At 37.1% G+C, this 65901-nt stretch overlaps 7 protein-coding genes across 17 annotated transcripts; 4 read left to right on the plus strand and 3 right to left on the minus strand.

The window, feature by feature from the left end:
* Positions 1-2329: 2329 nt before the first annotated feature.
* On the plus strand, positions 2330-3121 carry LOC7497763 (ferredoxin-thioredoxin reductase, variable chain). Its single transcript, XM_002310876.4, has one exon. The coding sequence runs from the start codon at positions 2443-2445 to the stop codon at positions 2947-2949; it is 507 nt and encodes a 168-aa protein (XP_002310912.2). The 5' UTR covers positions 2330-2442; the 3' UTR covers positions 2950-3121.
* Positions 3122-3956: 835 nt separating this feature from the next.
* Positions 3957-14684, minus strand: LOC7497764 (katanin p80 WD40 repeat-containing subunit B1 homolog KTN80.4). 2 transcript variants are annotated; one of them, XM_024606869.2, is made up of 19 exons: positions 14222-14684; positions 13930-14026; positions 13572-13702; positions 13355-13472; positions 13038-13264; positions 12463-12565; positions 11866-11936; positions 11685-11759; positions 11464-11607; positions 11107-11350; positions 10416-10946; positions 8664-8723; positions 8465-8586; positions 7326-7460; positions 6082-6156; positions 5863-5975; positions 4701-4817; positions 4541-4609; positions 3957-4444 (listed from the first exon to the last, which is right to left on the minus strand). In XM_024606869.2, the coding sequence occupies exons 2-19, from the start codon at positions 13955-13957 to the stop codon at positions 4381-4383; spliced, it is 2427 nt and encodes an 808-aa protein (XP_024462637.1). In that variant the 5' UTR covers positions 13958-14026; positions 14222-14684; the 3' UTR covers positions 3957-4380. The 2 variants fall into 2 exon arrangements, with proteins under 2 accessions (XP_024462637.1, XP_024462636.1); XM_024606868.2 differs by having other exon boundaries at positions 13930-14074.
* A 1932-nt stretch (positions 14685-16616) lies between these two features.
* Positions 16617-21553, plus strand: LOC7454302 (transcription elongation factor SPT4 homolog 2). 2 transcript variants are annotated; one of them, XM_002310877.4, is made up of 5 exons: positions 16617-17475; positions 17597-17688; positions 17828-17883; positions 19073-19134; positions 20191-21553. In XM_002310877.4, exons 1-5 carry the CDS (start codon positions 17386-17388, stop codon positions 20239-20241), a joined length of 351 nt encoding a protein of 116 aa, XP_002310913.1. In that variant the 5' UTR covers positions 16617-17385; the 3' UTR covers positions 20242-21553. The 2 variants fall into 2 exon arrangements, with proteins under 2 accessions (XP_002310913.1, XP_052311146.1); XM_052455186.1 differs by having other exon boundaries at positions 17318-17475; positions 17602-17688.
* Positions 21191-24041, plus strand: LOC7497765 (pyruvate kinase, cytosolic isozyme). Of its 2 annotated transcripts, none has more exons than XM_002310878.3 (4): positions 21191-21553; positions 21732-22024; positions 22308-22769; positions 22987-24041. In XM_002310878.3, exons 2-4 carry the CDS (start codon positions 21761-21763, stop codon positions 23797-23799), a joined length of 1539 nt encoding a protein of 512 aa, XP_002310914.1. In that variant the 5' UTR covers positions 21191-21553; positions 21732-21760; the 3' UTR covers positions 23800-24041. The 2 variants fall into 2 exon arrangements, with proteins under 2 accessions (XP_002310914.1, XP_024462638.1); XM_024606870.2 differs by having other exon boundaries at positions 21370-21466.
* A 1385-nt stretch (positions 24042-25426) lies between these two features.
* On the minus strand, positions 25427-31586 carry LOC18101260 (transcriptional repressor ILP1). Of its 3 annotated transcripts, none has more exons than XM_052455185.1 (6): positions 30221-31586; positions 29585-29752; positions 27840-28528; positions 27339-27621; positions 26940-27229; positions 25427-26031 (listed from the first exon to the last, which is right to left on the minus strand). In XM_052455185.1, the coding sequence occupies exons 1-6, from the start codon at positions 31511-31513 to the stop codon at positions 25839-25841; spliced, it is 2916 nt and encodes a 971-aa protein (XP_052311145.1). In that variant the 5' UTR covers positions 31514-31586; the 3' UTR covers positions 25427-25838. The 3 variants fall into 3 exon arrangements, with proteins under 3 accessions (XP_052311145.1, XP_052311144.1, XP_024462632.1); XM_052455184.1 differs by having other exon boundaries at positions 25427-26034; XM_024606864.2 differs by lacking the exon at positions 29585-29752 and having other exon boundaries at positions 25427-26034.
* Positions 31587-32135: 549 nt separating this feature from the next.
* On the minus strand, positions 32136-36281 carry LOC7454305 (WD repeat-containing protein 26 homolog). Of its 3 annotated transcripts, XR_002983313.2 has the most exons (6): positions 35518-36281; positions 34416-35166; positions 33673-33774; positions 32767-33396; positions 32302-32592; positions 32136-32270 (listed from the first exon to the last, which is right to left on the minus strand). XR_002983313.2 is itself a non-coding variant. In XM_024606872.2 (5 exons), the coding sequence occupies exons 2-5, from the start codon at positions 35076-35078 to the stop codon at positions 32398-32400; spliced, it is 1590 nt and encodes a 529-aa protein (XP_024462640.1). In that variant the 5' UTR covers positions 35079-35166; positions 35767-36281; the 3' UTR covers positions 32136-32397. The 3 variants fall into 3 exon arrangements, 2 of the variants coding, with proteins under 2 accessions (XP_024462640.1, XP_024462639.1); XM_024606872.2 differs by having other exon boundaries at positions 32136-32592; positions 35767-36281; XM_024606871.2 differs by having other exon boundaries at positions 32136-32592.
* Positions 36282-47442: 11161 nt separating this feature from the next.
* Positions 47443-53241, plus strand: LOC7497767 (serine hydroxymethyltransferase 1, mitochondrial). 4 transcript variants are annotated; one of them, XM_002310880.4, is made up of 16 exons: positions 47443-47703; positions 47924-47974; positions 48073-48159; positions 48325-48446; positions 48579-48655; positions 48870-48994; positions 49315-49407; positions 50016-50108; positions 50226-50423; positions 50514-50618; positions 51455-51520; positions 51673-51750; positions 51941-52052; positions 52134-52244; positions 52362-52530; positions 52862-53241. In XM_002310880.4, the coding sequence occupies exons 1-15, from the start codon at positions 47605-47607 to the stop codon at positions 52505-52507; spliced, it is 1563 nt and encodes a 520-aa protein (XP_002310916.2). In that variant the 5' UTR covers positions 47443-47604; the 3' UTR covers positions 52508-52530; positions 52862-53241. The 4 variants fall into 4 exon arrangements, with proteins under 4 accessions (XP_002310916.2, XP_024462643.1, XP_024462644.1 ...); XM_024606875.2 differs by having other exon boundaries at positions 53058-53241; XM_024606876.2 differs by having other exon boundaries at positions 53076-53241.
* The last annotated feature ends 12660 nt before the right edge of the window (positions 53242-65901 follow it).

Here is a 65901-nt window from a genome sequence, read left to right on the forward strand (position 1 = left end):
CTAATAATACTTGTGGTGTTTGTGCACTAGCAAAGCAACATCGACTATCATTTCCTATTAGTTCAATTTTGTCTATTAGACCTTTTGAATTAATACATTGTGATATTTGGGGGCTTTATAAAGTTGCATTCTTTTCTAGTTCAAAATATTTTTTGACTATAGTGATGATTATTCTCAATTTACATGGATATTCTTTATGAATCACAAAAGTAAAATACAAAATTTATATCATGATTTTTTTTTCTCATTTGTCCAAACACAATTCCATGTTTCTATAGCTAATATTCGGGTCGATAATGAAGGAGAAATCTCTTTATGCATGATTTTTTAAAACACAAAGGGACCACTTATCAACATACTCGTATTTATACTCCCCAACAAAACAGGGTTGTAGAAAGCAAACATCGTCATATTCTTAAGTCTACACGAGCCCTTCATTTTCAAGCCCATCTTCCTTTACATTTTTTAGCAGATTGTGTTTCTACAACTGTTCACTTAATTAATCATTTAACCACATCACTCTTTAGCATCAAAACTCCTTTCAAACGCCTTTATAACAAACCACCCTCCTGCCATCATTTTTGAGTTTTTAGGTGTCTTGTATATGCTATCAACATGCATGTTACTCATAAATTTGCTCGTCGTGCTAAATGTTGTGTTTTTCTCGGCTATCTTGTTGGTCAAAAAGCTTACAAGCTTTATGACCTTTATGCTTATAAAATATTCACTAATCACGATGTTGTTTTTCATGAAAACATTTTTCCTTATAAGTCTAGCCATCTTGCTTCCATAAACAATAATTATGTACTACCTCATATTATCACTACTCCCTTGACTAAACCAGTTACACAAACTCTAGACCAACATTCTAAACATCCATATTTAATTCATGATGCTCATTTACCAACACCTTTGCGCAATTCAAAACGTCATTATCACCCTTCAACTGTCTTACGTGATTATGTATATAACCAAGTTACATCTCCCAACCATTCGTCTTCTCCATCATACAGTTCTCACAAAGGTATATGTTTCCCCCGTGTCAATTTTGTTTCTTATCATTGTTACTCGCCGTAGCATTAATCTTTCACCGTTATCATCCATCGAGATCCATTACAGGCTATTGTATTTTATTGGGTTCTACCCTTATTTCTTGGTGGACAAAGAGGCAAAAAATTATGTCTCTCTCTTCAACAAAAGCTGAATATAGAACCATAACAGATATATACTATGAATTTTCTTGGTTACGCTCATTGTTATTGGACTTGTGAATATTGCATCTGAAGCCATTGTTGTTTTGTGATAACACAACAACTTTGCACATAGCTTTCAATACTGTTTTTCATAAAAGAACTAGACACATAGAAATGGACTGTCATTTTATTTGTGACAAGATACAAGATGACTCAGTTAAAACACAATACGTTTCTTCAGTAGATCAAGTCACATATGTTTTTACAAAGCCATTGGGAAAGGAAGCATTCTCGACCATGATGTGCAAGTTCAACGTTCTTGACATCCACTCTCCAACTTGAGAGGAAGTGTTAAGAAATATATGGTCATTCAAAGGGAATATATTTTATTTAATATAATTTTCCTGTAATGGCTTTTAGTTTCTTTTTACATTTAAACTACTTAGAATAGAATAGCGTAATTATAGCAACTTTCTTGTATAAAATAGATGTTTCCTATTGCAATAATAACATGCAAATAAATTTTAATTTTGTTTTCTTTACATCTTTCCCTTCAGAGAATGACATAATGATTAAAAAGAAGAACAAGAGAATGAGTTTAGATGCTCCTAGTATTATACTCATTTTGTTTATTAATAAAATTGAAAGTATCAAACTTTTTCTATTTATTAATTTTAGAATGAAAATTTAATTTTAGTGAAATTTTGAAAATAAAGGGTTGTTTTATTTTATTTTTATAATATAAATGAGAATCATGATTGTTAAACTCAATCAGATATCTTGATTTAAGAAATATAAAAATTGATTAAGGTTGGGTTTTTAATTGAATTGAATCGAAAATTGACTCAAATAATTCAATTAAAATCAAAGTGTAATAATTAAAAAATCAAATAAAACACTATGCTTTTAATAAAAATAATTAATTTAATAATTTATGAATTGACAAAGTAACCAAGTTTTTTGAGGTTAATTTCTATGTGGAGTGCCCATATATTAGTTGCAGTGAAGAAATTGAATAAAAATAATAATTAAACATTTACTCCATTGTTGTTGTTATTATTATTATTATTATTATTATTAAAAATATTGGGTAAGGAGGAGAGGAGATAGTCGGAGAGAAATACATAGCCATAAGGATCGAGGACAAAAAATAAATAAAACAATATCTGACTGACTGAATGTGGTAGAAACCAGAAACTACATTAGTCGTTTGGACCCATAAGAAAGAAAAAAAAAGTGCGAGAGCGCGATGAGTACGAGCTTGGCGTTATCGTCGGCTGCCACCGCTGCAGTCAGTTCGGCGTTCCTTGCCACAGATACCAACAAATTCAAATTCAATGCCTTAATTTCACCAAATCCAAGGCTTAATTGCCGCTACTCAATTATTACTCCTACAGCTACTAGTATAGCAACAAGTAGTAGTAGCAGACGAAGAAGAAAAACTGCTGTTTCGTGCTCGGTGGCTTTGGGATCCAACAATTCAGATGATGATGATGAAGAAGAAGAAGAAGAAGAAGCGAAGAAGAAGATTGGAGCAAGGGTTAGGGTGAAGGCCCCGGTGAAGGTTTACCACGTGCCTCGCGTGGCGGAGGAAGTGGATCTGTGTGGATTGGAAGGTGAGGTGAAGCAGTACGTGAGCCAGTGGAAGGGGAGGCGAGTTTCCGCTAATCTTCCTTACAAGACTCAGTTTGTCCACTCAGGAGGAGTCAAATTCTTTGCTCATCTCAGAGAGGACGAATTGCAATTTATTGATTGATCGACTCACTCACTTATCCTATCATCTCTCTCTCTCTCTTTGTTTGCTCTTCCTTTTAATTTCATAACAATAATAACAATCATATATGTGTGTATGTTGTTGTTGTTATAACATGAATGATGTGTATATACAAATATTCTTCTTCTATCCAATTCAAATGCAGTTTTGCTTATTCACTTGCTATTTCGATGAGACATTTCTTCACTGCTACATTACATTTGATCTATGCTTCCTCATTATATGCCATCTTATATGAACATCCATAAGCATTAAACAACATAAACAATCACACTGTTCTGATTCTTTTAGTGCATTTAATTAAATTTGATGTTTTGCCTTTTCTAGTATACATGACAGTATTAAATGAAAAGCCGGTTCCTATTGTACAGCTCTGATCAGATTAAAGATCAATGGTATGGCTATGATTGAATGGAAGATTAACTGAATATTTGTACTAGTCTTTGTGTACCTCTTCCCTGCCGTTCCTGCCAGCTTCATGGATTGCATTTTACTTTGAATTGAAAAGCTTTGGCTAGGACATAGTTTTCTCAATGAAATGAGCTGTTGACTCATCTTCTTAGCATTCTTATGGAGGCTGTTCATATTTTCTAGATTTGTCTTCAAAGCTGCATAGCTCTGTCGCCAGTGTGTTATTAGTGATATTACTTCAACTCTTGGTTGGTTGAAAATTTCTAGTTACCTCGTATAATATTAATCTCATTAGTTATTATGCCAGGCAATTTGTCTCCCTTCAAAAATTACTTGTGATACTTCTAGCTTATCGTTTTAGTTCTTCTATTCAGTTGCTTGGTTGGTTATGACATTGCATCATTATCGATTGCTGATCATGCTGCTTTCTTTGAAGCCTGTACTGTTCAATTGCCAGTTTGTTCAAGTCCAAAATAGCTTTTTACCCAAAACAGAAAAAGCTGGTCAGTTTTGGGGGGGGGACCGAAAGGAAGCGGAAAAAATGAGGTAACCTAGTGGGCGAATAGCAGCAAGAATCGTGCACTCTTAAGCCAAGTTTCTCTATTTCCACTTATGATAGGTATTCAAAAAAGAATGAAATTGATACATGCCAACGTTACAATCTGTCTCCTACATACTGGGTGGGTAAATCCTTTTCCACCAATTACCACATTGATGAGTGCCAAGACTCCGCAGCAAGCACTCGATGAAGATACACCCCTGTTAGCTTTCAAGTCTTTTTCAGTAAACTAGATAGAATCAGTGGTTAATGCCTCCATTTATCATGAATGTACACGGAGGTCTGGGGCCAAGCAGGCAGAAAACTCAGAATGCAGATCCATGGCAAGCAGTTTTAACTCCTACAAGTGCACAAGCTCTGCTCCTCCCACAAAGAACTTATAATTCAAACCATGTATGGCTAAAACAATCAGCAGTCGCCACTCGGAAGAATTTGGAGTTTGGTCATGATACTTCTTGAAGAGCTAGATTTAGCTCGTGCGCAAACTTTGCAACCGATCCCCCTTTCCTATTGAACAAAACAGATTAAAGAAAAGAATCCAGACACAATACATTGGAATATAAATGCCACAGCTCTCAACGCCACTAAGAGAATTAAAGTTACCTTGTAAGGGTAAGCAGGCAGCGTTTGACTTTTTCAAGCTCTACAAAGCAGATATTGCAACGTTCCAGCCTATGAACCAAATAAGATGTGTACCCGTCTTAAAGCAATTTTTGTAGTATGCATAGGAAATCAATCGCAAACATCACAAAAAGGTGCACACCTTTGCTCTGCTTCGATATCCACACCAACAGATGTTGACGCTGATAGTGTTGAATATATCATTGAACCAAACATTCTGACCAGCTTCAGCAGCATGTCCAGGGAAATGCTCAAATGCCTAAATACAACAGGCAATTTAGCTATGGATCCTCAGACCACAGAATTATGAAAGCAACTAAAGAGAAACATAATCAAGTAATTGTAAGAAAAAAGTTTAAAGGGCAGAGGGGTGCATTGTGTATCGGGATGGTGCTTTGGTCTTGAGCTGAGCTGCGATTAGCTCATGCTGACCATAAAGCTCCTGGGAAATCCTTGTTATCACCAACAAGTTGTGCCACATCACTAATGCATGTTGACCAGCAGAGGTCAGTTTGTAATGCAGATGACGTGTATGCTGTAAAGTAGAAAATAACATATGGAAAACCACCCAAGTAAAAATGGACTCCACACATAACTAATTCATTCCATATGCTCCAAGCTAAGGAAATGCAGTTCAAAGGCATTTCTATCATCACTTCAAGCACTACGCTGTGAAGGACCTTGACACCAAGTACACTGCTATTGAAGTGGTTGCCTTTCATCCCCCTAATAGTCAAAGCATGTAATTTGAATTGTTTAAATATTATGAGTATAGGTGGAATATGATTTCTTTCAAATGTTTACCCACCTGCCTTTAAAAGGGAAACAAAAGAGGCATCATCCGCAATGACAATGACTTAAAAAGCAAAGGAGTTGCTTGTTTTGACAACATCCAGTGTCTTTGACCAAATATTCAGTTGGTTGAATGGCCAAATGTTACCCGTCTTTTACCATCATTCAGCCAGAACGGAGGCAGTGCCTCCACCAAAGAGAGCCAATGGCAAATAGTTAGTTGATTCATTAATCTATAATTATCTGTCGTGTCAGATAAGAAGAGCAATTATCTGCCGTCTCTCTCTTAACAACTTTATAGGAATAGTTGCTGAAACATAAACAATAAATAGGGAATACACAGTAGCATCCTTCACTACTGGCACTCCCTTTTGTAGAGATAAAGGAAGAAAGAGATGTGGAGTGACATCAACACTTGGTGGAATGCTTATAATAAAAAACACATAAACCAATAGCAGTAAGCTGGTTAAATGAAAAGTATTACAAAGTACAAAATATCTCAAACTTCTTACCTATCCATGTCACTTTCAAGCATGTTAGTAAGAAGTGGCAGGAGACATGTGCATATATCCAAAGTGACAATGTCAATTTTATCAGCCACGATACTGATAACATCAGAAAGGACCTGAAAGTAAGCATATGAAGAAGAAACAAAAGTTTAGGAATGAAAGTTAAAATAAATTGTAGTATCCAGTATACTTGTCAAATACTGTGAGAAAATAGGTCCTTACAGCATGGTCAGCCATCTTCTCCATTGCACCAATGGCCCCCTTAACATCATTTCTCTCCCAATATCTGTAGACAACCTACAGGAAATCATTGACAAGTTTCACCAACCTTTCAATGGCATATAACTGGATGCAGAAATATTAAAGCACTTCCAATGGCCTAAACTAACTGGATTCACCAACCTTTAAGCAAATATATACAAACACAAAATTTGAACAATAGTAGGTTCATGTAAAAGATAATGATAGATTATGTTGAGCAATAGAGATAAAAAAAAAAAAAAAAAAAAGGAGTTTCTCAATAGTAAGTTATCTGAGGGGCAAACAGATATCAGCATATTGATGGCTAATAGAAAAGGCCTGCTCCTCCTTGAGAGATGGCAAATCAATTCATGTAAGGCCAAAGCAAATAACTCTTCCCCTCAGCACTTAATCGAGACATGAACTTCATAGAGAGCTAGATTAGCTGCTGGGAGTAGAAAAACTTGCTGAATTCAAATGTTAAGCAAATGTAAGGACTAAAATAAACTTTATAATGAATGTTGTGCACAGTTTGGCAATAAGTCCTCCCATCAATTGAGAGCCATTTGTAGGAGAAGAAACTAAAATCCGAGAGCAAAACTGTAATGGATTTATATGAATGATAATAAGGACTCTTGTTAACCCAGTCACGGAACTATAGAATTTGCTCTGGTAAATGCTGTGTGTTTCTTGCTGAAAGCAGGTGTGTACCATTGCATGTGTTCATTTCCAACATATCAGTAAGGAAGTAATAACTAGATTATGACAGCTAACTTACAGTTGGAAGGCATTAAGCAGGAAGTACAGATAGAAGGTAATAACCAGCTATTAGGGAGGGGGTTCTGATTGAATATGAGCATTATGAAGAATTATAAATTTATGGACATACTAAAAGGCAGCTTATCAGTTAGGGACAGCAAAAAATTACAGTTGCAGTTTGAGGTACTTATATGCATAAACATACAAAAGAATCACTTCTGGAAAATTGCAAGATAGTTTCCATAATTATTCATCTATGGGCTGTGAGTTGAGAAGAATTTAGACTGTTTGTTTATTGGTAATGAATTTATCTCCATCTCTTACATGGAACAATGTGGGAAAAATGCAAGGAAAAAAAAAACTGGTGCAGTCTGTTATCAACTCTCCCCTGCCCTTGCAGGAGCAAAAGAACGTGTTATGTCTACAACTGTCACACATGCACACACCCGCTTATCCTGCTAAGTCACCTGTAACTTGGCAGAACGAGACTGCATAGAGCTGACAAATTGGTCATGCTGTTCCATTAAGTCTGCAATAACATCCTCGTCAAAAGCAGAAACCGTTTCCTTTTCAATGGATGGGGTGCGTCCTCTCTGTTTAAACTTCAACATAATAAGAATTGAAACGGTGTACAAATCAGCATATTAATGTCAATGAAATGTAAAGATTTAAACAAGCACATTAAAAAATATTGAAAAACATGAGCTGGAATAGAAATTTTCATCTCAACAAAAAATCATTGAAGATATGCATACAACTTGCAAGCTGTTAAGGGAGAGAAGGTGAGAAATTTTTCTTCCATTACAAATTTCATGCCATCTCCAGTCATTTGATTTTGAGTCTAAGAAGTGCCTATAATTACCAATGAGAAACCCACAACTTCATAGACCAGCTGCATTACACTTCTATGAAAGCACAATTTGCTTCTCTGACTAAATAGCCCTTTCAAATAGTTTTCTTGGAAGGACCTGGACCTAGAAACATATCTAGAATGTTGAAACCAAGATCAAGTTTCGGTAATATCTCCAACAATTGCAACACTGATCCACTAAATACTCTGGAGAATGTCATGTAAGATCCCTCTTGACCAAAGCAAAAATGAGAAACAAAATATCCCTCTTCAAAGAAAGCTATGAAACCTATCTTAAGCTAGTGATAGTCCTGTTCCTCAGAAAATTACAATCTAATCTTGCTGTTATCTAAACCACAACCTAAGAACACAGTTTGATTTCTCATTGCAGTACTGATGAATAATAAAATATTTTATGTATCATAAAAAGCTCATATATATATATATATATATATATATCATCCATAACAGAGCAAGGAGAGTCAAGTGCAATTTCCGTTTAATAATTGTTTCATTCATACAAGCAAGACAAAATGATAGATCATTATTGTACAGAAGACATAAGACCCTAAAAGCGAACATATATGGTTAACATGTCCTCTTTTTGTTTTTTTGCACATGATACATTGTGTAAAGCTTTGAAAACATGTCATACAGTCCTGAATCCCAAATAATATTGCAGGTCTTCACTCTTCAGATGATCAGAAAGTTAAGAAAGAGAACAGAGCACACACAAAAGTTGAAATCTATTCCTACCATATTAAGAGGGAGCACATTCACCACAGATCCTGTCCCAGTGGAAGTGCCGGAAGTAGGTCCCTCATAGCTAGAAGATCTTCCCCTTTTCTCCCAGTTTATCATAAGTGAACGCATTCTTCCTATATATTTAACATGAAATTGATCAGGCATTTTGAATTCTTGAAAAACCTCGAGTAGAAATCAGGAACAGATGTACCTCCTTTCTGACTCTCGATGGTGGGTGCATCTCTGTTTATTTTATGTCCACGAGTCTCACCTGGAAAAAACATTACTATTTTCAGCATAGGAGCCTTGCATTCCATCTCATCTGACAAAAGAGTGAAAATATGCCAATCCGAAGCCACAAGTGTACTAAACAAATCAAAGTCCAACTCAAAACGTCAATGAAACATAGAGAAAAGCTGAGAACCATGCTCCATTCAATGGGTAGACAGCCCTATGACTTATTCTACCAACAATGCACAAACATCCACTTTTCATTCTTCATTATCATCATCATCCCTGCCCTTTTCACAAAACGCCTTCCACCAGCCAAAAACAGGGGACACTTTACTAGATTTTTTTTATGCTGTTCCAAGCTATATAAGCCATGTTTATTCTTAAATCTGATACTCAATATTTACATAATCATGAGCAAGGGTAATGTATTGAAGTGATTATCAGCCTTTTTAAGGAAGGTGATGAGTTTTAAATAGCTTAGGCTGCCATATAAAGGTTGCAAGAGCTGATTAGATCAGCTGAACCAACCTTAGTGCCTTTTTCATAAAACTAAGAGATTCCCTACACTGTCATTCCAAGCATCTCAGTAAAAAGTCAGATACATTTTGTTACTCTTTCACTTGTAATTTCACATAAAATAAAAATAACTAAGCTAGTTACTTAAAGACATATAAGAAAGATGGAGGAAAAGGTATAAGCATAGTTAATCTTTGAAAATAAGCTAAGCAACATTGAAAAACCTCTGTGGAGTACCAACAAAGCATAAATTTACTTACAACACACCAATTGCACCTAGAAATTCCTTGAACAAGTTTCTCAGTTATAGCAACCTAGATACTATCAAAAGGAAGCCTCACCTATCCCACTCTCAACTGCACTGTATCAAAACATTATCTGCAAACCTTACAATTGCAGTTGTTTATAAATCATTGTCTGTGGTTAAGCAAGTCACTTTGCTAGCAATAGATAATTTGTGTCACTGCCATCCTACAGCAAGCAAATCAGAAGGTTTAAGTGCGCACTGTAATGCTCTTACCATCAATTTCATCATGGAAGCTGATCCCAGTCCATTAGAATCCAACTATTCTCCACACAAGTACACCTTGAATACATAGATTTCTAAGCAAAGAGGAAGGTTTCGAAAGCATTCCCAAAGAATGCAGAAATCCTAGACTCTCAATGAAACAGCCTACCAACTTGGGAAACACATATAGCAGGTTAAAAACTCAGTAAAGGACGGCCATCAGCAGCTTTAGGAGCACAACTCGGAGCTAGATATCAGAGAGATCTGCTCATGGAATCTCCCTCAAACCCATTAACTTCTAAAAAAGCAAAAACACTACTTTTATCTTTTGAAACCTATAATTTCTAAAGAAGCAATAAATCATCCCCTTTAATCCTCTACTTAAAATGTCATCATCTCTAGGAGAGGCTGGTTGACAATGTTGGACTGAACGACTTAAAATGTATGGTGTGCATTTATGATGATCGAATATGTGAAGGAATTTTTTTTTTTTTTATATTGAAATATAATGATCTTATGTAAGATTTTAGTAGAAAAATCTTGACTTCTGATCTATTGGATTTTTAAAAGCTACTTGTACACAGATAATAAGATAAAGGATTCAATGGCAACTATGAAGCAGCCATGAAATGTCAGCATCATACACTTACACATGCATACTGACAATCAATGGCAAAGAGTTTTTCTTGAATGGGTAACACTTACAGTTTTCTTCCTGGTAACTAGTGGGTGGCTCTGTTGTCGAATCTGACTCATAGTTTCCAGATCCCATAGATCTATCATCCCCAATATTTCGTTCAGCAGTTGATATTCCATGAATAGAGGCTTTAACTGCAGGAGTAATATTCCTATCCACGACACTTATCGGTTCTGTAGCCTTGCAACCTGTTGTCTCAGACTGGGTAGAGGTAGTTGGCTGGTCCATGTCCTCTCTACTATTTGAAAATTTCCGGAAATCAGTTGTCTTTGACTGCAAAGAAAATGGCATTGTCCTAGCAGCAATACCAATTTCTTTTCTGGAGTCAGCTACTTGCTCTGATCTGGAGTTAGTTCTGGGGACAATTACAGGTATGACATCTGCCTTGTTCAAGACTGGAACATTAGCAGCTGAAAGGATCTTTGTAGAACTCCTCTTTGGGGCTGCGCCGCTAGAAACTGTTAGAGGTCCGGTCATAGTTGTCTTCAACCCAGTGTTTAAGTTCACTCTTTGAGGAGTACCAGGTACACTTCCTGCAGCTTCAATTAGTATGTTGAAGCAATGAGGAACATATGTCACAATGTGGCTGAAGAATTGAGTTTAAACCAATTTTTATAAAAGAAAAAAGGAAGGAGAAAAATAAAATAGAACGCCAAAACCAACAGTGAACCAAGAATTGAAGATTCAGAGGTCATTTACATGGCAAAATCTTTGATTCTTTAGAAGCCTCATTCCCAGAAACTGAATTTTGAGAAACTGCCAACCTTCCAAGAGATTTTGTTTCCTTTACTAAAACATCAGAATTTTGTGAAACAGATAACCTTCCCATGCTAGTCTTTGAGTTGTTCTCAAGCAGGACTGATTGGTTCCCAATTGCACCAGATTTAGATTCTGAATGATTGTTGAATCGGTTGGCATTTCCAATTGCATACGGTTCAATACGCTGAGCAAGGGACACAAGAGACACATCAGGTTTAGGTTCAAATTTAAAATATCAGCACCAGAAAGTAAATGACATCTATACACCAACAGAAATTAATAAACAGTGTGTATTACCGATATATCTACAACCCACACTCCTACACAACTCTGATTGTATGAGCATCCAAGAAGCTTTCCTTCATGAACATTGAGATCTGACAACCTAGACCATCCCACATCCACGGCGTCATGGCATCTTATTGGTTCCCATGAGAAAACCTAAGAAGTTGGATCAAAAGTTAGTAAAAAACAGTAGACCTGGAGCACTAACTATTGAGAGAGAGAGAGAGCTTTACTTTCAAACTTTCATGCAATCCACACAGTAGAGTCCTCCCATCAGGATTAAAGGTCAAACAACGCACTCCAGTTGTCTGAAGGCAGAGAGGTTCCAGAAAAACTCTTTGGTAAGGAAAGAAAAAAAAACTAGAAAAGATTTACAATTCCAAGTTGAAGGTGTCCCTTGAGGAATAAAATTACCTCTGTCCCAGCAGAACCTATTAGCTCAAAGGTTTCAAGGTCCCAAAATTTTACAGTCCTGTCAGCAGAACCTATACAAGGGCAACAAATTAGATGTGAATTTTCCAGGAAAATGCAACTTTCTATTCACAGATACAGATTCCTAGTACCAACAAACACGATCACCCACCTATAATTTTCTATAAAAATAGGTGCACTTACCTAAGCATACACCTAATTCTTTCATTCATTGGAATAACAAAATTTCAGTTTCAGTTGGACACGGGATCAACATATACTGCAGGTGGCAATCCTTAAGTGGAAGACATAGAACAAGTTAAACTTAATGATTTTCTTGCCATTTTGTTTAAACATTCTTTATGGGATATGGAATAAAAGATAAAATCATCAATTCGAGACTAAAATATTATTTGACTTATTAAAAGCAAAAGTGTCAAAATGCATGCTATCGTGAAAAGAATTACAATGTAAGATAAATAACAAGTCAACACCAATGAAAAAACACACAATGAAGAATAAAGCATGTCCTGAACTGTAGTTTAAAAATAAAATGAAACCACAGTAGACAAGTAGCTTTCCACAGTACCATAAACTGACCTGTTGCAAGAAGAAACTCATGGGGATGAAAATCTATGCACTGAATCTGGCCCTCATGGTACTTGAAATCGTGCAATAGCTTTCCAGCAGTCAAATCCCACAGCTGTCAAAATACATGCACATTAAAGAGTTCGTTAAATAAAGAATCAAGAATCAAACAAAAGAAACCTGTATGTGCAGTCATCTTAAGTAAAAAAGAACTCACAAGTTGTAGACACACTAAAAATTATCCTAATGCATTCACCAGTTGTGTTGACTTGAGAAAGAATAGTCTGAACTTACTGTCAGTCCCTTGGCACTAGACAGCGTGCTAGGGCAATATATTTGCAACTAACTCTGCTTTCTTAAATTCAAGTCACAAGGATGGAGACATAAAGAAAAGAACTGAGCAACAGAAAATGCATGCCAGAATGCGTGTGATTTAAGGTCCCTTAATATGAGGTCCTTATCATGCATATCAGCAGACACAGGACCTTTGAGATATTATTTCTTACAAACAAGCGACGGTATTTGCTGGCATGACGTGTATTGAGTGTAGACATGATGCACACCAAGAGAAAGAAAGCAGTTATAACCTTTACTGTATTGTCCTCTCCACCAGATACAACCCAACGACCATCTGGGGTAAATCTGATTGCACTCACTCCTCGAGTGTGGCCCTTGTAAGTGTGAATACAGCCCTTCTTTCTGATATCCCATATCTTAAGATTTGTGTCCAGGGAACCAGATGCAAAGAACTCTCCAAAAGGGTGAAAGTCTACAGATATGCAATTGGATCTGTGGCCAGTGAGTGTGCGAACAACTACACACAGAAAAGATAATGAGTAAGAAACGATAGAAATATGCAAAATTCCAGTGTTTATACAGGTGAAAGAATATATCACAAGCATACTTTTTGCCTCCTCTAAATCCCAAAGCTTGATTGTGCCACTCGCAGCTCCTGCAGCTACAAGGACTTCTGAAGAATCAAAGCTTACCGAATCAATCCCACTTGTATGTCCGGACAAACTCTGCATGAAATATTGGGTTAGACAGAATGAGAATCATCAGACACGAGAGAGCAGAAAGAAAATGGTAAAAAGAAATGATGAACGGAATTGAGAACTGACCAGTATAGCATTGGGCTTACCAATAGCCCAAAGATTGACTTTGTGATCTTCTCCTCCGGTCACAAGAACCCTGGATGATTTCCTGCCAATCTTAAGGCAATTGACACTCGAAGAATGTGCCACAAATTCCTCTTTTCACAAAATTTCAAAGAATTGTGGTCAAGGCCAACAACAACGATTACAACTATTACCAATTAAGTAACATTTCATTCAACGGGATGCCTTTATTTAAAAAAAGAGGACAGATCTGAAATGAATAGTACAAGAAGCAGATGAACCAAGAAAAAGTGTGGCATGAGCATTGTAATGAGCAAATGAAACCCTAAAAAGAAAAGAAAAACAAAATTATGGAGGATACGCAGCTTGTAGGCGCGTTTAGTAGTCATGGCATTAAGAGTTAAGAAGAGAAAGATGGAAACCCTAATAACCGAGCAAATGCAGCAATACTTCTTTCTCTTTACACATTCAACAGCAGAATGTTTAGTTTCATCATCGTCTACAAGCTAACAGAAAGAGATAACAAAAAAAAAATAGGCATAGATCTCGTTTAGACAATTACAAATTACAAGAAAAAAAAGCAGGGGTCAGTCATAAGTGCGTTAGCTAAAAATTTAAAACAGTCGGCGGATCAAGGAGATGGAAACACATACAGTGCGTGTTGGAGTAGTTGAAAGCCACCGCAGCGCCTCGCCTTTTTTTTTGGGTCTTTGTCTTTGTCTTTGCTTCTTTCTTCGAACTCAAAATTAAAATGAGTCACACTTGTACTAAATTTATCTACTGACTAATGGCGGAGGATGTTACATCATAAGACAGACAGACTAGTAGCAGTATACTAACAGTGGTAATGCAATGAAATTAAGAAAGAGATTAAATAATTAAGGACTGGAGTTTGTTTATGGGAGAATATGGTAATGCTGATGGTGCAGATTCAGTAGTTTCCCAAACGGAATTTAAGAAACACAACACACGGACAGAGAAGGGATGTAACAGATGGAGGGGAGGATGCCTAAGCCTAGAGTAACAACCAGGGGCAAGGAAGGGGGAAAGGAGAAGGGGCGCTTTCACAAGAGAGATGTATACCTCTCCTCTCTCTCTCTCTCGCTCTCTCTCTCTCTCTCAACATTAATATTAATAATAATAATAATAATAATTGCTCTAATATTTTAAACAGTGGTGAATCAGTACTATCTAAGCGTAATAAGAGTAATAGTTTAAATTAATCGCAAAAGGGTGGGAATTGGGAAATAGGTGATACGACGAAATATCAAAGAAAAAATAATTAATGGCATATGAATTACGTGAAGGGGGGGGTAGAAAATAGGTATGTGAAAATTACCCCTCCATCGTCTTTAAGGATTTGGGACCCACAAAACTAATAAGAATTAAGAAATACAAAAACCCACCTGGCATTGGCAAGTGTACAAGGCCTGATTGAGTTCAACCGAAGGCGGGCCAGGGTCCATCGTAAACTTTACTGTTCAGCTCAGGCCTCCCTCTTTACCTGAATCAAAATCAAAAAAATTAAAAGGCACTTCACATCATGCCCCACCACCACTTAGAAAGTGTTTGGTATTGCGGTAACAGTTATGGTTATCGTTTGAAAAAAATTGTTTTATAAAAAGTATTTTTAGTTGAGGTTAGTTTGAAAAAATAGGTGTTTGGTTAAAACTGTGGTTGAAATTGAGGTTGAAAAAAAAATAATTTAATATGTTTGGTTACGAATGTTTTTGAAATTGAGGTTATAAAATAATTTTAAATATATATTAATATTAATAATTTTTAATTTAAATATTATGTATTTAACTACTGCTATTACATTATGAAATGAATAATACTTAATATAAAATATTTTTTATTATTCTATTAAACTATCTACAATTTCATCACGTATGAAATACATCCGACAACATCACGTATGAAAGACTACAGTTGCATTGGTTTCATAAGTACACAACAACATCAGGTAAAATATTATCATAAATAAAATTGGGATTGCGATCAAATTCTATAAATATTACATCATCAAGTGATTTCCTTCTAATTTATATAGTGTTATTGAATAATGTGAAACACTAGTTTTTCGAATAAAACACAATTAAAAATAAAATATTTTTTTTACTGGATCGGACCTGATTCAATGTATTTTTATAGCTTTGAACCGGGTCCGATCTCCACTGTTCACGTGAACAGTGGAGAGTGAATTAAAATTCATTCTCCACTATTCACTTAAGTGAACAATGGAGAGTTTACTCTCCACATGATAAGAACGCAGGAGAAAAATGCGGGAAAAGCAGATAAAACTTGCTTCTCATAAACTGAGTTTCGACCTCAGTTTTTAGGTGGAACCCATATGAAAAAAAGTGTGGTTTATAATAACCAAACACTGATTTTTAATATTTGCTTTCAACCGTTGCCGCTGCCGCATTACCAAACGGGATCTTAATCTTCTCGTTAATCTCCCTCGTACCTTTCTCGTTTTAAAAAATAAATTAAATGCCCCTGTACATAAACGTTATTTCTGGTAGACCTTTCTATGACACACACACACAAAGAGGCTTTTCTTCTAGTTATTCCCTGTGACCATACTTTTCTTTCTTTCTTTCTTTCGAACAACCAAGACCCATACTCATGTTTACCATGGATCTAGCCTAGCCATATGTCAACCAGGCCCATCATGCGATGGCGGCGTGGGAACTTCCGCTGGATCCTCAAGTACTTTATAGATTCCAGGCCGCCTCACATCCCGTGACGCGTTCTAGAGTGGAATGGATGGGTTGGGTAAGAGCAGGGTCCGTCCGAGGCGGATTAGACCTTCTATTTACAACCTCCTTATTCTTTAAACTCTCATCTAATCCCACAATGCATCTCTTATTATATCATTTATCTTATTGGCACAATCTACATATACTTCATAAAGCTAAATAATGGCACATGAATACTTGTTGTATACTTGCTTTATAGCCTATAAGCAAGGGATGGATGGGCCATGTAAGACTAAAATATGAACGAGATCCATCCCATCCCACTTCTCAAGTCGATCAAAGGTTCCCTGTTGAAGTTGTAGTGGAGATTGGAGATTGGAGAGGTCTTCTACAAGCAATGAAATGGTAACGACACCGACAAGCTGAAAATCAATATCAAGCAAAAAACTTATGCTCACAATTCTATACCTTCAATCGACAACTTGAATCTGGATTCCACTGTCATGCTTCATATCTTCTTGTGCCATGCTTAAGATGAATTTCCATTTAAAAAAAAGGGAGAAGAAGAAAACAACATGTGTGAGGGGAATTGGAAAGACTTGAACAAGGTTTGCTTTGGATCTTGAAGTACTTGGATCCCCGAAAACTGCATGCTGAATACCTGAATATCTGTCACTAGGGGGGGGAAGTCAATCAGGAGTTTTAATGGGTAAGTCAATCAGGAGTTTGAATGACTGAACAATGAAAATTCAAGGAAACTTGACATTATGCTCAGTCTCACTCTGAATTCAATACAGTCAGACTATCGAGCAGCACATCAAAGACACTCTAGTTATCAACGAATCCTACTGTGGTCTGTGGGTTGGCACTTGGCACCATGCTGAAAGCAATATTGCAAGTCGAGACCATTTGGATTGCAGGCCAGGCAGGCCCAAATTAATCATTGAGCGTGAGGCACGCTTTCCATTCACTGGAAGAAGGACGACGTGTCTTTCAGTTCTAGATCGACGACATGTCTTGTCTTCTTCCTGGCTCTTGCCGCTGCTGTTTTTTTTACCCCCATCCTCTTGACCACACACACAACACATTAGAGAAGCAGAGGAGGGAAGAGAATGGGAAGTGCAGCCGCGCAAATTCCGACGAGCTTTGGACATGAGCTCAGAGCCTGTCTTCGTTGCCGCCTTGTCAAAACTTATGATCAGGTTTTCTTCTTTGTTTCCGCACTTCTTTCCCTCCTCCCCCTCTTCTTCTTTTTCTCTGTTGTTGCACTTAAGGTTTTTGGGCCTATTATTTGTCGGTAAAAAAATAATAATAATTGTGCAGTTCAGAGAGTCGGGATGCGAGAATTGTTCCTTTTTTAAGATGGACGAGGATCATGAGCGTGTAGTTGATTGCACAACTCCTAACTTTACTGGGTAGGCTAGACACCCTCTTTTCTTCTCCTTTTCTATTAATCTCAACAACACTTCCCTTTTCTAATAATTATTTTTCTTCTGTTTTGTAATTCCTACCCCCTTTTCCTTCCCTGTCTTACTTTTTCTGACGTTGTTGTAGGATTATTTCTGTCATGGATCCGAGTAGAAGCTGGGCTGCTCGCTGGTTGAGAATCGGTACGTGGAACTATAATTTCTGACCGTTCTGCTCTTTTCTCTCTTTTTTTTCTTTTCAGATGCTTAAAACCGTTAATCATCCAATCTTCTGTTCTTTTTTCCGCGAAAGAATACATGGATTCATAAGAGTTCCTCCCGTGTTTTGTTTTTTTTCCCCTTACTTCTTTGTGGTGTTAGCTCATGTGATTTTTTGGAGCTGTTTCCAACCTTCCAAACATATAATTTTGAATAATTACAGGATTGAGGCTAAGAAGTATCCTTCCAATTTGCCCAGCACATGAATTCTTGAACGTGAGAAAGTTTAGGATATTTGAGGGTGATTTTCTCTTTAGCCACTATCTGTTCCAATAACTCCAATCGTTAATTATCACAAGAAATGTTTTCTTTAGGCACAAGTGGTCTTGATGGTCTGTATACTCGTTTAATCGAGAATCATGTGCCCTGCTTTGGTACTTGGTGAATTTCATACTCCATTAGAAACCAAAACAAAAAGATTCCATGGTTGTAAGTATTTTTCCTTCCTATCTACTTGATTTAGATACTTGAGCACTAAATTGGACATTGAGTGGCAAGAGCCACAATGCCTGATCTGTACCTGGCATTCACATGTTGATTCCAACACATATTGAGGGTGGAGGGAAGCTTTTTTATATAATGAAAGTCATTTTTGTTGGTGTGGATTAAGAGTTGTTAGGATGGTTATAGCTCCTAATCAACACAGCATGTGTAAATGTGCAACACAAATAAGCTACTAGCTGAAGCATCTTTATTTGTGTAGCAGGTTCCACATACTAATACAAGTGGAGGATTCGGGAATCTTGATATTCTGTACATTGTTCTGTTAAGACTACCATAATTCCATTCATTTCTTTTGCTTAGAATATTTCCCCAAATTAATCTTCTATAAAACTGTCATTACCATGGACGATTTTGGGGGTTCCATCTCTAGGCTTAGATCGACTGGATGTCTAGATGTAGCAAGCATGGCTACACACACAATTCCTGTTCCTTCCAAGCCATCATTTGATACCCAAAATGGTTATCGATACTTTAGCACCTCAATATATTGCTCCTCTAATTCTTTAGGCTGTTTTTTTTTTTTTTTTTTTGCCCATTTCAATTTTTTATCTGAATATGTTATTGGAAAAGCAGTTCTTTTTGCTTAATTCTTCTTTTAAATCTGTTCCAGGAAGATTTGTACCTGGTTGTTACACACTTGCTGTTTCAGAGGCACTTCCAGAGGACTTACAGGTATAATTCATCATACCAAGTGCTATATAGATGCATTGTTTAAGCTTCACTTATATATACATCAATTTTGCATCTTTTGCAACGATAACCCTTTCCAGTTAAGATAAAGTGTTAATAACTTTGTGCTTCATTTGCATGCTAATGGCACACACAATCTATCTATCCTTATTGGTTGTTTGTGGACATTATGTGTTGATACGATGTTAAATGTTAAAGTGTTTTTAGTTGGTGTGAACTACTACTACTTGCTACTCTTTGCTGTGGGAACCTGCAAAACTTCATAGAGACCATTTATGTTGAATATAAGCCAGGAAGTTGAAAATTTTATGGGTTCATTATAGCATCATCCAATCTCTTGTTTTACTGGTCATGCCATCTTGTGCATGTTAAATAGTTTGTTTTATAGCATCATCCAATCTCTTGTTCTACTGGTCATGTCATCTTTTGCATGTTAAATTGTTTGTTCTCGGACAATGAGCGGTTGAAATTTCTTTCTTTCCTCCTCATCTTCTTGGTTGCAACTTGGATCTGACAGCATATTTTGTTTCTCGTACCACCTGAAGTTAAAAGCCCATGATGCACTCATTCCCTGAACTGGGATTATTTAAAAAAAAGACTTCGCACATTATCCATTGGATTTCATGAGATGATGGTAATTGAAAAGGTAGCTGTCGTCTTCTGTTGGTGGTTAACTTTTTGAAATGGTCTTGGTTGTGATGAGATATAGATAGAAGATGGATGAATAGACTTCATGGGGATTCTGGAGATTTTAGTTTATGATTATTGTCTCTATACATGCTTTTGATTTTTTTTTCACCCTCATCATCATCAATGGTCTACAGCCGTAGAAGAGAATTTACGCCTGAACTTTTCTCTCTTTGAATTCCTTTCCTCTTTTTAAGAGCTGAATGTTACGGCTGGTCTTGCATTATTTGCGTATCAAGAATAGAATGCGACACCACTGTTCATTATCTGCTGTACTTAATGAGTTGTTACATTCTTCGATTTGTATATTCTGCTCCACCTGGACTGACCATTATACTGGCTTTTTTTCAGAATTTATGTGAAGATGAGCGTGTGCCCTACATTCCTCCCAAACGTGTATAAATGAATTGGTGAAGTTATCCTGCCTATCACTTTGTAACGTCTCAAACGATGAAAAATTTGCGTAGCTAGATCCATGAGACTCCTTGCACAAGTATCGTACGGCTTTATTATCTACTCATGCAGTGTACTAACTATATATAAAAAAGAGGTAGTGTACTGACGCCATCATTTTGCTCCTTCATTCGATGCTGCTGTGACTATGAGCGGAGATTACTTTGCTGAGAAATGGGCTCAACACTGCTATCGAGGTGAGAGTCTGGTGGGTGATGGGAAAGATGGATTTCAAGAAATTTCATTCAATAGCTAAGGAGTCGCATCTTATAGGATATGGATTCGCAGAGGATATGCTTTGTTGGGCTATGGTGAGACCCATGCATTGGAAATTCTACGCCTGATATTTCTATCCAATTAAAAAAAAAAAGGATTTAATTTCCATGAGCAAAAAACGAATGCAAGGAATCACTGAAAAGCGATCATGGGCCACGTTTCTATTATGAGCGTTTGGGAAAAGAAAAAGAAAAAGGCGAGAGGGACAGGGCGGTATTTATATGGGCCACGTTTGTTTTCTACAGAGAGAAAACCAAACGGTGGGCCGTTGCGAACCCGGTAATTGGAAAGCGATAGGACAAGGGAACATTACTATTTACTAGCTGGTACTTACTTCATAATCCAAAGGAACATGCGTGTGAGATGCCAACATGCAATGCGAATATGCTTTGTTCATCTAAATCCACCACGTGTTTTTTTAAAATAAAAATGTATTGTTTTAATATATTTCTAAATGAAAAATAGTTTAAAAATGTTTTTATTTTTATTTTAAAAGCATTTAAAAAATAATAATTTTTTTTATTTTTTTATAACATTTTAATACACTAATATTAAAAATAAAAAATAGTATCTGAATATACTTTATTATAAAATATCAACGATGCTTTATATCGTGTATGTGACCAGCGGCGGAGTGGTGAGAGGAAAGAAAAACCAGCGGCCGTAGCAGAAGCAAGCGCGGTATTTTGTTTTCAAGTGGTGTGAGTTACATCACAATTACTGTTGGCGTTTGTTTAGTTTGGGGTTTTAGAAACAGAAAACTAGATATTTTTCCATCCATCCATAGACTTAGACTGAGGTGGTGAAATAAAATAATAAACATACAGAAAGAGAGAGAGGTAGAGAGAGAGAGAGTAGAGAAGAGGCGTGCAGCAGCCAGCAGCTACCTACCCACTCCGCACGAGCACCTTTTACTTCACCATTTCTTGTCAATCTCCTTCTTTTTTTCATAATTCATACTGCTAATTCGTTGTTTTTTTTCACTGTAAGTTGTTGAACCTCAATCAATTATATTTCTTCTTCTTTTACTACTTTTGTTGTTGGATCTGTTGGTTTCCAACAACGAATGAAATGGATCTATAAACATGCATAGATGATAAATAGATGGATGTCTTTTAATGTTGACTGTTTTTTTCCATCGGTTTTTTTTATTTTTTTTGCAGAAATCAAATTAAAAAAAAAATCAAATCGTATGGCCAACATAGACATAGAAGGACTCCTAAAGGAGCACCAGGATGATGAAGAGGGGCGTGTCCCCAGGACTAAGATCGTTTGCACTCTAGGACCCTCTTCTCGATCCGTTCCCATGCTGGAGAAGCTTCTCAGGGCTGGCATGAACGTGGCTCGCTTCAATTTCTCCCATGGCACCCACGAGTACCACCAGGAGACCTTGAACAATCTCAGGATTGCCATGCAAAACACCAACATCCTCGCTGCTGTCATGCTCGATACCAAGGTCTGCTCTTTCCTCCTCCTCTTCCTAATTATAATCTCTCGTTCTCCTCCTTATTTAAACCACCATTTATTTATTGAAATGATGAGATCGATCGCCCCATCCTCTTTTCTTTCTTTTTTTGTTAGATATTGAAGCATAAAATCTTTATTAGAAATGAATCAATCAGTGCATTGTTTTCCTGATAAAACACAACTTTCCCACTCCCTAATTTTTCCTGTCTTTCTTGTTCCTTGTACTGACAGTCCCATGTTTATGTATTTACCTCTTAAACTTTTTGTCTCAGGGACCTGAAATTCGTACCGGTTTCCTAAAGGATGGAAACCCAATTCAACTGAAGGAAGGTCAGGAAATCACCATCACGACTGATTACAGCATCAAGGGTGACACAGACATGATCTCCATGAGCTACAAAAAACTGCCCGTGGACATCAAGCCTAGAAATACCATCTTGTGTGCAGATGGCACCATCACCCTCACTGTTTTATCTTGTGATCCAAAGGCTGGAACTGTCAGGTGCCGTTGTGAGAACACTGCAATGCTTGGTGAGAGAAAAAATGTTAATCTTCCTGGTGTTGTTGTGGATCTTCCCACGCTGACTGATAAGGATAAGGAAGACATCTTGGGATGGGGTGTTCCCAACAACATTGATATGATTGCCCTTTCTTTTGTACGCAAGGGCTCCGATCTTGTTAACGTGCGTAAGGTTCTTGGGCCCCATGCCAAGCACATTCAGTTAATGTCAAAGGTAGAATGCCCCCTTTTTGTATTCAGCTTGAAGACATGACAGAGCCCATACATGTGTGTTGAGGCATAATTGAGTTTATATATTCCTGAAACTGCATGTCTATATCGAGGATGTTAGTTTATATAATTGTTTTCGCAAGTTCTTTTCTTGTTTCTCTATCATGCTTGTTTTACTATGGAACAAGTAATAGATAATCTAACCCTTTTGGTTTTGTCAGGTGGAGAACCAGGAGGGAGTGGTTAACTTTGATGAGATCTTGCGTGAGACAGACTCCTTCATGGTTGCTCGTGGTGATCTTGGAATGGAGATTCCAGTTGAGAAGATTTTCCTAGCACAGAAGATGATGATATACAAGTGCAATATTGTGGGAAAGCCTGTTGTTACTGCTACTCAGATGCTTGAGTCCATGATCAAGTCTCCTCGGCCAACCCGCGCTGAGGCAACTGATGTTGCCAACGCTGTCCTTGATGGTACTGATTGTGTTATGCTCAGTGGCGAGAGCGCAGCTGGGGCCTATCCAGAGCTTGCAGTCAAGACCATGCGCCGGATTTGTATCGAAGCAGAATCTTCCCTTGACTATGCTGCCATCTTCAAGGAGATGATAAGATCAACTCCACTTCCTATGAGCCCATTGGAGAGCCTTGCATCCTCGGCTGTGCGTACCGCCAACAAAGCCAGAGCAAAGCTCATTGTGGTGTTAACACGGGGCGGGACCACAGCCAAATTGGTTGCCAAGTACAGGCCAGCTGTTCCAATCCTTTCCGTGGTTGTTCCTGTACTGACAACTGACTCATTTGACTGGACCTGCAGTGATGAGACCCCTGCAAGGCATAGTCTGATATACAGGGGCTTGATTCCCCTTTTGGCAGAAGGATCTGCCAAGGCCACAGATGCAGAATCTACCGAGGTGATTTTGGAAGCTGCTCTAAAATCAGCAACGAAGAGAGGATTGTGCAAGCCTGGTGATGCAGTTGTTGCACTTCATCGCATTGGAGCTGCCTCTGTTATAAAAATATGTTTAGTGAAATGAGGTGGACATGGTCAGAGAGGGCAGCAAGATGGAAGTTTATTGCTATCGGATAGTATCTTCTTATGCCTATAATTCCGTGTGAACAATTATTTGAGGACCGGATCATTTTCCTTTTTATCTTTCCCGAGTCATGTTATATGTACTCTTTTTTATCTTCGTTTTGATCGGGTGGTGAGCTCATAAAATAAGGCGCGGAACCTTTCCATTTGCTTATAAAAAAAAAGCGTTTAGCTTTTTATAGAGTTGTTCATGCTCAAAATTATGATTGGAGCAAGCCAGAAGAATTCAGAAATGATATTCCAATAGCTCATAAAATAAGGCATAGAGCCCTTCCAGCCTAACTTGTTATTGAGGAGTTCATGCTCAAAATTATAGTTGGCGCAAGCGATAACACTCCTTCCAGCAGAATTCAGAAATGATATCCCAAGAGCTCATAAAATAAGGCGCAGAGCCCTTCCATCTGCTTATAAAGACAAGCGCCTAGCTTATTATTGAGTTGTTCATGCCCAAAATTATAATTGGAACAAGCGATAACACTCTTCCGGAAAAATTCAAAAAAGATAACCCTAGTCTTTTGATCACCTCACCATACTAAATGACTTCACCAGGTAGAGAGATAATCGAGCAAGGCATAAAATGTATTTCGTTAATACAAAGACCATCAAATTATGCGCAAGGAGAAAAGGCAAAACGATGCTACTTAAGATCATTCGCTGAAATTATCTTCAAGTAGATGATAAGGTAAAGCATCAACTCCACTGCCTACGATCCCATTGGAGAGCCTTGCTTACACACTAACAAGGCTGACGGCAGTCAGCCCATTGACAAGCAGCTGTTCTATCGTATCTATGGTTGTTCTGTACTGCAGTGTACTACTGGGTACTGATTCATTCGATTGCTCCTGTGGTGATGAGACCATCCCGGCAAGGCATAGTCTGTCATGCAAGGGATTGATTCCCTCCTTGCAGAAGCATCAGCCAAGGCCAGGGATGCAGAATCTGCTGAGGTGGCTTTTGAAGCTGCTATAAAATCAGCAACAGTGTGTTACCTTGCAAACCTGGCATTGCGCATTGGAGATGCCTCTATTATTAGAAAGTGGACAATGAAAAGAGAGCGGATATGCAAAATGCCATGGGGGGCTTGGCTGGAGAGAGGCAGCAGTATCTTTTTGTGAACAGTATTCGAGGGTTTGATTGTTTTCTTGATCTGTCGGCGCAGTCTTATAGGGTACTTTTTTTTTTTTTTAACATTTTTACCTCTTTGATTCGGCAATGCTGACGGTGGCTAGCATATGAAATAACAAGCAGCCCTCCATGTACCTGTAATGACTAGCTCTTGCTATAATAAAAAAAAGTGCGAGTAAAACGGGGCAGCTCTAAGCCTCTATTATGTCGAGCATTTCCAGGCCTGGAGAGCCAAAAGAAGAATCGCTACCTATTCCCCAGTCACATCTGAAAAGTGCAAGTTGACAGGATGCTTTCTGATGATTGATTTCTTAAACACCTTGCATTCCAATCTGTGAAACATCACCTTACTCTACGTTCATGTATGAAATAACCCAAAATTATGAAGTCTTCGATTTTAACTGTAAGCATCGACATTTAGGACTCGTAGAATTCATGAGACATTAACAGTAAATCATGCTTAAATTTGTGATTTGAATCGAGAACACTTTCTTCCAGCAGAAATCACGTAATGGTCGCAAAAACTTGCAACATTTTCCAGAACAACCCAACGAGAGTTTCCAGTTAGAAAAGCATTTGACAGCAAACCACTTCAAAAGCAGTTAAAATGCCAGAGCTCACTGTCTCTTCCTGCCATTAGAGATCCGCATAATTCCCTAGAAGTTCCCAGTTCCTCTAAATACAAAGCACAAGCCAAGTCACAGCATCTTCTTCTAGTTACCTAATTCAAATTATGATCCTGACTGACCTGTTTGATCCATGTCTCCTCCAATGGAAGGTCCAGTATGTACGAGGTCTTAGCAACTTCCAAATATGGATCACCTTTGCAAGTCTTGGTCACCAATTGCACCTGATTCACAACGCCTCCTTCAGATGGAAGGTTCTAGCCATGTCCCGAGCATTGTCATAATCATTCAGCTCAACGAGCATCTTCTTCAATCGACGAGCAAGTCCACTAGTCTCAGTCTCGGTGACACCTGATACATGTCTTTTCTCCAGTGTCATTCCTATTGATAAAATGAAATCCACCAGTGGCTGCAACTTGTGGCTGCTGATTCATAAACAGGTAAATGTTAGACACTGAATCTACAAAAACATAAAACAAGAGGGTCGGGAAAAATTGGGAAAAGAAGCAGCACGTCAAAAAGAAAAAAACTTGAAACATAGTGTGTACTACTTTGTTGGGGCTGTAAGGCTCAAAAAGTTGACCAACTTGGACCTATATTTCCCATATACCATCTTTGTTTTGCTAGATTCTACTCCCCCACTTTTCCAAATAAACTAAATTGAACTTAATAATATAGACTTTTGAGTCTTTAAGCAAAGACAAAAGGTTCCCCCTAGAATCTTGGGCTTTGACAACACAACACAGATAAAGGCAAGAAAATGTTCTTGCTGATGGTACAGCCCCATCACCAAACTAACTGTTTGAACAGCCAGGACAAGGAAAGATAAGAAAACCGAAGAAAAATAAGGACACCATATCATCAATGCCAAAATCTTTTAATGGATGGGAAAAACAAAGGAGAAGATGACAAAAGAAGGGGAAGATGACAAGCAATGGGATGGACCATGTCTGATGAAGGTACTTCTTAATTCACAAATTGCCAAAGCCCAAAATTCATCATCATACCATAATATAAAAAAAAACATCAGGCACCATAGTCAAGGATATCAAGAAACATCATAGAGAAAGGTATAGTTCATCACGATTTATCTTAAACCCTAAAACAACTCGTAAATGGAAATATCTATTCTTGAAACCTGTGTCTGAAACTAGAAACCAGTATTTTAATTAAATTAATTCTAATAAATACAGCAGCAAGGCAATCAGACCATACCATAATAATACATACTCAGTCAAATCAATGAATGTTGTCAAAGAAATTCATACAAATAGCAAATGCACCCAGTTAAAGTTCAATACAAGATAAGTTTTATGAATGTTCTGGGTACCTGTGATCACTGGTGGCACTTGGACCTGCCCAAGCCCTAGATAAAGAAGCAACAATTCTTTCAGTTCTTGTGACTGCATCATGAACATTTGATGCAATGCTTCGAACATGAGGCAGTACCTTCCCACACAAAAGCTCATCAAGGACAAGCTTCTCAAGAACTGGCAATGCCAGGATATCTTTCCACAAGCAGATATTCCTCATCAAACGAACAGACATTCCAAACCGGTACGCTGCAACTTGTGCAGCACTCGGCACAGCCTTCAGCACAAGCAGGCTCCATGTTGGGACCTGTGATACAGAAAATGAGCAACAGAAGTGCGATAAGAGTAATAGGGAGTGTGTCTGTGTGTGCAAGTCGGCAGTGTTCGAAAATGACTTCCAAGTTAAAGTTGTGTACCACTGTACTAGCAACTGCATCAGCTAGACGGGTGCGGATTGCAGCTAGTAGCTCTGATAGAGCCTCACTAGTAGCCGGAACATAATTTATTACCAAGCTTGTGGCAGAAATGGCATTTTTCGTCTCTTGAGTGCTAAGCATGTCCCAACAATGGGCAATCTCATGATACAAAATAGGAATTGCAATCTTCTCCACTAGTCCAGGTACAAGGTTAGCATCAACATCATCTGGATTGAGATCACTTCCGTCTTCTGGCAGACCATAATTAAATAGTAGAGAGTGCCTGAATAGGAGGAAATAAAGAACAGTTAGTGCTAATTGAAAACAAAAAAGATGAATCTAAAGTATGTGTGTGGCATTGTCAAATTATTGGGAGCAGAATTCTATGCAAATAGAATGAATTTACAACTCTGAGAATCAAGAAAAAAAAAGAAAAACCTACATATAAGGTTGTAAAAAGTCAGTATTTGAATGGAATTATTAGCAACACTAGAAGTATACCATTTCATATCAAAAAAATCTGAATCCTCATGAAGCGGGTCCCATTTTAGGAGTTCTAGTCTCACATAAGGAGAAAAAATAGCAGGTGCACTGAGTGACATGTAAGCATCTCTATAGCTTGCAAAATATTCTTTCTTCCATGTTTCAAATCTTTCTTTGACCACTGAAAGTTGGGAATATTCTTCAGAAGCATCACTGAAGATCTCCTCCGCAGTCCGGAGCAACAAATCACGGGTTGACTGGTAAGCAGCATTTTTTTCACTGTCACTGTCACTCTCATCCGTGCTCAATTCTCCCTCGATTTTCTGGTCAGAACTATCCACCTCCATGTATGACAATCTCTTCGAATCAAAACGAGCTTTCCTGCGTTGACGAGCCTTAGCCCTTTTCTCCATATCCATCCGTTTCTGCAAGTTGATATCTCTGCCAAATTCATCTAACTTCACTGGCAGATTTGCTTGATCTTTCAAGGCAACTAATGCAGCTGCTGCAGCACTTTTGGCAGCATCAATTGTTGCTGCAGAATTACCTCTTGCACTGAAAACTGACATCGCTGCTTTCACTGCTGCTTCTACCTCCATCATTTCATCCTCATTATCAGCAGTTCTTCTTTCTAAGATAAGTGATGCCTGTTCTTCATGAAGCTTCTGCATCCTCTCTTCAAGTTCCTCAATTAAAGTAGCTTTATGCTGCAAGGAGAACAAAATTACATCAACCAGAAATTTCCTGCTTGCGGGAACCTAAAAATCAATATCATCAACTTATGCAGTTTCTAATGTTAACGATGTAGGAAGAATCTAAAGCTTGCGTTTGATATTGGCACTAATAATTAACATGCAGGTTTAGATGTTAACTGAAGTTCTGGTTCACTTAATTTAGTGGAAGAAGTGCACTGTAAATGTAACTCCCAAGTTCCAACGACCTGGCTCTACATGCTTTTACCTGGTTTTGTTGAATGGAAAAGATGGTGTAATTACTAAGGTCTTACAGATGAAAATGAGATAAAACCTGTGCGCTAACCTAGACAGCATAGAACAAGTTTTTCAAAATGTAATGTAAATTGATTCCAAGAAAAACATGCAACAGGAAAGGTCTGCAAAAAGCACTACGCCTATAAACTTGCAATGGTTCAATTGATTAGAAATTGTAAGTGCAAAAATGACATATGCACAAAATATCAGCATTAATGTATATGTGACATGGCATTTTTTATTCTGATTGCTATAATATATTATTGAAAAATAAAGTAAATTAAAATATGCCTCCACTACTTTAAAATGGATTACAAGACAAAGTGCCATAAACCAATTTTTGGTATGCTCAAAGAACCAAGAAAATTGGAACAGGTTTTTCAAAATGTAATGTAAATTGATTCCAAGAAAAGTATGCAACAGAAAAGGTCTGCAAAAAGCACTATGCCTATAAACTTGCAATGGTTCAATTGATTAGAAATTGTAAGTGCAAAAATGACATGCACAAAATATCAGCATTAATGTATATGTGACAAGGCATTTTTTATTCTGATTGCTATAATATATTATTGAAAAATAAAGTAAATTAAAATATGCCTCCACTACTTTAAAATGGATTACAAGACAAGGTACCATAAACCAATTTTCGGTATGCTCAAAGAACCAAGAAAAATTGAACTGTTATGCAGGACTAATTCTTTCCTTCTTTCTTTCTTTCTTTTTTACTGGCAAACAAATACACATGCAGGACAGAAAATTAAATAAAACTCGTACCTGCAAAAATTCACATATAACAGAAACAAAGTCACGAAGCTTTTGCATAAAGATGAACTTCTCACCAGCAGCAGATATAGACTTTTCAAGAGCAGTAACATTCATTAGCGAGGCAGATAAATTCTCATCAGTCTTTGACAGCAATGAAATCGTTCTACCATGAGATTCCTATAGAAAAAGTAATGACTTAGTTATACATATATTAATCCAGGTGAATATCATCTATATTAATCCTATAAACAAGTATGAATATGAATTTAAGCAATGCCTCTGTAGTGAAGTTGGAATTCAAGAATATTGAGTGATAGCCAAGGTGAGCTACAGAGTAAGACTATAATGACACTTGAGTAACTAGTGTGGTGTGGCTTCTCTTCGATCCAACCAGCCATTGCAATCTGTGTTTATATTAACACAAAATCTCCAATTCAGCCACTTCTGATCACAATAGTGATCAATTGACAGAAATATTACGTGGCAATATTACTATGATATGCAATTCTAGGACCCTGAATTTCATTATCAAGAACCTTAGCGTTAACTTTTGTATGGTTAAAATTACAAATGATTCTATTCTGCCATTAAGTTTGGCAAATTGTAAAATTAGCTAACACATTATGAAGTTGGAAATCACATTACCTTAAGCCTCCTGAGGTTGTCTTGCAAAGCTTTCTTAGCAATATCAGCTTGTTGTGGAATAGACAAGACATCCAATCCTTGAGAAGATCCAAATGCCCCTCCAATGCTTGGAATTGAACCATAGCCTGGCGTCGGCCTCTGCTGAGGTTGCATAGGAATAGTACTAGAAGCAGCAGCACCAGCAGTGCTGGCAAGAGCCCTATTAGCAATAGGAGCAGAAGCATCATCCATCCTCTTTCCTAATCCCTTCCTAAATTGTTCTTCCTCCCAAATCCTGTCCTCCTCATCCTCCTCATCATGAACAACAGAAGCAGCAGCAGCAACATTCCCATCATCCACAACAGCATGATGATGATGAGTACCCATCATTGCCAATGCTTTTGCCTTGATGGAGCGATCATCATCGTCATCTTCATCGTCATCAGCAGCTGCATCAAAAACTCCTCCATGAGTAGCAGTGTCCTTGGTCATGGTGCCAATCATGGCAATCCTAGTCCTAAACTCAGGCTCCTCGTCACTGAATCCGCCTTGATGATTACTCCCAGAATCCAATGATATATAATCAGGAGCGGCGGCCCTTGATTGCCTCAACCGCTCTCTCTTGGCCCTAATCTTCTTAATAGTATCCTCGTCGGGAAAGCAGGAATAATCATCAGAAGTGGATTTCCCCAATCCCATAGAAGCCAATCGATTCTGTGCGTCGTCGGCACCGTTATCTTTATCCTCGTTCTCATCTTCCGACTGGTCGTCGGCATCGTCTTGTTGTTGATGATTAGAAGAATAATTAGGGTTAGGGTTAGGGCTAGGGCTAAAGGAGGGTTTAAGGAGACCTTTGAGGATAATTTTAGGTTCAGACGCGGAGGCAGGGGTGGTGGTCTTTGTGGATTTAGCGAGGGTGCGGGTGTTTCTCTGGAGCTCAAGAAGGGCTTCCTTAGTGTAAGTACCTGCTTGAGGTTGGACATTGGATGCTGTCGTTAAGTAGGAGGTTGTTGGAGGAAGTCTATCTTGGGATACGGTCAATTTGTGAGAGGAAGAGGAGGTTGGTTTAGGTTTAGGTTTTGGTTTGGATTTGGAGGAGGGAATACGGGTGACAGCTTGTTCATCTTCTTCATCTTCGGCAAAACTTAGGAGCTTCTTTGGTTTTGGCTTTGTAGATTGGGGTGGTGGTGGCTTCCGGGTGGTGGAGGGGGTGGCTTTGGCGTTGGTGTCAGTGTTATTGGTGTTGGCGTCGGTCTTTTCATCGTCAACGTCGCCTCGCCGCCGGAAGTTTCTGGACTTGGAGGAGCTGCTCATTATTGACGGCCTCAGCTAACTGATTCTCTTTCTCTCTCTCTCTCAAATAATACATTTGTTGAAATTTTTTCCATTCCTTTGCCTTTTTATGATTTATATATGTCGATCCGGTTAAGGATTCTAATACGTCCTCATAAATATCAAATTATTATTTTTTTACAGTAATTGATTTGAAGTTTTTATTTTATACAAGGATCTCTAAGAAAATAAAAATGAGACGATTGATATTTAAAAAAAAAATTAATCTTTTTTTTTTTATTAGAGTTCCATTAAAAACACGAATTTTTTTTTTTTAAAAAATATATATATATATATATATATAAAACATGTTTTTTGTTATTTATTTATTTTTGGTTTCATTTAGAAAAACATACTGGCCAGAGAACGCATTTCTTTGCCACTGTGGTGTATCTGACTGATAAGTGTTTAAAAATATTTTTAAAAGAATTTAAAAAACGTTTTAAAAAGCAATGTATTGCTGCCAATAAAGAAAAGGTATTTTAATACAACACAAAGATGATGATGTTAAGAAGCAAGTTTCCTGTAGTGGCACAAAGAGATGATGTTTCTGACATGTTAAACGGTGGAGGGAGACCACTTGAACAGTTCAGACAGCATAATCTCAAAAGGAGCATCAAAATTCCATGATAGACGAACAAAATTACAATGCATGTGTGTATGAAAGCGTATATTGTTGAATGGCTGGCTGCTATTTCTATATACAGTACGTATGTTGCTCCTACAAACAAGGGTAGTACTTTACCAGGAAGCAATCAGCTTGAAACAACATTTAACTGTCAGGACTTGAATTGTTTCAGTTTCCCATTCTGCTCGTCAATGACTTTGTGCCATCGCTCTCATCTCCCTGCAGCTTTGCTTCGCCTTCATGTGCATGATTTAAAACCCAGACCATATTGGTCCATCCTGGGATCTGGACCCCATATTCGAATTGCTCCATCATCGCTAGCTGAGGCCAGCATGTAAATATTTACCGGGTTCCAGCTCACACAGTTCACAGCTCCAGAATGCCCATCCAGTGCCTGAATTAGTTTCCCTGACCCTCTGTGCCATACATACACCTGCAATATGATATTATCACGCATGATCATCTTCTTACAATAATGAGCAGATATAGATAATCTGGGAAACAGTACATGATCATGCTAGCTATCTATTCTTCGATTGCATTATTTGTTATGGCAAAGATCCTTCATTCTTGTGATTTAACTCCGACTTCTTGAAAATAACAGTACCTGAGCATCCTCACTGCCACTTGCGATAAATGCTTCTTCACATCCACCAAAACAAGATCTGATGATAAACCGTGAGCGTGTGTGACCCTTATACCTGGCCACAACCTGGGGATAACCCTCTAAGCTCCACAGATGGATTTCTTGGTTTGTAAGATTAACTAGAAGGAATTTGTTGTCTTTTGACAACGAGAACGAAGTAATCACTTCCTCTTCCTGAATCAGTTTCCGACATCTTTTCTCTTCCCAGTCAAGGAATACTATTGTATCACCTCTGCATATGCTTACTATCATATCCCTCGCATCAGTTATGGCCATCTCAGATATCCTGAGTGTATTCTCTTCCCAACAGTCCAGCTCCGCTCCATTGACATCCCACAGGCTAAAGCTCTTGTTAGTCATACCGGCAAGTATAACCCTACCGTCAGGGGACCATGCACAGGAAATGAAACCGACACCAATTTTTTCGTAAACATGGAGGCATTGTCCCAAATTGGCATCCCATCGTCTGATAACCTCATCTTCGCCACAGGTAAGTAGCTGGTTATCATCAGGGCTCCATGAAACTGTCAAAACTGGTTTCTGGTGACCTATGAGTGTATGCTTCCATGACGCTTTACCTCCATCCATAACCTGAATCAGATTGGTTAATTTAATCTCTTATTCAAAGTGGGAAGATTAAAGTTAAATTTAAATTAAAACTCCAGTAAGGGCAGTGGTATTTAAAAATAAAAAATAAAAGAAATGATCGGAGAAGAAGATGATGGTGATGATGAACCATGTGGCAGGAGATAAGCATTAGATCACCTTCAAAGGCATGCTTACCTTAAATGTCCATGTGCTATGCAAACACTCAACATAGGCAAGCATATATTCTTTTATTTAAAAAACATAAAGAGAAACACTTACCTGCCATATGATTGCTGACTGATCCTTGGATGATGATGCCAAATACTTTCCGTCATGTGAAAATTGCAGAAACCAAACTTCATCAGTGTGCACTTGCAGAATCTGCCCCATTAGCATAAAATTAGAGTATTCATGCAGCAAATTCACAGCAATGTGCAGTATATTCATGGTAAGATGTTGTGAAAAGCAGTAACAATGAATGCAAAAGCAGCACAGAATAAGCACACCACAAAGTTTTTATTGGCGATAGTGATGATGTGAACACTGAAAACGGCAATTTTAGTCTGAGAAAGAAATGTATGACATTGAAATATGAAAACAATAACAACGATGAAAGCAAGGGCATTAAAAATTATTACCTAACCTAAGATTCTTCCACATACTGGAAAAAATTAAACCATGGAAGCTTTATAAGTAATATTTCAAGGCAAAGAAACATGAAATTGTTACCAACAACACACTACAGTCCAAAGTTTAATTTTTACCCTCGTGGCTCTTTCTTTAAACAAAAAGAAAGAAGAAAAAATACAGTTTGCAGCACCAAAAAAGAATTCAGATGAATCACTTACAATGAAAATCACAACCTGTCTTTAAAACAAACTATCGTTGTATCTTGAACATATTCAGTAACGATGATTAGATTCTAAATAAATATATTGTTGGCCAGTCAAATGCCAAAGAAAACAGATATAGGACCAAAAAAGGCGTTAAAGAAAGCACCATCAACCTACAAGACATCTAACCTGCTTTATTGAAGAAGGAAGCCGACCTCTTCCGCACTGATGATCAGGGTACAAAGAGAGATCACTATCAAAAACATTGTGAAACAGGCAAGCACCACGTTGCAGATCAAGAGCCTCCTCAACAATACTTTCTAACCTTGTTGGAGGAATCACGAGTGAAGGGGGAAGCAAGTTCAGCAGTTTCTTCAGAATCTCTGACTTTGCACTCTCGGTGTCCTGATCAGTATTTCGATACCCTGAAGGAGAGATGATCCAGGAAGCAAGCTCATGAACACGGTTCAAATTGATTCCAAGAGGCACGATTTCTTTCCTCAGAACATTTAAGGCATCAAGCACATTGTTATCCATTCTCAGAAATTTGAGGAACTTCTGCTCCAATATCAAGAATGATGCCAGGGACCGAGTTGCTTTGTCCAGAAGACTGATTGTACACAACGTTTTCACACTTTCTTCCCAGTTCCCATCCAACACTTGCTTCTGAAGCAATTTAACCTCTGAGGAGTCCAATGGTATTCTTGATTCTTCCTGCAAAAGGTCTGCAGTCATATTATAATTGAGTGAGTACAGTGCCCTTGTTATGATTCTGACGTATTCATTTCTTTTTATGACTCCTTTTGAGCCAACTGTCTCCACATCCCTTTGGGAGGTAAGAGACTGAGCCATCAGGTAACGAAGAGCAAGCAAGCTATAGAAATTGTAACGGGTGAGTTTTCCAAGAAGCTTTTCTATTCTCCCAAAAGCCACGTGTGATCTGTGATGAAAAGCAGATCAAGAATTAAAGAATTGAATCTTCTTAGAGGCGTTTATAACAAACAAGAAAAACGAACATAAATATGCATCAATCTAAAACTTGAACGTGAAGGTAAACAACAAGAAGAGACGCATGCATGTTCAATTCAAGAAAGAAAGAGAACACCTAAACCAAACTAAACTAAAGATGCACTCAAACAGAGCAAGAATTCAAAGAAAGCACCCAAACTGAAAAGAGTAAAGAAAAACAATTTAAAAGAAAGAGAGGGAATTCAAGAAACTAAAACGATATCTGCTAATAAGAGGGGGATCAAGAAAGTCATGGAAACGGGAATTGAGCAAGGTTTCTTACCAGAAAGAAATTACCCAGAGAGACAAGAGTGCGTTTCTCCAAATCTAATGGAAATGGGGAGGAAGAGAAGACAACGCGCACAAACAACGAGAAGAAATAAGAAGACGCAAAAGAGGAACAGAAAAACGCAGCCAACACCAAAAGCTGCGTAGAGGGGAAGGAAGAGTGCTGCTGTTTCTGCTAATTCTTTATTTTATGGAGTAGCATCTTTATCTTTTACTAGAGGGAGTAAAAATATATTATATATACCAGTAGTAGGAGCAGTGTATGAGGAATGAGCAAGAAGATGATACATAGGGTGCCGCGGTCTCATTTGATTTCTTGCTATCCCTCTGTGATGTGAAACACATGTGGCCCTTCCCTTCCCTTCCATCCAATCTGTTTGCGTTGCTCGATAAAGAACCAAACAGATTGTCATTGGAGGTGGGCTATAAGCCTATAACTAACAAACAAACACACACACAGAGAAGCCCTCTACTTAACCGGCAACTAGAAGTCTCTAGAACTGCAAACGGCTTTTTGATTGGCGAAAAAGAAACAGAGAAAACCAACTACAATCGGCCACTGTCTTCCACCAACAAATCAATCAAGTGAAGAGGAAACGACAGGAAAAGGAGGCGTGCGCCTAAAATTAGAAAGAAAGGGTAGTTTGGGAATCCCGGGGCATTGAGAACAAGAACAAGCAGCAGTGGCAGTGGCAGTGGCAAGGGAAGCCATGAGCAAAATAAAGACCAAAGGCAAAATAAACGGCTCTCCTCTCTTTTTTACTCCCTTTGGGCCTGTTATCCCGTTAATTTTTTTCACACTCTTGCTCTATTCAAATAAAATTAATATATTAATTTTCTTTCAATAAATTTTGACTTGAGATAAATTATTGTAATTATTTTAATCAGATAAGCATTTGGCATGTTTTCATTCCATTTAACAGTATCGATAATGTATTCAATGAGTTTATGTGGAATCGCATATTCTTGAAGAGAACCAGTATGAGGGACTCGTTTCAGAAGAATAGAAGGATGAAGAGGATGACTGTCCAATAATCAAACTTTCCGTAGAAGAGAGGAAACGAATCCGAGAACCGTTGCGTCAAACTCTAATTGTCAAAGTCATAGGACGAATGGTGGGTTATACGTATCAGATGACAGCTACTCTCGTATTGTTAGTTAATTTGAATATTTCAAATACAAATCTAAGTATATTTATGAGCACTGTACAGGATAGGATCTTATCTTTTATTATCTTTATAATAAACATGTATTATATAACACTTGAAAGTGAATGGAACAGTGAGCTTTTCCTTTTTCTCTGTCAAACTTCTATCATGATATCAGAGCTCCCTTTTATCTATTGAATAATTCTTCAGTTTATTTCTTTCTTTGTTTACAATGGCTACTCAAACCAATTCAACAAACAATCCAACCACGTCAACAAATTCAACCATTCTCTACAATAATGAATTTCAACTCATCACCATAAACACTTCTGTTCAAACCCCACTTAAACTCACCACCAACAACTATATCTCTTGGAAACTTCAGTTCCAAACTCTTTTTATTGGCTACGATCTTCTTGGCTATATTGACGGATCCAAACCCTGTCCACCTACTACTATATTGACAAACCATTCAACCATACCAAATCTTGCCTATAACATATGGATTCGTCAAGATGAGCTTATTCTCAATGCTCTCATTGGTTCACTTTCACCTACAATCATTTCATTTGTTGCAAGATCCACAACATCACAGGAAGTATGGACCATTTTAGCCAACACCTATGACAAACCATCATGAGGACGTATTAAACAAGTCAATGCTCTTTTCAAAAATTCCACCAAAGGTAATTTAAATATTACTGACTTTCTTCAATCAGTTAAAGCCCGTGCAGATGAGCTTGCAATACTTGGTGCACCAATAGATGAGGAAGCTCTTACTGAAAAGATTCTAGATGAGCTAGGAGAAGATTATAGAGAATTGGTCATTGTTATTCAAGCTCGTGATAACTCTATCTCATTTGATGAGCTTCATGAGAAACTGCTAACGTTTGAAGCCTCTTTTCAAGAGAAAACAAAGAGATCTACTCACTTTCCAGTGACTGTGAATCCAACAAATAGAACCAACACAAACTGGAGACATCAAAACACCATTCCTAACTGACATCCCAATTCTCATGGACAAACAGGTTGGTGCCCGTCACTCACTTCCCATCCATGTTCCTGTGATGGTCGTCCATCATCACGCCCATACTTGGGCTATTGCCAGATATGCAGCACTCAAGGCCACACAGCCAAGAGATGTCCATCATTCCAAATGATTCCTATTCAATCATCCAACAAGACATCTACACCACATTCCAGTAATTCATCGACTCCTTGGCACCCTCGGGCTCACTTTGCTACTAATGTTGCCTCCAACAATTCAACTTGGTTGCTTGACAGTGGTGCTTCTCATCATGTCACAGCAAACCTAAACCATTTATCTCTTCATGCTCCCTACACTGGATCTGATGATGTCATGATTGAAGATGGAACGGGACCCTCCATCACTCACACTGGTTTAACTTCTCTTCTCACTAATAATTCTACATTCAAACTAAATGATGTCCTCTGTGTACCTGACATCAAAACAAACTTAATCTCCATTTATCAGTTTTGTGTCACCAATAATGTCTCTGTTGAGTTCTTACCAACATGTTTTCAGGTGAAGGATCTTCACACGGGGGCAACTCTTGTGCAGGGCATCACTAAAGATGGTGTGTATGAGTGGTCGGCTATCAAGCCCTCCTCCTCTCCAATTATCGCCTTCTCAAGTACCAAAACCACTTCCTCCAATTGGCATCATCATGTTCTTTCTGAATTTCATTTAAACATATCATCTCCTCTGTTTAAAGAATTAGTATGTAATGCCTGCTACTACAATAAGAGTCATAAACTTCCCTTCTCTACCTCATCCTTACAATTCTCACAACCTCTTGAAATTATATTTTCTAATGTATAGACTTCTCCCATTCTCTCACATGATGGATTCAAATATTACATCATTTTTTTCGATCATTTTACGAAATATATCTGGTTTTATCCATTACAAAAAAAAAATCTAAGGTTAAGGATATCTTTATACGTTTTAAAGCCATTGTGGAAAATCATTTCAAAACAAAGATTATCACACTATATTCATATAATGGGGGAGAATACATCGGTCTTCAAAACCTTCTAGCAACAAATGACATCTCTCATCTCACCACCCCTCCATATACACCTGAACACAATGGTTATTCTGAAAAAAGACATCATCATATAGTTAAGACGGGACTCACATTACTTTCACATGCCTCTCTCCCATTAATCTTTTGGTCTCAAGCATTTGCAACAACAGTATATTTAATTAACATAATGCCCACCAACTCTCTTGGTCTTTCCTCACCGTATAAATCAATTTTTGGTACTGCTCTCAACTACTCCAAACTTAAGATTTTCGGGTGTCTGTTATCCTTGGCTTCGACCATATTCATCTCATAAACTTGATGTTCGTTCTAAACCGTGTATTTTTCTTGGATATTCATTATCGCAAAATGCTTACTTGTGTTTTGACCCAACCTCCACAAAAATATTCATTTCCCGTCATGTCAAATTTGTCGAATCTGTCTTCCCTCACAAGTCACTAGATCATCAGTTGCCACGTCCTGACTCCACCACTATTGATTTCTGGGTTCCTTCAATACTTCATGTTTCAGTTCCTAATCCTACTCTGCCGGTGCAACATACCCCATCTACTAAATGCCCACAAGAGCTTCCATCGTGTGCTGTGTCCTCATCATCTTTCACTCCACATGGTTTACAACCAATCCCTCCGCCTCTACTAACCCCACCACCAAACAACCCCACATCTATGCACCAAACTTTCCAACCTACTATACCTCATCGCATGATTACCCACTCTCAAAACAACATCCACAAACCACAAAGAAAGCTTAACCTTCACACTCAACTTAACCCCAACTCTATCACTAAACCTGCAACTGTAACCCAATCTCTCAAAATTCCTAATTGGCGTAAAGCCATGTCCGAAGAGTATGATGCCTTAGTCCATAATAATTAATAGGACATGGGAACTTGTTCCACCAGCTTCTGCCTCTAACATTATTTGTTGTAAATGGATTTTTCATATTAAATGACATTATGATGGTTCCATTGACAGGTTTAAAGCTCAACTAGTAGCCAAAGGATTCCATCAAAGACCTGGTGTTGACTACCATGAAACATTCAGTCCAGTCGTTAAACCTGCCACTGTGAAACTTGTCCTTAGCATTGTTGTCAGTCGTGGGTGGCCTCTTCGCCAACTCGATGTCAATAATGCTTTTTTACAAGGTCATCTATCGAAATATGTTTATATGTCTCAGCCTCCAGGTTTCATTGATTCTGATCATCCAACATTCGTCTGCAAGCTTCGTAAAGCCATATATGGCCTTAAACAGGCACCAAGGGCATGGTACCATTAGCTGCGCCAATTCCTCATTGCTGATGGGTTTCAGAATTCCCATGCGGATAATTCACTATTTGTCCTCAACACTGGTACCACCAGTCTTTACTTTTTAGTATATGTGGATGATATCATTCTCACTGATAATCAACTTGCTCTTGTTAATCAGTTCATTACTCGGCTTGCTCAATAATTTTCTCTCAAAGATCTCGGGTCTCTCACATATTTTCTTGGCATTGAAGTGGTTCCTCACAGTCATGGTATTTTACTCTCTCAACACCGGTATATTCAGGATCTTCTTGCTCGGACAAATATGACAGGTGCTAAACCTGTTTCCACCCCACTGCCTACTAGTCCTTCTATTAGTTTACACTCCGGAACAACTCTCTCTGATCCTACAGAATACCGCACAATTGTGAGAAGTCTGCAATACTTGTCCATGACACGTCCAAAAATCACTTACGTAGTCAATAAGTTATCACAATATATGCATCAACCATCAATTGAGTACTGAGCTCTTGACAAGCGTATCTTGCGCTATTTATGCAGTACATTAGATGAAGGGATTATCATTCATAGTAATTCTTCAATCTCTCTTCATGCCTTCTCTTATGCAGACTGGGCTGGCGACAAAGATGACTACTCCTCAACCAGCGTCTATATTGTGTACTTAGGTCGTAATCTTATCTCTTAGAACTCAAAGAAACAAAAGACTATTGCACGTTCTTCAACAGAAGCTGAGTATCAATTTGTTGCAGCTACCGCTGCTGAAATAAAATGGCTATGTTCTCTCTTGACAGATCTTGGAATTAATTTACCCCATGCTCCTACAATTTATTGCGACAATATTGGAGCTACTCAGCTGTGTTATAATCCAGTGTTCCACTCAAGAATGAACACATGTTGTAATAGACTTTCACTTTATTCGGGATCAAGTCCAGACTAGTTCTCTGCGTGTGGCTGATGTTCCCTATAATGATCAACTTGCTGACGCACTTACAAAATCGCTGCCCCGCTCCAAGTTTCACACTCTCAAAACCAAGATTGACGCCTTTCTTTTCGTGGCCTATCTTAAGAGGGCATATCAAATGACAGCTAATTTCCCATATTGTTAGTTAATTTGAATAGTTCAAGGCTATGTTTGTTTCCCGGAAAGTGATTTCCGGGAAATCACTTTCCAAACTTTCCTGTATTTGTTTGTCATTAGAAAAGTTGGTCAACGAAAAACACTTTTCAGTCAAAGGAAAATTTGGCTTGGTTTCCAGGAAAGTGTTTTCCTGGAAAATTTGGCTGAAAACACTTTCCGGAAGTTGTGAAAAATTTAGAAATGTCATATTATTTGCTGATTATATCAAATTTGGTCCTCAAACTTTTGATTGCTATATATATTTTGTTTTGAATATTTATTTTTCAATTTCATCTCTTAAAATTTAATTTTTATATTAACTTTGGTCCTCATTTTTATAATTGTTATTTGTTTTTTCCTTATCATTTTTTTATTGAAATTTTTTTCTATCAAATTTGATCCTTATTCTTTTGATTGTTACTTATTTTATTTGAAATAATTTATGAAATGTTAATTATTATTATTTTAATTTCTTCATCTTTCATTTTTTTTATTTTTTAGATTTGATCTCTATTATTTTGATTATTATTTATTTTATTTGAGATAATTTATGAAATTATATTTTTTTTCAATTTCATTCTCATTCAACTTTTTAATTTGTAAGATTTGTTCCTCATTATTTTAATAAACTTGAGAAAAATAAAACATTAATAAGTTATTTTCCAGCTCATTTTCCATAACATAACCAAACTGAAAAATGTTTTTCAATTTATTTTTCATTATATTACCAAACATCAGAAAATAATTCACTTTCCCAGAATTCACTTTTCAAAAAAAACTACTTTTCAACAAACAAACGGAACCCAAATACAAATCTAAGTGTATGTATAAATTGTTCCGGATAGGATCTTATTTTCTTTTATCCCTATAATAAACGTGTATGAAAAGTGAGCTTTTCCTCGTTCTCTGTCAAACTTCTATCAATACGTACTTAATGAAACGTCTCCATGTCCTTTGGAGAATTCAGGGTGACCTTAGTTTGGTGGATTTAGGAAATGAATTCTTTTTGGAAAAGTTTTCGAATGCGGAAGATCGAGACTTTGCATTGTTTGAAGGACCATGGATGGTGGCAGATCACTGTCTCACCGTCAGACGCTGGCATCCTAATTTTGAGCCTGATGAGGCAACAATAGAGAGAAGGTGGCGGTATGGGTGAGATAGCCTGACTTAGCTATGGAGTACTATTATGACAGCTCGGTATTATGGAAGATGGTAACCACATCGGTCGAACTTTGAAGATCGATAGGACAACTTCAATTGGTACTCGTGGGAATTATGCCCGTTCATGCGTGGAGGTGGACCTAACAAAACAACTTTTAGCAAAATTCAAGCTGCGAAGGCGGATTCGTCGTATCATGTACGAGGGACTGCATTTGATCTGTTTCCATTGTGGATGGTACTCTGGCCACAAGAAAGAAAGTTGTCCCCATGTATCCGACACGACAACACATCAGGGTAGAGATAAGGAGGAGGAGGAAGTTAATAATGGGGGGTTGAAGGAGAACCAAAATAGTGGTGGCCAAGAAGCAGCTCCGGTGATCAGATCGGAAGTGGTGGAAGCGTATGGACAGTGGATGGTGGCGAAAAAGGCAGGGAGAAAAATCAGCAAAATATCGGATTCTAGGGAGATTAGCAGGCCGAGAAATCTGAGGAGATTTCCTCAGAAAGCGAGATCAGAATCGGATTTGATGGAGGGAAATAAGGAGATAAATGGGGCAAAGGGATCTCGTTTTAATTTCTTACGAGAAGACAATGTGGAAATTATCATGGCTGAGAAAGCGAATAATAAGTACCAGGGAGTTGACGTGAATTCAGGGAAGTAAGTCACGATTCAAAGGTTGACAAGGAGGCTATTGGCATTATAAGTCAGGTCATGGCAGCAAACAGGCTAATAGAGGGACCTTGGGCCACGGGCCACTAGCCCAAAAGAACATTAAAGGGGACTCTAATGGGAATGCTGTTGCAAACAAGAAAGAAGAGTTACTTTCGCTCATTAGTCAGGCCTAACATCAAGCCCAAATCAATAAAATAAATACTGGAACTATCATTAGCAAGGAGACGTTTAGCCCTAATCATCTGCAGTTTGAGCTCCAGTCAATTTCAAGCTCCGAGACCTCCAGACGAACAAGGTAGAAATGTGGTAATAGTAAAGAAGGTCCATGGTGATTAGGTTAATATTTCAACAGAATCAATGGATGACATTCATTGGGAGGATACAGATATGGTAGAAGGAGATGCTGTTTCCAAGGAAACCGTAACTTTATCATGAAGTGGAACGGGCTGTTTCGTTTCTATCCTATATTTATGTTAATTATGAATATTTGTTTTTGGAATTGTAGGGGGTAGGGAGCAGCCGATTTTGCTCCATAAATGACCTTAAAAGAGTACGCAGATTTAATATCTTGGCTTTAACTGATCCAACGATATGTGGGCGATCAGGTGGCATTTGGATTCTTTGGAATGATTCGAGGGTAAGCTTGAAAATTATAAAGTCCCCTAGACACCTCACGCACACTCAAATTGATGATGGAGGCGGAAGGGTATGGTTTTGTACTATTGTGTATGAAGTTTTGGCGTGGAAATAAGAAGTATTCCTGTTAAAGGATTATAATCTTATTCTGAGTCAGGAAAAAGTATTATGGTGCCAGAAGTCCTGGTGTCAATGGATAGCGCATGGCGACAGGAATACTTCTTATTTCCACGCCAAAACTCTAATTCGAAGACAGAAGAACAAGATTCATTGTCTAAAAGATGCAAATAATAACTGGGTGTGGGAGGAAGATAAATTGAAACAGATGGCGATTGAGTACTACCGGAAGCTGTTCACAAGGGAGGAGAGTTCAGCTAATAATAGTCCACAATCTCTTTTGAATTTTCCAGTGCTTGACGAATGGGATAGACACAAGTTGATGAAGCCAGTTACAGACGAGAAGGTGAAAAGGACGGTATTTGACATGAAGCCCTTAAAAGCCCCGGGTCCAGATGGCTTTCAAGCTCACTTTTATAAAAAAAACACTGGTTAGTGGTGGGGGATGATGTTAGTAAATTCATAAAAGAGATGTTCACAAACAGCAGGGATATTCCAGCAGTTAACCATTCTTATTTGGTACTGCTACCAAAGGTGCCTAAACTGGAATATTTTAGTGACTCAAGAGGTAGTTCATTCGATGAGGAACAGGATGGGCAGAAAAGGTATCATGACCATCAAAGTGGACTTAGAGAAAGCGTATATATGGCCGTCTCAGATGGGACTTTATTCGAGAAACTCTTATCCTGGCAGGCTTTCCAAGTTGCATGACAGAGCTAATTAATTATGAATTGTGTGGAGACAGCTTCTTTGAGTGTTTTGTAGAATGGGCAAGCTTCTGATCAGTTTGTTCCTGCGAGGGGAATCAGGCAAGGAGACCTTCTATCACCATACTTGTTTGTTTTATGTCTGGAGAGGTTATCTTAGAGTATCCTCAAGGAAGTTTAGGCAGGTACTTGGCAACCATTCAGAGGAGGCAGAAAGGGACCATCAATCTCTCATTTGTTCTTTGCAGACGATAAGCTTCTTTTCACTGAGGCTAGTGAACAACAGATAAGGAGAGTAATGGATTGTCTGAATTCGTTTTGTGAGGCTTCTGGTCAGAAGGTCAGCATCAACAAAACTAAAATATACTTATAGTTATATCATTGAGAAGATGCCGCAGAGGTTAGCTAATTGGAAAGCCAAGATTCTATCGCTAGCGGGTAGAATTACATTATGTAAATCGGTGCTTGCTACGGTGCCACTTTACCCGATGCAATCTGCTCTGCTACCGGAATCTATTTGCAACGAAATAGAGAGGATTTTCAGAAGATTTATTTGGGCGGATAGTACAGAGAAAAAGGCAATCCACTTGATCAAATGGAGTACTCTTTGCCAACCGAAATTGGATGGAGGCATCGGGACGAGGAACATGCAGTCTATGAATAAAGCCTTTGTGATGAAGCTTGGATGGGGTATTTTACATGACTCCGATAGCTTATGGGCTAGTGTCTTGAGGAGGAAGTATATTAGAACTCAAGAGGGCACGGACCAAGTCCATGCTAAAGGTAGGGATTCTCCTTTGTGGAAAGCCATTTGTAAGGTTTTGCCAGATGTAATTACAGGAACGGCTTGGTCGGTTCGTAATGGCAGGAATGTAAAGCTTTGGAGTGATAAGTGGCTGGAGAACTTCGGTCCTCTTATTCAGTATGTTCCTCAGGTATCTTCGGTTAACAATATCAATGCAGCTGTCATGGATATGGTATCACCTAATAATCAGTGGTGCTGGGAGGCTTTCGCACATCTTCTACATGGGCAAGTAGTAATGGGAATAGCCAGTTACCAACCTCCAGCTACTGATATGAAGGAGGATACGAGGTTTTGGGGCAGTTCAGCTAGTGGTAAGTTTACAGTGAAGTCGGCATATCAGATGCAAGAACAGCCCTCTAGTAACCCGCGCCGCAAAGATCCAACTTAGAAATTTATTTGGGGATGGAGAGGACCTGAGAGGATCAAGAGCTTCCTTTGGATTGTTGATCATAATAGAGCAATGACGAACGAGATGGGAATGAAGAGGCATTTAACATATAACCCGTGTTGCCCATCTTGCCAGTCTTCAATCGAAACAATTTTACACGTGGTTAGGGACTGTCCAGCAGCTCGAAACATTTGGAGAAGGCTGGTGGAACCTCAACATCACAGTACTTTTTTCAACGCCAACATTACACAATTTAGCTAATACGGCTGTCATGCGAGATGGAAGTCAGCGGGCTACAATTCTTGGTGTTACAATTTGGATGGTGTGGAAAGCACGCAATCAGAAGGCGTTTGGACAAGTGGAGGAACAGGGGGCTGACACTCTCAATGCAATCAGGTACATGCTAGCTGACATCAGGCGTGCTTACTCAGTGACAGATCAGGCTAGTGTTCGGAATAAAAGGGTTAACATTGCGGGATGGTTACATCCCCCACTGGAATGTTGATGGATGTAGCAGAGGTAATCCTGGAGCTGCAGGAGCTGGGGGTCTCATTTGGGATAGCATGGGCTGTTGGATTAAGGGATTCGCAATTAACATTAACACGGGGTGTGCACTTCGGTCATGGCGGAGTTGTGGGCTGCGATTACTGGATTGGAACTTGTTTGGTTCCTTGGGTTGCGACGGTTAATATTTGAGTCAGATTCGATGGTGACTGTCAACCTGATTACAAGACACAATGTCAAGGTAGATGCCAACTATGCACCGGTGGTTAGAGCCAAAGAAATCCTGGTAAGGGAATGGGAAGTTAAAGTCCAATATACTTTCAGAGAGGCTAATGTTGCAGCTGTCTGGCTTGACAAAAAATCCTTTTAGCAGATGGGGTTATATTCTATTGATCTTATTAGATCAATATTACCTCGTTTAATCTAGTTCTTGTGCGTTAAGCCCAGAAATCAATAATAATTTTGTGATTTGTTTTTTCGTAAATGATTGGTCGAAACCTTGAGGTCAGATTTGTAATCTAATTTGCTTGTCACCTCTTATTATCTTTCATAGATAATTATTCCCAAAATGGCTTGTATTTTTCTTTTCCAAAGAAAAGCTGAGAAGGAAATGATGGCACGTACATGGAAATTAAGAAGAACCAGATGTAAAACCTCAACCATCAATTTTATATATGGCAGCTAGAACCAAGTTCTTCAGTCAGAGCAGAAATTGCAAATTTACATGTAGCCTCTTCTCTTTTCTTTCTTACCATTCATTGAGAAAACGACGTAACCTGACGGAGTCTTGCGGAGATGGGAGGAACCTTACAATGACAGTTATGACTACGAACAATTAATTTCCCTGTTTTTTTTTTTTTTTTTTTTTTTTTTTTTTTTTCTAGTGGATAAGAGCAACGTTTTGAGTGGAAGGGAAAGGAGAGGGAACAAGAGCCACTGGGAATTCCATCACTTTAGAGTTTCTTAGCATGACACTTGAAATGGAAAAGGAAGGAAATATTAATTATATTGCTCTAGTTAAAATAAAAATACAAGTCATAAACCGAAAGCAATCCATGATGTTCTGTTGCAAGACGACTAGGTACTTGCACTGGGGGAATACTTTTTTTCTTTTTTTACTTCATGCTGCTCCATCTGTTTCTCTAATAATTTAATCATTTAATTTCAAGTATTTGATGAGATATTAGTTTTGTGAGGATTTATTTTATTTATTGTTGTGGATGATATTGCATAAATAAATAAATAAATAAAACAGGGTAGGAAGGTGAGTGCCAGTGGGGTCCATGAGAAGGGAGCGAATGGCACAGAAAGGTGTTGAGATTTGAGACACACACCAAGTGAACAAAGTGAAGATGAAGGGATAAAGTGATAACTGAAGAAGCCACCAAGAGGAGAGGAGAGGAGAGGAGAGGCGACAGAAGACAATCAAAATTCAAAAGAAAAGAAAATACTACTCCTAGCTAGCTTTGCATTCATTAATCAAGAACCAGAAATGGCAATGGCAATAGCCATGGCCCTTCGCAGGCTCCCCTCTTCCTTTGACAAGCCCCTTCGCCCCGCTCTCTTCAAAGCCACCTCCCTCTATTATATGGTGATCTCCTTCTCTCTCTCTCTCTCTCTCTCTCTCTCTCTCTCTCTATGAATCTTTTTTTAAACTTACTCCTTTCTCTTTTCTCTACATAAATAAAGTTCATTTTTACATGTAAATCCATGTAGTTTTCCTTCTTCTTCTTCTTCTTCTTCTTTCCTGGAAATTAATCAGGCCGCGAAAGCTCGAGAAAATACTGAAATGCTGGTTTTCTGTTTTGCAGTCTTCCTTGCCGGATGAAGCTGTATACGAGAAGGAGAAACCTGGTGTCACTGTACGTAAGATATTACTAATATATATACAAACTTTATATTTTTTCCATATCCTTTGATGACGAGTTAAGCTGCTCCTATTTAATTGTGCATTTAACAGTGGCCAAAGCAGCTAAATGCACCCTTAGAGGTTGTTGACCCACAAATTGCTGATATTATTGAGCTCGAGAAAGCTAGGCAATGGAAGGTACCTCCCTACCTTGCTATATAATAATTAAGTTCAACTCAATAATATATTTACTTTCCTTCCGACTCTATTAAATTACTGCTAATTTAAGATTTATCTTAAATCAAATTAATCACTGTTTATTTTAATTGTGATTATATATACGTATCCAATTGTGTGAAAAAGGGGCTTGAGCTTATACCCTCAGAGAACTTCACCTCCGTATCAGTGATGCAAGCCGTGGGTTCTGTCATGACCAACAAGTACAGTGAAGGATATCCAGGTGCAAGATACTACGGTGGAAACGAGTACGTCAAACTCAAACTACTTTCACCCCTACATCTTTTCATTCTCCTGTTTCTGCTGCAGGAGGATTAACTGCCTGCTCTGCTCACGATCGTCTCATTGTTTTTTAATGCTCTGTTTCCTTTCTTTTCCAGGTTTATTGACATGGCAGAATCATTATGTCAGAAGCGTGCTCTGGAAGCATTTCGCCTGGATCCTGCTAAATGGGGAGGTACATTCATCTACTTTATCTATGCCAATAGAAACTTCAGATGATGCATTCTTCTGTTTTCTTTTCAACTATTAATTCTTACAAGAGATTGCTGGTAATTGAGTTGAGCTTGATTTTTGCATAATTAATTCTCTCTGCTTTCACCTTCCTTTCTGCTTGTTTGTCATATGATCGAGCTTTTCTCTAATTCTATTCCCTCTTGTGCTGGCTGCAGTCAACGTGCAATCTTTATCTGGATCTCCATCTAATTTTCAAGTCTACACTGCATTGTTAAAACCTCATGAAAGAATCATGGCACTTGATCTTCCTCACGGAGGCCATCTTTCTCATGGCTATCAGGTGCTTCATGTTTTCTTCTTTATTCACTTTCCTTATTCAAATGCTCCCCTGCTAATTTATTGTAAGATTTGTATTTAAGAATGTATACTTCTCAGATGATATATTGAAACTTTTATAATTTAGATACTCTTATAAGTATCGAAAGGGTTTTTACTTGAGAGAGTGTATTGGAGAATAATATAAATCATATCTTAGAATCTCATCTAACAGCTTAAGTTATTGGGTTGAAATATTCTTTGACATGGTATTAAAACTTTAATAACCAAATAGTTATGAATTCAAAACTCACCACGGAAATTGTTTCTTTTCCTATTCTGCAGACAGACACCAAAAAAATATCTGCAGTGTCAATATTTTTTGAGACAATGCCATACAGATTGAATGAGAGCACTGGCTATATTGACTATGATCAGGTAACTTATTCCTTTTCTTTTTCACACTGAACTTTTGTAGAAAATCATGGAAGACCGGAAGAAGTTGTTGAAAGTAAACAGTACTTCGTTGTCCAACCTAAAACTAAATTGGATTTATATCTTATGGCTTCGAAGCATCATTCTTTCTCCACTTTACTCAATAATTCCATGACACATGCTTATTTGTATAATTTGGAAGTCAGAATGATAGGTACCGTCTACTACTACACAATGAATCCATGAAGCATGATCGTGTTCTCTCTCTCTCCTTTTTTTTTTTCCAGCAGTTAAAAACAAACCATGACTGATGAAATTGTCTTTCAGCTTCACAAAAATCTATCCTGCATCTGAAATAATCAGGGTAGATTTTGATGATCTTTGTTTCCTGTGTTCGCTTTCAACTTTTTGCTGTTTCTAAACCCCATTTATGCAAACAGCAGCTATGTTTCAAATAAATACGGCAGTTTAATGTGTATAAAGAACTACGTCATGAATCACTACGATTCCATGTTCTTTTGTGCATATGTGATTGCATATATATTATCCATGCATATCCCTATCTAGGCGGAACAGGATGAGTATCTGATGTGAAAACTATGATATTGCAGCTGGAGAAAAGTGCCACTCTTTTCAGACCAAAATTAATAGTAGCTGGTGCTAGTGCTTATGCACGTCTATATGATTATGCACGCATTCGCAAGGTAACATCCTTTACATTGATACCAATCCAGTTAACAAATTTATGGATCAGGGTTTCTTTAGTTTTAAACTCATTTGGTGGTTTATAGAATTTAAGTCTCTGTGTTGATCTTTAACAGGTTTGCGACAAACAAAAAGCTATACTGTTGGCCGATATGGCGCACATTAGTGGATTGGTTGCAGCTGGTGTCATCCCATCGCCTTTTGAGTATGCAGATGTAGTGACCACCACAACTCACAAGTCACTTCGTGGGCCACGTGGGGCCATGATTTTCTTCAGGAAGGGGCTGAAAGAGGTTAACAAACAAGGGAAAGAGGTAAGATACTGACTGAAAACTCACATTTCATGATTATAGATTTGTATCTTTGAAGTGGAACTAAGATTGTCTTTTGAGTTCTTCCTATAGGTCTTTTATGACTATGAGGACAAAATCAATCAAGCTGTCTTTCCTGGGCTTCAAGGTGGTCCACACAACCACACAATTGCTGGTTTAGCAGTTGCTTTGAAACAGGTCAGTTTGCTTATAAGATTTCCCGTCAGTTATAAACTCCTTCCTTCTGAAATAATAGTCACATTTTGCGTTTTGTTTCCTGCATGTTGAGTAAATTAAATCCCCCAAAATCCGCCTAGATTGCTGTACATGTTAGAAACGGTTAGCAGTCTCCAACAGGGTGAATTCATCACTCCAAGTTATCCATATGCAAGCCAAATTTCTTGAAGTTCATAGTATAAGAAGCACTCTTTAATAGGTCAGCAAGTATAAGGGAGAGTGCACATTTAGGTGATATATTAGGCTCGTGGCTGTTGGCCTCTGAGGTCTACAGTAACCGCTAAGCAGGTTTTCAAAGTGTTTGATACTGGTACGACACAGGCAGGAAGTGTTTAAGAGGCAGTCCGGGGGAAATTATTTCTCACGATGACCCTAGCCTAATTTTTATCTCGTTAAAACTAAGGTCTTTTCCACCGAGAGCATATTTTTCACGAAGAGAACCATTGTGCAGATGCTTGAATTGGCTAATATTGGAGTGGCTGGTGGTGTGAGACCAGGTTGCTTAGATTTTCCTCTCGTTGATTAGGTGTTTTGCTTGATATTGCAGGGCTCGGTTACCCGGCATTTCTGTTGTGTCCCATATTTTACCACCCCCGCCCACACCCCCCCCCCCCCCCCCCCCCCAAAAAAAAAAAAAAAAACAAGAAGAAGAAAGCTAAGTCTATGGTTACTGCAGTCACGCATTCCCTTTTCTACTCCTCTTATGCTAAAATAACAAGATTGTTGCAGGGAGTTTATTCATACTTTTCATTTACATTTAAAAGTTTTTCTTATATATCCCTACACTATACATGCAGGCTACAACTCTGGAGTACAAAGCGTATCAAGAGCAGGTTCTTAGTAATTGCTCAAAATTTGCTCAGGTATCAGATTATGAGATATAACAAAAAAGAAAAGGCATATCAAAACTTTCTCACTCACCCAAATGACAATTTTGAATGATTAAACTTCTTCTCGTCAGACTGTAGATCAAATAGTTTTACTTTAATTGCTTGGAATGTTATTGATATTGCAGAGTCTAGTTGAGAAAGGCTATGAACTTGTTTCTGGTGGAACTGAGAACCATTTAGTTTTGGTGAACCTGAAGAACAAGGTAAGAGGATGTTCAATTTGAAAGAATTTCCCTTGTGCGTTATCCCAAATGGTAAAAAGTGCATCAAGACGATACTAACTGAGCCAATAGGACATTGGTTGTGAAGTTATTAGTTTCAAACGTGAAAAAAAAAATTCAGCGTTTTCTTTTCACTTTTTTTTTTTGTTTACAAATATTTGTTTTCATGCAGGGTATTGATGGCTCCAGAGTTGAAAAGGTGCTCGAATCTGTTCACATTGCTGCAAACAAAAACACTGTTCCTGGTGATGTGTCTGCCATGGTTCCTGGTGGCATCAGGATGGGTAAGGGCCTTTACTTGACACGACAATGCTCTTTGATTTTATTTACAGCGAATTTTCTTGATAAATGCAATTGCACGTCAGGAACACCGGCTCTTACTTCTAGGGGGTTCGTGGAAGAGGATTTTGCTAAGGTGGCAGATTTCTTTGATGCTTCGGTGAAGTTGGCAGTGAAGATGAAGGCTGAAACCAAAGGTTTGTAGATCTTCAATATCTTTCCTTGTTCTCTCAGAGCTTCTTTGTATCTTGCTACATCATGGTTAGTTTTGTTAAGGCTCTTGAGTCCACTGATTCACATTGCTTGCAAACCAGGGACAAAGTTGAAGGATTTCTTGGTTACAATGCAGTCTGCTCACTTTCAATCTGAGATTTCAAAACTCCGTCATGAAGTGGAAGAATATGCTAAGCAATTCCCAACAATTGGATTTAACAAAGAAACCATGAAGTACAAGAATTGAGCAACTGATTCTCTCTACATAAGGTATACGATAGCCCTTAGTGTTGCTGGAGTACTGCTGTGGATGAGGCTAAAATTATGGAGGGTCAAAGACTGCTTTAATTTCTGTCTTTTTGGCAAGATAATGTTCAAAGGTTGAATTTTATCTTTGATATGAAGGGAGTCACCTTGACAAATATATAACATTCAGCACATGTGCTGATTGCTTGTCCCCGAAACTCTGCATCTTCTCATTTAGGACACTACTTTCCTGATATGCTTTTTAAAGTTGTTCATAAAAATGTTTTTTCCTGTAGATGTGTAGTAGAACTATAGAAATCAATGCATCTTTAAGGTTTTTATTTGAACATTTCAGGTATCAAGGTGCCATAAATAATTAAACATACTGCCGAGACGAACTGCTTATCCCCTCAACTGAAAGATACACCTGCAATTGTGCTGAATCTTTTGTTACTGCCTAGTATTTGGTTAAATGTGCACGTAGAAATCATATTATTTATTATCTTATACATGTCTTGTAATTACCCGTGTGCTTCTTTGATTTTATGGAGTAGGTAAGCAGATTCCAGATGAGTTTTTCTCCTTGTTGGAGGTGGATGGATGATAGATGGCATTAACTGATGTCTTGTTGCCTATTAATCCAGCAAACCTTGATCTGTGTCTTCATTAGATGTATATATGTACACACAGCTGCCAATGCTAAGGAAAGCAATAAAGAAATTCCGTCTTCATATATTGACATAAAGTAAGGCAATGAAGAACAGAAAAATCAGTAACGAACTGGGTTATATTGACCCCTGTGGGAATGCCTGTGGTATAGGCTGGCCTGGCATGTATACCTAATCTCCTATCATCCATCAGAGTATCAGCATCCGTTGACCATGCTGTGGGAAGGGAACTGTCTCCCTGCAGCAGCTCCATTATATCCATGAGAGAACCATATCTCTTGTCCGCGGATGCTTCAGCTACAACTTAGACTTCATCGTTTTCGAAACTTTCAATACATAGCACGCAGATCAAAACCAATTAAGAGTATCCATGAATAACTTTCTTCGAAACCCAAACCAGTAACCTCGGTTCCGAACTAAAATATCAAGAAAGAAGATGAGTGTGGCACTCGAGGGCTCAAGCCTACGTTATGTATATCAGTAATTTTTCTTCTCGACGAATTAGCGTACTCAATCAGACCACAAGATCAATAGGCCTATAGTCTCCGCCAGCAAACAAAGCAGCGACTTTGTATGTACACCCAATAGATTCCTCGCCCATGCATCCAACATTATGGTAAACACCAGCCATTACCTTAGTCAACTCTAACCAGCTACTGTACTGGTGCTGTTACTAGAAGAAAGAACGGAAACACAGCTTCAATTGACCAAGTTCACATTGATCCGATCCATGCTTGCTTTAAAAAATGTTCATATGCGTTGCAAAAAAAAAAAAAAAAAGTTATCCTCCGTCGTGGGAAGTTGCTCGTACTATAATTTAATATTAAGCTTCATGTTTCACTCTTCACTATTAATTAATAAATGTCTACAAACTATTAATGGAACGATTTGTTCCTTGTTTTTTTTTTTTTTTTTTAAAGAATAATATCTTGAAATCTTATCTAATAACTTAAATTTTTAAATTAAATTAGTTCTTTAACATAGTATCAAAATCTTGATGACTATATTAACTCGTCACCTAATTCGATATTTATTTTTTAGACTTTTTAATCTACTATCATATATACTATCTATATTGACAAATTATATTAGATCAGATAATACAAATATGTTGTTGTTTAGAGTATCTTTATATAGTGTTTGATATTGCGGTAGTGATTATTTTTTAAAGTACTTTTTTGCTTGGAAATGTATCAAAATAATATTAATTATTGTGAAAGGATTTGTAATTCCTTGTTTTTTTTTCAATATTAATTACTGTTAAAGAATAATATAAATTATATATTGGAATCTTACCTAATAGTTTAAGTTTTTAAGTTGAATTAGTTTTTTAACATGATATCAGAGTCTTGATGATCAAATGATCACGAGTTCAAATCTCATCATCTCTATTTATTTGATAAAAATTAAGTATAAAATAGTATAAACATATACAAGTTTCAAACTTAAAAAAAATTTCACTTGAAAAGTATGTATTTCTAATGAGAGAGCCAAAAAAACAGCTAAAAATAAAAATAAAGAGCAAAAATACTCTATTTCAAAAACAAAATCAAAAGAATAGCTAACAGTTCAAAATGAGAGAATCAAATGAAGAGCCAAAATGGCTTTTTAATCAAAGAAAAGTCATTCATACATATCTATTAAAAGAAACAAAACATTAAAATATATTATTTAAAAATTCTTTCTTCCATCGATTAAATTTTCCTCAATAAATTTTTTTAAAAAATATATTAATATTAAAATACAAATTGGTTGTTAGAATAACTTTTTTTCCATTAGGGTTTAAAAAAAAAGAGCTAACAATTCAAAAAATCATATTAATCATTTAACTCTTCTAAATAGCTTTTGTCATTGGAAATACTTTTATACCAATGATTTTATAAAATACAGAGTTACATTGTTAGTTAAATATATAAGGTATTCAAGATAGATCAAATTGATAGCATTGTAAAAATTATTTATTTATTAGACTTTTTAACCTACTATCTTATATATTATCTATATTGACATATTATATTAGTTCAGATAATACAAATATGTTGTTGTTTAGAGCATCTTTAAGTAGTGTTTGGTATTGTGGTAGTGATTGTTTTTTAAAGTACTTTTTCGCTTAGAAATATATCATACTAATATTTTTATTTATTTTTTAAAATTTATTTTTAATATTAGCATATTAAAACGATCAAAAAATAAAAAATAAAAAAAATAAGTTTTAACATAAATATAACTTAGACTGTATTACCAAACAAACTCAAGCTATTAAAAGTTAAGAAAAGATAAAAATTGGACCTAGCCCAAATCACCTATATCATATTCAACCACTAATTATTATTTTATCTATGTCCCACCCCTGACTTAGCCCATTCTAAGCCTAGCGTGATTTTTTTCTTAAACTAGCACAATTAGAAAAGTAATTTTCATTATAACACACAAACAGTAGTTGCACATATAGTACATATGCACCTATAATTCATAGATATAGAATTAGCATGATCGCCTGGTTAATTAATTTCACTATAGTTTTCTTTTCTTTTTTTTTTCTCCCATTACTCCTTTCTATCTTCAACTACTTCTCAATCCTTCTGCGCTGCTCTCAACTCAAGCAACCGGGTGTGTTTGGGATTGTGGTAACAGTTGCGATTTAAAGTGTTTTTCACTTAGAAATATATTAAATTAATATTATTTTTATTTTTAAAAAATTATTTTTTATATCAGCACATCAAAACGATCTGAAAACGTAAAAAAAATAATTTTTAGAAGAAGAAAAATTCAAAATTTGAAGGAATGCGGTTTGCACCACGTTCCCAAACAGGCTTTTAATCTCCAGCACACAGAAATTGTCCCTCACTCATTTCCATGATAGACCTCACCCCCCTCTCTCTCTCTCTCTCTCTCTCTCTCTCTCAATTGTCGCTTCTCTATGTAGCCATCCACCCATGACTACCACAAATCTCTCTCAATCTTCAATGTTACCAATGCCACCACCACCACATATAAGCTCCCTATTTAACCAATTTGAGGTATACTGACCTTCCATTATATTAATTTATTAATATAAAAAATTCAGGGTTTAAGTTTGGGTTTTTATTGATTTTGTTTAATTAAAGATTAATTATATATGAAATTAGTTAAGTAAGTTTTGTTAATGTTGATATCAACATAACCCTATTGATATTATTAGTCAACCATGACCTGGTAAGCTAATCAAGTCCTTATTAATGCTGATATCAACACAACCATGTTGATATCATTAGCCGACGATGACCTTGTAGACTAATAAAGTCTTTGTTAATGCCGATATCAACATAACCCTGTTGATATTATTAGCTGACTATGACCCGGTAGGTTAATCAAGTTCATCTTATATATACATCATCCTTTATTTTCACAAGGTTAAATATCAATTTCAATAAAACTTTATTAACAGCCTTCAAAATCTTTGAATGGCTATTCAGGTTCTTGTTTTTTTTAAAAAAAAACAAAAAATCTTTATGTTTTTCTCTTTCCTACATGCTGAATAATATCTTTAACACACACACACACCCCTACATCCATTTTTTCCACATAAACATACCATTAAATTAGATCATTTGATTAAAAAAATAATCAAAAGGAAATCATGCATGTTTGGCGTGCCGACCGTGATCCTCTTGCGTCCCGAGATCTGATCGAAACAATATCTCATGTCACAACCCGAATATTACATTGTTATCTCACATGACACTCTTTTCACTCATTTTCATATGAACATCATATTTTTATGTAACATATCAATAGAATTTTCATTACTACCTTTCTTACTTATGAATCTTGTTGTAACCCATTTTTGGGTCCCCCCATAAAAATAAAAATATATAGCCGGAAGAAATTAGAAAAATAATAAGAGGTGGGATCGCTCAGAAAGGATCAGAAAAAAATTGATTAAGGACGTTCAGAAATGCGAGTGAAATTTTTTACAGTATATTCTTGAAGAAGGAGAGCCCTGTTGGAAGAGAAAATTAATTTGAAGAGAAAAGGGCCAAAATTGGATGTTTATGGACTTAATGGAAGGTTTATTTGAGTTTATAGAGGTTTTGATTGCAAGGAAAAATGAGTTTTTAAGTCAATTTAGGCTTTAATTGGAAGAAGTTAAAGTTCTGGGGTCAAATTATAATTTTTGAGAGTTGATTTGGTTAAATCAAGGGCCTAATTGCATACATATTGAAGTTTAAAGGTCAATTAGGGACTTAATTGAGAAAATCCGAAACCAGGGACCAATTTGGAAAAGGCGCGTAAATAAGAGGGGCGGTATTGGATTTGATCCGGGGCCAAATTAAAGAAATTGAAAACTGGAGGACTGATTTGAAAAGGGGCAGGAACTGTTCATTGTCTTCCCCACCGAGCTGCCCGAGTGGCCGACTTCCAGGCGTGTTTTCTGCCTCGTTTGGCCCCCAAATCCGACAAAGCATGCACCAACATATCCACATGAAACCCCTTTATCCCGGAGAATGGTCCGGTCGGGTCGAAAAGGTTATAAACGGGTCCGTTCATTGGCCCGAAGTGGCCACCTCGGGCAGTTCACAGCCTGGAGCTGCCAAATTTGGCAGCTCGAGGTGCACACTTTGAGCCAACGGTTGAGATGCTTCCCAACTGAATCAAGAGCTGTAATTTTTCCACAACGTTGACAATATAGCCCTCTTACACCGCCTATAAATAGAATCTCTGTTGAAGACCTGGGGGGGGAGGGATTCGAGTCCAAAGTCAGCCAAAAAACCAGCGTTTTCACCCAATTTCTGCAGATTTTCCTTCTTCTTCTTGCTCTCTCGGCCAACCACCGTTCTTCCCTCCTTTCACTGCCGACACTGTTCCCCTCTCCATCTCATTTCCTTCTCCCACAGCCAACAGACCCAGCAGCCCCTAGCCATCGCCATTTTTCCTGCAGAATCAAGGACCACTCACACCAAAGCCTTCCCCCAGCAGGTATTCCCTGCCTCAGCAGCCGGCAACAAGGGACAGCTCCCTCTCTTTCAAAACCAAACCGGGGCAGCCCCCTCCCTTTCCTCTGATCTTCAATAACAGCCGCAGCAGCTCCCTGCACAGAGCAGCCTCATCTTCCCCGACCAGAGAACGGGCAGAGCTGTTCCCCACCTCCTCAGACCCACGACTAACAGCAGCGAAGGAAGACCATCAACGCCGGCCTCCAGCGAGCACCACAACAGCAGCAGCTCCTCCCCACAACAGCCGGCCACGACAGCCTCCTCCACTGCCAGGTACAGTCTTCTTCACCTTTGCGTTTTAGTTGCAGGTGTTTGCCTCTTGCATGCAGAATCGTTCTGCATGCAGGAGGCGGGCGGGGGGGAGAAAAATAATTCTCCCCCCCGCTGGGGTTTTTTTGCTGGGCCAGCCCGATGCTGGCCCAGCTTTGCATGTCTGGGCCGGGCCCGGCCCAGACTGAAGAAGAATTTCAGGTTGGGCCGAGATCGGCCCAAATTCTTGTTGGGCCGAGGTCGGCCCAACCTCCCTTTTTGGGCTGAGTCCGGTCCATTTATTTGGGCCGGCCCAGCCCGTTTATACATTATATATTAGGCATATTGTTTTGCTCTTTTACTATTTATATATAGGTATATATATATAAAAAAAAACATTTAAATTCTGCAAAATATTATTTCAAAAAAATATGTGATTTTGTTGTAATTTTATTACTGTATTTTGATCAATACCGGTTTGTATTTTTATACTGTAACGATACAAATCCGGTATTAAAATACCCGGTTTTCGTCAAGACATAAAAAATAAAATAAGTTAAAAATGTTTTGTTTTCGTGCATACGGCCTAGTCTCTCCAATATATATATATAAATATTATAACATCTTATTTTCACACAACAAAGAAAATTTCAAAAACAATATATGTATTAGCATGCATTTTGGCTTTAATAACCAGTTTATTCAAGCCATGAGAACTAGGCCAATATTTCAAAAATTCTAAAAAAAATCTTTTTGTCCTCTTTTAGTATATGGGATTACGAATTTATACGTAAAACGTATTCCTGATATTAAAAATATGATTTTTACATAGACGTTAGAACGGTTAGGTTTTTTTACCCGATAAGATAAGGACCTCCTTATTGAGGAGGACTTTTCTTGAACCATGGACGGACCAACAACTAGGAAACACAACGAAAACACCTTAAATTTTATCAGACAATAAAACGATGCAGCTTACCTTAGGTAGGGCGTATTTGGGGTGCTAATACCTTCCCTTTACGCAACTAGTCCCCGTACCCGATCTCTGAGACCAGTTAGGGTTCCTAGTGACCAAAATACTAGGTGGCGACTCCCACACCATTTTTCACTGCTAAGAGACAATGAATTCCTTGTCTCCCTACATTGACCAGATATATATCCCCCCATTACATTTGTGGGTGGACGATCGCCGCGACGTCGCTCACGTGCGACAAATCTGTTCAAACAATTATTTACATAGTATCCCAAGATTCATTTTTTTTATTTCGGCACACTTATCCCTTGTAAACATTCACTGCATCTACAATTTAACGGAATAACACCTGAAAAAATAAAACTAAATCCATTCTGTCTCAATGGCTTTTTGGTCGACACTTAATTTCTAAGAAATTAATTCCTTGTTGTTTTTCTTTTAAATTTCACATCCAATCATAATTATAGACTTTCAACATAATCTTCCACATCCTATAACAAAACAATTCAAAGAAATTATCCCTCCTTAAATGGCAACCAAACCTTGGCAAAATGGTCATCATTTTTAATTAAGGTGTGTAGTTTTTAATTGGTCATCATTTTTAATTAACGTGTGTAGTTTTGAATTGATATCTCTGTGCTTCTGACTGTACAGGTCTATCAACTGGTCAATTTATTATATGTTTAACTATTTAATTTAATTAATTTTTAATTGAATTGATATTATTTATTGCAATTAATTATTTTGGTGTCATTATTAATCTTTATAATTATAAATTTACCTTGTTTTTTATTAACGTGGGTGTCCGGGTCAGCTTGCGCGCACCTCAACTAATCCCACGGACCTTGAAGTTAACGACCATGTAAGCCTCCAGTGGATATCATATTAGCAACCATAGGGCTCGAACCTGAGACCACAGGTGAACAAACCTCTTAGTCAGTGTTTGAAAACCCGGACCGGCCCGGCGGGTCGACCCGGGACCCGGCCGACCCGGCCCTGGGACCGGTCCGGGTGGAGGCAAAAACCCGCTCGGGAATTGGCCCGGCGAAACCCGGTCGACCCGGCGGATCAACCCGGGACCCGGTCCACCAGGTCAAACCCGGGTGAGACCCGGTCAATTTTTTTTATTGCCAATCATTAAACGACGCCGTTTTTTTTCCTTCTAAAATGTCAAAACGCTGAAGACAAGTGTGAAGAAGAACGAAGCAAAATCAGTTACAATTGGCAAACCTAATTTACTCACTTTTTGAAACTCAGCTACCCAGCTGAGGAGCAGAGGGCGTCCCGGCCTGTTGATCGCTGAGGAGCTGAGACATACAAAGACTTAAGAAGAGGTTAGAGAGGGAGGGAGGAGGGAGGAGGGAGGAGAGGGAGAAGTCAAAAATTTAGCCCCAATATTAATTCTACTGTTCTATCTAACCTATTATCTCTCTCTCTCTGTCTTTCGATACAAAATAATGAAAGAACTGAAGGATATTTCCCAAGAAGACCCCTCTGGAAAATCTGGTTGTGCATCGCTTGTTCTGGGTTTTCTTTCTCTAGCGGGTATTATCCATATTACCCTTTTAGTTAGTGCATAGTACAACATTTATCAAAAGCTATAATCCATGTGCAGTTATGTGTTTTTTTGCAGTTATGTGCAAATAGCTAAACCCATATCAAGGAAGTGTTTTGATAGCACCCGCCAATGAAACCGGCTAAAGAAACAACCATGATTGAGATCCCAATTACTATCAATGGCCACTGTAAGAATTTCAGACAATCTGTGTTGTTGGCTCTGCCGCTTAGCCATATACCATCTCCTAGGATGGGTATTGATAGCAAAAAAGTCAGGAAGTTGAGTACCCCTATCAAGTGTTGCTAGTTCTCATGGTTGATCTTTCTCTGTTTCTCTCTCTCTATTTGCAACAAGTGCGTCCGATCTGCTCTGTCTCTCTTTCTTTCTTTACTGTTAATTTTTGGGATGGCCAGTAGTGAAGGAGAGCATTTGATAGCAACAAAGGTAAAGGCAACAAAAGTAAAGGTATAACGTCTGCAGGTGTGATATTTTGTTTTATTTGAAGGGATCGCACATACATATCCTTGCATTTATGCGGGTTGACCCGGGTTAACCCGGGTTGACCCATAAAACCCGGGACCCGACCTCTTGACCGGGTCAACCTCCGGGTTGGTTTTTAAAACTATGCTCTTAGTCCCAAGCTTATTGCTACTGGGCCGTCATAAAAGGTAAATTTACCTATTATTAATTCTATTGGTTGTTGGCTATTATTGATGTTTTTTGTGATTATGTGAAATATTGACTTGAACTATGATTGCTGGACAAAGAGCTAAAATAGCTGAGACTAAGAGAGTCTAGCGTTTTAAGAGGTCACACATGTAATATATACGTGATTTAGTGGTCGCTCTAATACTATATTAAGTATTACTTTAAAAGGTGTAGGTTTTTCACTGTGCAATGCTTCACTATTTATCATCTTACACATTATTGTGGACGGGCTATGCAAAATTTTGCTTTTTTTTTTTTTCAATTTGATCCTCAAACCTTTTTTCATAGTGATTTAGTCATAATTGAAGACTAATTGATTTTGATTTTTTATGTAAAGGTGAAATTGAAAGAAGAATGACAAAAATAAAAAAAACACCAAACATGGGTGGCATGCCATAAGTCTTGCAAAAGATACACTTTGGTCCTTGAACTTCACAAATCATGCAAGTTGTGCCATTTTAGTATCTTAATATTTTTCCGATTCAATTTTGGTACGAAAGTTTATTTTTGTTATTTTTTTATCCCTGGTTGAGAGAAGAGAAAGAGAAAGGTTACTGGATTTTGGTGGTAGAGAGAGAAAAGTGTCATTGACACTGATTTAGGCCACTGAAATAGATGATTTTTGTGTCAAGTGGTTTTATTTGATGAGGAAAGTTTATATTAAGTGTTTTTTTTACATTTAAAGTTTATAAAAAAACAGTTCTGAACTTAAGTTGATTGTGGTTGTTGTGGCGGTTTTTTGAGGCCATATATAAGTTTATTATGGTCCTTGCAATGTTTGGATCAAAAAGGGGTTGAAAAACAAGTTTTTGAGGAAATTTTTTTTAAGTATGATGTGGGTAGAATCTAAACAAATCAAACGACGCGTCGTTTGATTTTTTTTTCAAAAAAATTTGGTCATTCACCCTAATCGCAAACAAAAAAAATTAAGAGTTCAATCGCTTCGTTTGATTTTTTTTTTCAAAAAAATTTGGTCATTCACCCTAATTGTAAACAAAAAAAATTAAGGGTTCAATCGGGTGTAGGTCTTGACAAAATGGGTCAAGCAAGCTAGCCTAGCTTATCAAACCTATCAGCGTCTAACCTTTGTTTTTTTTTTATTTTTAAATTAATGATTTTTTTTATATATTTTTTATATATTTTTTTAGTTTATATTTTTATCTATATTATCGTTTGCTTAAATAAAAAAATATAGTAAATATAACCAGATAAATGTCTCGTCAGGTTAAATATTTTGATATACACCTGTCTCTCAATTTTTCAAGTTTTATTTTTAGATATATTTAATAACTTTTTATTTATTTATTCACGAATATAATTCTTGATTTATATGATTAACATAAATTTTTTAATTTAAATTCAAATTTTTTAAACTATTGAAAAAACTTATATATATTTTTTATATATAGAAAATAAAAATATTTTACACGAGTCACATATATATTTCACAACCTATAATTTGTAACTAGTTTTGATACCCGCGGGATGCCGCGGGTCATTTTTTTTGCATAAAACATATTAAAAAAAATAAAATAAATAAAAATCTTGGATTTTTCTGCAAAGTTATATCCAATAATCTTGGGTTTGGCTGCAACGCCTGACCTAAGAGTAATATTTATAATATTAATAATAAAATTAAACTTACATGACCCAAGTTTAAGTGAGTCTGGCTGTAACACCGGACCCACGAATACTGGATGTAGATCTGGTTATAAGGTCGTGTCATAAAAGTGTGATAATTAAATAGATTAATTAAAAAAAACAAAAAAAAATCAACAGGAAGGAAAAAACTAATGAAAAAAAAGAAAAAAAAACATTGAATTAATTGGGTCAACCTTTTAAACCAGGTTATCCCGTAAAACCTGGGATTTGCGTCATGAAAGTTTAATAACTAAATAGAAAAAAAATGACGGGTTTACCTAGAATTAACCGGGTTAACCCATCAAACCAAGTTAACCCGTCAAGCCCAGGATAAGTGTCATGAAAGTATGAAAGTCTGATAATTAAATAGAAAGAAAATTAACTTTAACAAACTAAACTAAATGAAAAAAAATAACTCGTCAAATCAGGTTAACCCATCAAACCCGAGATTCGTATCATGAAAATCTGATAACTAAATAAAAAAAAATTAACATTAACAAACTAAATCAAACAAAAAAAATTCATAAAAAAAAATAAAAAGAAAAAACAAAAGAAAAAAACAGTTATATAATATAATACAATATAATAATAATTATAATTATAATTATAATGAAAAAACGTGGGGAAAATTTTAAAAAATGAAAAAAAAAGTGGGGAAAGCTAAAGCTAAAGCTAAATTCTCAACCAACTCAGTATTGAAAAAATAAATTTAACAAAGATAATTTTAAAGAAAAAACATGTGGGGGAAACACTGTAGCCAAACAAAAACCATGTAAGGGAAACACTGTAGTAATCCATAGTATTTTTTTTTAAAAAGCTACAAAGCTAATATCTCAACCAGCTCAATATATAAAAAAAACCGACAAAGACTATCTAAAAAAAAAAGAGTCAATTTTGGGTAAAAGAAATGAAAAAAAAATGTACAAAAAAGGAAACAAAAGCGAAAAAAAAACCACGTGGGGAAAGCTACAGTGTTTTAAAGAAAAAGATAAAAAAACTAAATTTTCAATCAGCTCAATAGTAAAAAAATAAAATAAAATAAAATAATTCTGAAAAAAACAAAACAAAAAAAAGAAAATATGTAAAAAATGACAATTTTGGAAAAAAAAGAAAAATAAAAAAAATAAAAAAAACATATGGGGAAAGCTAAAGCTAGATTATCAGTCAGCTCAATATTGAAAATTTTTTTGATAAAGATAATGTTTTAAAAAAATATAAGGGGAAACACTGCAGCAAAACAAAAACTATGTGGGGGAAACACCGTAGCAATCCATTTTGTTTTTTTTTTTAAAAAAACTATAAAGCTAAATTCTCAACCAACTTAATATAAAAAAAATAAAATCTACAAAGACCATTTTGAAAAAAAAAATAAAGAAATCATTAAAAAAAAAACAATGTATGAGAATATTATAGCAATTTACAATGTTTTAAAGAAAAAAACTATATAGTTAAATTTTCAATCAGCTCAATATTTAAAAAAATTAGCAAACATAATTTTGAAACAAAAATTTTTTAAAAAAAAACAAAAAAAAGAAGAAGAAATCAATTTTGGGTAAAAAAAAAAGCAAAAAAAAACATGTAAAAAAAAAACAAAAGCAAAAAAAAAAAAAAAAAACTGCTGCTACAGTGAATATCCCACGCCTTTTAGAGTATTCTACTAGTTACATGCCCCGCGCGATGCCGCGGGTCAATTATTTTTTGCATTTTAAAAATAGTTAAGATTTAAAAGTATTAGGTTTTTTTACAAAGTTATACCCAAGAGTCTCAGGTTTGGTTGCAACGCCTGATCCAAGAGTAATGTTTATAATATTAATAATAACATTAAACTTGGGTTAACCCTTAGCATAAAAATGTCTGGATTGCAATACCAGACCCAATAACATTGGACATGGGTCTGGCTGCAAGGTTGTGTCATAAAAGTGTGATAATTTAATAAATTAGTTAAAAAAAAACCAACAGGAAAAAAAAAACTAATGAAAAAAAAGAAAAAAAAATATGAATTAATTGGGTTAACCCTTCAAACCAGGTTAACCCGTCATACATTGAATTTGCATCGTGAAAGCTTGATAGTTAAAAAGAAAAAAACAAATTAATGGGTTAACCCAGAATTAACTGGGCTAACTCGTCAAACCAGGTTAACCTGTCAAACCCAGAATCCGTGTAATGAAAGTTTGATAACTAAATAGAAAAAAATTTAACATTAACAATTTAAATTAAACAAAAAAAATTAATTAAAAAAAGCATCAGGCTTTTCACAGTGGACTGCACTGTGCAGTTCACAGCCAAAGGCATAAAAAAAAAACTAAAGGCATCAGTCGAGAACTACTTAGAAAAAAATTTAATATTAATAAACTAAATTAATTAAATAAAATTAATTAAAAATAACAAATAAAAGAAAAAAAACCTCTAAGAAGAAAAAAAACTAAATAGAAAGAAATTTAACATTAACAAACTAAACTAAACGCAACGAAAAAAATAATTAAAAAGAAAAAAAAAGCAAAAAATAAAATAAAATTCATGTTAACTCGTCAAACCAAGTTAACCCGTTAAACCCGGGATCTGTGTCATGAATGTCTGGTAACTAAATAAAAAAAAAGTGAATATTAACAAACTGAACTAAAC

The sequence above is a fragment of the Populus trichocarpa genome, chromosome 8, assembly GCF_000002775.5.
Source record: "Populus trichocarpa isolate Nisqually-1 chromosome 8, P.trichocarpa_v4.1, whole genome shotgun sequence".
Lineage (NCBI taxonomy): Eukaryota > Viridiplantae > Streptophyta > Magnoliopsida > Malpighiales > Salicaceae > Populus > Populus trichocarpa.

Bases quoted from the DNA above. Each gene is read 5' to 3' on its own strand.
- LOC7454302 (XM_002310877.4), top strand. From the start codon at position 17,386: ATGGGAAGTGCAGCCGCGCAAATTCCGACGAGCTTTGGACATGAGCTC. The intron at 17,476-17,596 runs GTTTTCTTCTTT...ATAATTGTGCAG, and splicing joins TTGTCAAAACTTATGATCAG to TTCAGAGAGTCGGGATGCGA. The intron at 17,689-17,827 runs GTAGGCTAGACA...ACGTTGTTGTAG, and splicing joins ACAACTCCTAACTTTACTGG to GATTATTTCTGTCATGGATC.
- LOC18101260 (XM_052455184.1), bottom strand. From the start codon at position 31,513: ATGAGCAGCTCCTCCAAGTCCAGAAACTTCCGGCGGCGAGGCGACGTT. The intron at 28,529-29,584 runs GTACGAGTTTTA...TTCTCCTTGCAG, and splicing joins TTATATGTGAATTTTTGCAG to CATAAAGCTACTTTAATTGA. The intron at 26,035-26,939 runs GTACCCAGAACA...TTTATGAATCAG, and splicing joins AGTGCCACCAGTGATCACAG to CAGCCACAAGTTGCAGCCAC.
- LOC7497764 (XM_024606869.2), bottom strand. From the start codon at position 13,957: ATGACTACTAAACGCGCCTACAAGCTGC. The intron at 13,265-13,354 runs GTATGCTTGTGA...TTCTGTGTGTAG, and splicing joins GGATTTAGAGGAGGCAAAAA to TTGTTCGCACACTCACTGGC. The intron at 4,818-5,862 runs GTAAGAAGTTTG...TGTTGTATTTAG, and splicing joins CTTGAAAGTGACATGGATAG to GCATTTGAGCATTTCCCTGG.
- LOC7497763 (XM_002310876.4), top strand. From the start codon at position 2,443: ATGAGTACGAGCTTGGCGTTATCGTCGGCTGCCACCGCTGCAGTCAGT.
- LOC7454305 (XM_024606872.2), bottom strand. From the start codon at position 35,078: ATGGCTCAGTCTCTTACCTCCCAAAGGGATGTGGAGACAGTTGGCTCA. The intron at 33,775-34,415 runs GTTAGATGTCTT...CTAATGGGGCAG, and splicing joins TTCCTTCTTCAATAAAGCAG to ATTCTGCAAGTGCACACTGA. The intron at 32,593-32,766 runs GTACTGTTATTT...ATCATATTGCAG, and splicing joins GTGGCAGTGAGGATGCTCAG to GTGTATGTATGGCACAGAGG.
- LOC7497765 (XM_002310878.3), top strand. From the start codon at position 21,761: ATGGCCAACATAGACATAGAAGGACTCCTAAAGGAGCACCAGGATGAT. The intron at 22,025-22,307 runs GTCTGCTCTTTC...TTTTTGTCTCAG, and splicing joins CTGTCATGCTCGATACCAAG to GGACCTGAAATTCGTACCGG. The intron at 22,770-22,986 runs GTAGAATGCCCC...TGGTTTTGTCAG, and splicing joins ACATTCAGTTAATGTCAAAG to GTGGAGAACCAGGAGGGAGT.
- LOC7497767 (XM_002310880.4), top strand. From the start codon at position 47,605: ATGGCAATGGCAATAGCCATGGCCCTTCGCAGGCTCCCCTCTTCCTTT. The intron at 50,424-50,513 runs GTAAGATACTGA...TTCTTCCTATAG, and splicing joins TTAACAAACAAGGGAAAGAG to GTCTTTTATGACTATGAGGA. The intron at 52,245-52,361 runs GTTTGTAGATCT...CTTGCAAACCAG, and splicing joins GATGAAGGCTGAAACCAAAG to GGACAAAGTTGAAGGATTTC.